Raw genomic sequence first — 72,089 nt, 5'->3', positions numbered from 1 at the left:
GGTCTTTTTGTTTATAATTGTAAATTAACTAAATGATATATGGACATTTGTAATTATGCTAAATGAAATGAATAAGGTACATGGACATAAATAATAATTTCATGTAGGTAATACATACATTATCAAACATGAAAACCTTGGTTCATATATAGCTCACACAATTTGATTCCAATTTAGACAAATAGCATACCATTAAAAAATGTATTATATATGCAAAAGTAATTTCTAACAAATATGATAAACCATTCACATATAGCACAATTTAGATGAAAGCAAGTAATGAATGCTTGGATACTAATGTTAGCATAGAGGCAGAAGCTTACAACATGTTTATACCCAATGCCTTAAAAAATCTTGTGCTTGCCTTACAAATCCAACTTGTGCTTCAATGGCCATGTTAGTAGAAAGACAGAAGCTTACCGTATATTAATAGCCAATACTCCCAAGAATCTTGTGCTTGTTTTGTAAATCCAACTTGTGCTTTGATGAGTGCATTTTATATAAATATTTTTTATACCCGATTGTGTGTTTTACTTGTCCTTTTAGCACATTTTTATGATAAACCGATGCTACTTGAGGTATGTTTGCTAAATATTGTAGATAATTGTGGTTCAAACCAAAAGTAACAAAAAAAGGCCAATTCCGATGCAAAACAACGTTGGAATAAAAGTTTCAAGCCAAGCAGGGCCCGAAGCACACCCATGCTCTGGAAGCACGGTCAGAAGCATGGGTGTACTAAACTCCCATGCGTTTTATTAAAGTCTTCACAGAAATGAGAAGCATGATTTTGCTGTCCCTAGCACTATCGTGCTGAAGGAGAACAGTTTGTAAGCACGGGCATGCTTACCTTGTGCATTTTATTGGAAATCTGATGAGAATATCAGCACTGTGTTCTTTGCATGAGCATGATTTCCAAGCACAGGCATGCTTACTCCCATGCGATTTACTAATTTTGCACTGAAATCAATTCCTAGGATCTGAAGCCAAACACGGTCATTAGCACGACCATCAGAATGGGCATGCTTACATCGGAGGAAAAAGGGTTATTTAAGCCCTCAAGTTAGATTTCGGAAAAAAATCTTCTTCTCTCTTTCTAGAGGCGCATATTAGGGCATCCATCAGTACCATTCAGGGCTAGATCTAGAGTGGAGACAAGTGTGGAAAAGGAGGATCATCGGTGATAACTATTGTCAAGCCTTCTTCGACGTGATTGTGAAGCAAGAAAGGAGTTTAATTGACAATTTCTATTCTCTTATTGCTTTCCTATGAGTGTTTGTAAGATTATGAGGGGCTAATCATCTTTTAGTGCCCCAGATTATGAACCTTGGCTTCTAATGCTTTGATTTTAGTGATATTGATTCTTGAGTTTCCTTGTGGTCTTCCTTTTGTTCATATTGCTTATTTGTCTATGTGTTGATTACCTTGATGCTTGTATGTTGCTAGCTTAATGAGGGATTTGCTGATAGTTGTATGAGCATTGATTTTTCATTGCTATTTCCCTTGTTGGTTGCTATTTTATTTTTAGTTGCTATTCAACCTTAGTTCGATTCGCTGTCTAGAGGGTAATCTCTACTTGTCTAGCTAGGGCACACATAAGGAAAAGGGTAGAGTCCACTCCGAGCCTAGGGCAAGGATGTACATTATCAAACCCTCAGTGGGTGTTCACCATGGTCCAAGAAGAAACTCTTGACTTATTGCCTACTTATTGCATTTCTTAAGGGGATAAATCCGGGGTACTGTCCTTTCCACTGCTATCTCTACAACCCATAACCCTGTCTTTTCCTCATTCTCTATGCTTTTATTCTTTAGTAGTGATAATTACTTTAATCCAATCTTTGAATCAGCTCGATATTTGAAAATGAGCAAGTATCGAGAGCTATACCAGTCCTTGTGGATTCGACTACCCGATCCTATTAGGTACACTTTACTACTTGTATGACTAGTGCACTTGCGGATACACAAGGGGCGCATCATGCTTCTATGCATGAGTTTAGGCCTTTTTTCTTTGGTTGAGAACACTTACTAGAGTTAGGCGAAGAGTCGGAGAAAGAGCACTTGCTTCGTTTCTCTCACTTTGCTTTAACTATTCTTCCTTCTAGTCTTTTGTCCTTACTTGCCATGGTAAGTGAGGGGCAGGCCCCGCTTCCTAATTAGGCAAAAATCACTTCAGCTTGCTGAAAGGAAGCTTATTCGTCCCCACTGGATGATGGTCCGGTGTTGATGAGGCTCAAGGAGTCTACATCAGATTTTGTTTATATGGATCTTGAAGCTAAATCTAGAGCAAAGATGTGGTTTCAAAACTACTTGTGGTAAACCACCTCCATTTGAGCTCATGAAGATGAATCTTCATGAAAGGTGGGGGATTTTGGTGTGGTCCATGTCTCAGATCTCCCAAATAGGTACCTTCTGATTCGCTGTGAGATGCATGATGCCATGCATAAGATCCTCTTTGATGGTCACTAGACTGACAATTGGGTCATCTTGCAACTAGCATCATTGCATCCTTATTTTGAACATGCCTTTGCTATTTGATTCAATTAAATAACCTCCTTGTTGATTTTTGGGATGGCGATTCATTGGAAATCAAATCTGCTCAGGTTAGTCATATCCTTGAGGTTGATGAACTCACCACTTCTTTGTCTCGTTCAATATTTGCTTTTGTTTTTGTGGAGATAGACCTCGCCAAACCCTTAAAGTGAGGCCTTTGGATTGGTAATGAAGAGCATAAGATATTTGTTGTTGTCATATATGAAAAGTTGCCAACGTTCTGTTATATCTGCGGCATGGCTGGATACGGGATAAATAGCTGCAACTAGCATTTGTCGGATGGTTAGATTCATTCCTCTGAACCCTTCTGTTCTGGTCTTGGTAATTAGTTGGAGCTAGAGGTCAGGGACAGCCAGACCCATCCTGACATCATCATGGAGGCGAGTTCTTGTCCCAATGTCACGACTGTGCAAGGAGCGATTGATAACCTAGTTTTCTAGCTAGTAGTTTCAATGTATTGTATTTTTTGAGACAATTATATAATGACATTTTTTTAGAAGAGTTTTTGACATTGTGTCACTAATACCATTGTACATTATTTGTAACCATTTGGTTTTGTCATGTATGTCTTAATTATTTAGTGACGTGTATATATGTCACTAAAAATAAGTACTCATGATTGTCTTATTGTGTCACCTATATATATATATAGTATTAGTGGAAAGAATTACATCATATCATATTTGTTTAATTGGTGCATGACATTAAATTTTCATTACAAATGAGATATCATTTTTATTCTAATGTGAGTATTTATTGTTGAGATGCCTTGAATTCCTTCATACTTTGCTCTTATGACCTGACCCAAAATTTTGGGAGCCCAATGGAGAAAAAAAATTAGATGGTGGGTACAAACTGAACTCATTTTTTTATTTATTATTTGGAGAAATCCGAATTAGATTTTTAGAAATTTATATTATTTTTTTCTAAAAATTATTTTAATTTTTTTTCAAACATATATTGTCTCTAAAAATATTTATATTTTACAAATCAGTGTATACAATATTAAAAATTATATTTTTGGGAAAATATTTGTCAAAATTTGATTCTCCTTAAGAAATTCAACCAAGTCACTGGTTCACTAGTCCAATTGGTTAGGTCACCGGTTCGCTCTAGGGTTCTTCCAAATCATGTTTTCTAGTCGAACAAGATAGGTCTTGAAATTCGTTTTGGGTCAACAAGGTTAGATCGACGAGTTTGGTCTGGGTTTAAAAACTTCGAGAAATAATACTTAAAATTTTCCCTCTTTATATTCATTTTATTTTATTTTATTTTATATTTATATGTTTAGTGGAATATGACTATATTATAATAATATTGTAAAATATAATTTGAGATTTATATTAAAATTTATATTTAATTTAAAAAAAATCAAGCCTTATAAATAATCTAAATCATTTAATATGAAAAACATAAAAAATATAATAATTTATCTCATAAAATCATAAATATATTCTAGATTGATAATAAGATTCTAATGAAAAACAATCTAGATAAATAAATAAATAAATTAACTCACTAACTTATGTAAATTGGTTAACTCATTATCTTGTATAAATTAATTTGTAAGATATAACTTATTTATTAGAGTATTTACATTAAGATAAATAATTGTTAAAGTAATACCCAACATTGTAAATCTAAGAACAACTAATGTATAAACTATATATATTTTAAAATTTTAGCAAAGTATTAATTTGTTTACCCCCAATGTTCAAAAGATTTGATTAAAGTGCATATTTTCTCCCCTCTTTCCAAAAACAACAGCTAAAATTTAGTACAAATAAGATCTTAAAAATTTGTATCAATTAAAATTTACCTTTTTGGCTCCTCCAACTTTCACCAAATTTCCTCAAATGTTTTTCTTTTTGTACTATTTTGTTCACTCAATACCAACAATAATCTTTAAAAATTTGTACCAATTAGGAGCAATTTGACCTTCTCTTCCGAATTTCACCAAATCTTCTCACAACTCACTAAAGAAAACCCTTGTCTCCATTGTTCATCTTCTTCATTGCCTACTCAAGTGAGGAGTATTATATAAATTTTCTCATAAGACAACCACTAGGTTTCACACAAAGAAGACAAGGTATGTATAAAATATATCATTTTGATTTGTAAAAAGTATTTGTTACGTGTTTTAGGTGAAATCAATTCTTGATTTTTAATCATGATTACTTTATTTTATTAATGAATCAATTGACTAAAAACTTTTCCATTTGGATATAAATGATTTTATTTTATTATTTTATTAAATTAATTATTTGAGTGTAAATAATGACCCAAGCTATGGTTGGTTTTGGAATAGACGTGCCAGTAACACAATTTTTGGGTAATAGTATGTTTTAGTTTTATTTTACATTTCAATGTCATTTCTTTTTTAAATTTACTTATCATGATATTTCTTTTACTTTTTTTCAATTATTTATTTGTTTTTATTGAATGTTTATTATAGTTTCAAGTGAGTTGTGCTCTTTATCAACCAAATCATTGTCATCAGAAGAATCATAATGAAAGCTAGAGAATAAGCTGCAACACATATCAACTATCTTGGTTTTCATTTTTTTTTTCTTAAAGATCTTAAATTTATCAAAATGTAATGATATTTTATACTTTTCAGGATTACTCTTCCATTCAGATACTTTATGTTTGAAATTCTAAGGGTGGAAATGCTATTAAGATCATTTTATTATGTTCTTCTTTATATTATAATACAAAATATTATATATTTTAACAAATGATGTGATGAAAAAATGATACTAAAATATTCATGATGAATGGTAAATGGGTCACGAAAAAATTATTTGTCACATTTTCATTTAGCAAACATCACGAAATGTTAAATATTAATAATTATTTGGTGATGCTATAAATGTCACCTATTTGAGTGATGAATACACTAAAGTCAAGGTTAATTTAACATTTACAATATTCTATGACGTTATTTTACAAAAATCAGTGGCAAAAAATTACGCCACCTATGCATGTGACGTTCATGTTTTCGTCATAAATAGATGAACATTTAAGTCATATTTCTTGACGATGTAAGTTATCAAGTGACATTATTTTTTAAAAAATCAGTGATAAAAAAATGTCACCTATCTGGGTGACGGTCTTCTTTCCGTCATGAATTGTTGAACATTTCTCTCATATTGCGTGATGATCATTGACAACTAGTGATATTATTCTTTTTTTATAATAGGTGACAAAACATACTTCAGCTATTAGTGTGACGAGATGATTTTTTTCATTAATAGTTGAACATTTAACTCATATTTAATGATGATCCATGTTTTTTTTGTGACACTTTATAATCTATTTTATGTGTGGGCCCCACCAAGAAATTAATTTTTTTATTTTAAGTTTAAATGTTTATCCTAGGCGATTATGTTAAAACCTTTTTATATTCTTTTTTTTTTTTAGTTTTTGAAACCCTACCAGTCTCTTCACCTCTTTCTATTTTACATCAAGGTTTAGGGAAGAAGGAGAGAGACCTAGCCTTATCTTTTTCTCTGCCTCTTTGCTTGTGGTGTTAGCGGTGAGGACGAGAGAGAGGTCTTGTCGTCAAGATTGTTTCACTGTATTGTGAGGTAAACATCCTCTTCCTTGGATCTTTAGCCAAATTGTTGAATTGCTATTATTGTTTTCTAGATCTTAATTTGTTAATGTCGGATGTTAGTAATGGATGGGTTAGGTTAGCTTCTTGTTTGAGGAGTTTGAGATTAATTTGATAGGTTTCAGATTTTCATTTTTGATAATAGAAGAAACCCTCTTTGATTTTAGGGGTCTTAGAGGCCAAATTTGGAGGAGAGTAGAACAAAAACCTTGTATAGTTCGATGTTGGCTAAGTACCTACAAAATTTTAGAATTTTTGTAGTTGTATTTTGTAAGATATAGCCTTTGAATGCAGATACCCCGGGTAGGATTTCTGTGCAGGCCTTTAAGCGTTTTGACTTGTTTTATAGTTTTTGATTCTAAATTAGACATAGATTTATATACAAAAGTTATAGAACTCGACTTTAGTTTTAGATTTGTTAAGTTTTAGAATTTTGTCTCTGTATGTTTTGAGTCAAAGAAAGATTACTAGAGGTATACTCAGTGACATTTTTGCAGTAAGCATGAAGATTGGTTAAAGAAATTGATGATCTTAAGTTGGAATAAGGACACATGATTAATAAGGAAGTTGTTACAATTTGAGTTAGTTATATTCTCCCAAAGTTTGAACTGATTTGAAAATATATGTTGGAAGTTATCATTATTAAAAAGGGCGTTGTTGAATTTTATGGGTTGTAGGAGTATGTATACTTATTTTGATGGCTTAAATTCTGTAGATAACTAATTATTGTGAAATTTGTATATGTGGTAATGGAATTGGATCAGAAGGTTTAAATTCCCGATTTGGACTAGAATTCGCAAAGTTATGCCATTTTAAATATTAAGGTTCGTAATGGAATTGTTATTAGCTACTTGACTTTTGTAGCTTCATTAGTGTCTTGAAATGCTTCTTTCATGCTTTTGGATTTCAGAACCTGTTTTGTCTGAAATTCTAATGGGGTGCCTTACCAAATTTAGGATTTTTTGATAAACCTGATTGGTGTGAATTCAGAGTTATGGGTGTTACACAGGTAAGTATCCTCCATATAAATCCTGTTACATATATACGTGAAAAATCTTGGATTTTTGTACTTCTTAAATTGCTTGAGAAATATACTAATTTATTTTTTAAATGATTATAGGTTATTATCTAATCATTTCATTGTTAGTATTAACACTTTTATTTATTTATTTTTGTCACATGCCATTATTTATTAAGTATATTTTTGAATTGCTTATTTATATATTATTTGCAATTCATATATAAATATTTAGTTTGGGAAATAATTGGAATTATGATTTATTAAAAAATGATCAATGAATTTCTCTATTCTATTTTGACAAATGTTTGTACGCGACATATCTTGATATAACAACTTGTACTAACCAATTAACTTTGCAATAACCGCTGTCACTAGGGGTTAAACACTGACCGTGTTGACATGTACCTCTGAAATAGAAACTATAGTTTCGGACTATTACGTCAATAAGAGAATAACAACCTCTGATATTCTGGTTCGGGTTACTGAGGGTAAACATATGAACTTTTATAGTCTAGCTCGGGTCACTGAGGGTAAACAAATGAATTCTGATATTTTGATTTTAAGCAATAACGGATTGTGGGACATATATGTCCGTTCATTTTCTTAATTATATATTTTTGAAATATTTTGATTGCTGGGTTTTATATATAATAATTATTGTACAATGTAACTCTTAAGTGTGATCTTGAAATTTGCGAAATTTTTAAGTGATCCCAGTATATTTTAGTGGGTGCTTAATGGGTTGTCACGCTCATAAATAGTTGTTTTCTCCTTTTTAGATCCGGAGTAAGTGTGTGGTGAATAGCTTAGTGGGGATCATTGAGCGAATATCAATGGATTAACATGTAAATAGTTCTTCTACTTGTAAACCTAGAACTTGTTGTTTGTTTAAAGCTTCAACTCTTGTATTTTAGATTTTCCTTTGATCAATAGTTGTAAACTTGGTTATTTGTATCCCTTGTGAAGTTGTTACTTTGTTATATCTTTTTGTTTTGTGAGACAAATTTTAAGGCCTTATGTGCCCACTTGGTCTTGGCCTTGTGTGTGCGGCTGACAACGCCCCTTGCGTGTGACCCGCAAGTGCACGGGTTTGTCGAAGTAATAAATCCCAGGTGAGTAGGTATCGTATCCACAGGGAATAGTGAATAGAAACACAATGATTTCTATTTAACTAGGATGAGAATGAATCAATGATGGTGTGAATAAGATTGATATGAAAAGACTAAAAGAAATAAGAAAGAGAGGCACGATAAAATGAGAGGAAAGGCAATCTATAGAAGTGGGGTACTCAGACAATGCTCCCCTAGGATTAATGTTTCAAGTGCAAAATAAACTATTATGTCTCCTAATTGACGCTTAATGAGTCGTGGACATCCTTAAACACACATTCCCAAATCTAAGGTCAACCGTGACTAACTCTACACTATGTCCCGGTGGAGAAATCAATCAATCTCAACACCTCACACTGTGTAGAGTTGCAAGACACTCTAGGGATTCCAAGTGATAAACCCTATTCCAACGTATAGATTTAACCCTTTGGTCCAGGCGAAAGACCCCTAGTCACAACTAAGCCCTAGGTGCTAAAGTCACTTCAACGCTTCACTCTGTTGCCTATGCAACTAAGCCCCATCGGAGGTCATCCCTTAGCCCATGCACTCTACTATGACCGCAAAGAACTCTTTGAATGTGGAGGTAGGATAAATCACATTGGAGGGGAAAGGGGATGCTTGCCTACCTCTCGACTCACCATCTCGACCCTTTCCAACCTTGCTTTGTCTAATCCTTATGGTGTGTCACTCATCCACAAAGGTTACCAAGATGGTCTCTCAACCCTAGTGTCACTCTAAGGGAGAAATCATTGAACAAGCATTTAAGATTAGAACTCAATTAGAAACATCAATTAAGGAAAGCATAATAAAAGGTCAATGAAACAAAAAGCATCATAGGGTTTACAAAATCCAAGTGCCCACTAGGGGTTTTAGCTCTCCATGGAGCAAGATATAATCAATAATGAAATCAAAAGTAAAAACATGCAATCCATAGTAAAACCCCATCGGTATTCGTGTCGATGGTCTTGCGGTGTGGCCTCGTCCGCTCCAAAGGTCCCCTTGTCAAGCCTAGGGCACACCTCACCGGATCGGTGTCAACGAAAGCTCCCCCAATAACTATCGTCCAAGAGAAACACAGTTTTGAAGCTGTAGAACCACTCCAAAAGCCTTGGCAAAGCCTCTCTAAACCTAGCCACAGGCCTCTCAAAAATTGGAGAAAAGATAGGAAAAAGGATGCTGAAATCGGGCTGAAAAATGGCTTTAAATAGGCTAGAATCGGACACCCACACGGGCCTGTGGATGTTTCACACACCCTTGTGGAATTTCCACACGCCCATGTGGATTCTCTGGAATTCTGATTTTCGGCCGACTATGAATAGTAACCGTTACTGTAAATTGCTACAGTGATTTGCTACAATAACTTGCTACAATATTAGCGCTTAAACCTGATACAAGTAATGCTCATTGTAAGGAAAGAATACTTCGCATTCTTAACACACAAGCACTTATCAGCGGGCGTTTGTTAACTCACTTGGTCCGGTCAGCCGGGTTTGAGACGTGACAAATTTAGTAATATTAGAGAGATAGTGAAAATTTGATGATATTAGTTTGTCAGATAGAAATTTTAAGCCATAGTGTTATGGAAATTTGAACCTAGAGAGTCAAATTACAATGGGAATTTATATTCTACTGAATGACGAAACTATTGTTCCCTTCTCTATCTTGGATTTATTCATAGCACAAAGTATTGGGCCTTAGCTTCAATTTCAATCCAACTTATAGCAATGATTTGTATCATCAAACATATGTCTTTAATTTGTCTTTAGTTACTGATATTGTGTTTTTAGCACCTTTTGAGGGAAGCCTACTAGCGACCCTCTTTTTCTTAGTAAAGAAAATCTTATGGTCATGTACTATTTGTAATTTATTAGCATGTGCATTAGTTACCTCCTTGCATTAATTGTCTTTGACATTCAAGCCAAGGAGAATCTTATGATTGATAATCTTAGACGTCTTGGCACTAGAAAGGGTTATGGTTGTCACTATATTTTTACTTTAAATTCCTTGTCGAAAGTTGCATATTAGGAGATGAGTATTTGTTTTTGGTAATTTGAATTAAGGGATCTTGCTTTGGTTGGAATTTATGATTGGATATTGTCTGATTGTACTGTATCTTATTTTATTTGGACATGGCGATAAATGATTTATGAAATCTCAGATTTGATGATTTGAAAAAAAATGATTAGAGTTTAGCTATTGTATGGTTATATATAGAAGCATAGCAATTATGACTTTGCAAGCCGAATTAGACAAAGTGTTAAATATAAGAAATGTTTGTTATGGCCTTAGTTATTTGTCTGTAAAATATCTCTATAATTTGATTTGTATGTTGGAAGATATTCCTGATTTTGTAAGACTTTCTTGAAAAATAAATGTGCTGAAATTGGGTGAGATTCAGATTGATGTTATAATATGGGGAAAGCAAAGAATATTATGGAACTTGGTCACATTGTAGCTTGGTGAGTCTAATTTTTTTTTTTTTCTAAAAGAGGAATCTTGATATTTGGCAAGTTAAATCTTGCTATAATTAGGAAAAATCCCCAAATGTTAATGTATGCATGTTCCTGGCCTTTGCTTGTTTGTTGGGTGGTATTTGATGCTTTGAGTGGCAAGATAATGATTGAAATTTTGACAAGTAAAATTCTTATAATTTGATATCTTTCTTTGGTTTTCTTTAAGATGGGTTGTGATTTTGATTGATATGATTTCTTAGTGTGTCCAATTATATTGTTCTTAGTGAAATAGTGGATAATCTTGAAAATATTTGATTGAGGATAATTCAAGAAAATTTAAGCTTTGCAGATACTTGGTGGTTCTTATTTGGTTTTAATTTGCTTATGCTTCTCAATTAATGAGAAAATTTTAGAGTGTTCAAATATTGTTTTAGACTTGAGTATATGTAAAATTTTGATGTTCTGATGCTTGATGGTTGTAAAATTTGATCTTTGATGCTTATGGCAGGTGGCTTTAAGAATGTGACATGGATTTCTGTTGATGAAAAAGAAACTAGGATTTTAATTTTCAAAATCTGGTTGATTTAGTCACCATATCCATGGGATGCTACACTCATTGTTGTTTCCAAATGAGGGATTTCGATGTATTGCAATGGAGGTTTTGTGTTTGCAGTTTAAGTCTTATTTGAAAGTTGAAAGGCTAATAACCTGAATATAGATCCTAAGATTGATGATTAATAGAGATTGTCCTCCGGTATTGATTTCTAAGTTATGTTTTATATAAGTTGGTGCCAAACCCTAATTTGGCTTGATGTTCATTTGTTGTGATCTTTGTCCTTAGAAGGATCATCAGTCAAGTTTTGTTTGAATTCCTTGGTCTTCGAATCTTATCACCTACTCCGATGACACTCAAACTTTTTCATGATCCCAATCTTAATGAAAGCGTGCTTCGATTGATCAAGTTTGAGTATAGAGAACTAAACTCTTTTAGAGGAGGGGGGGGGGGCCTTTGTGGGCCCCAACAAGAAATTAATTTTGTTATTTTAATTTTAAATGTTTATGCTAGGCGGTTACATTAAAACCTTTTAATATTCTATTTTTTCAGTTTTTGAAGCGCTATCTGTCTCTTCACCTCCTTCCATTTTTTATTGCCATTTAGGAAGAAGGAGAGAGACCTTGCCTCATATCTTTCTCTCACTTTTTGCGTGTGGTGTTAGCAGCGAGGATAGGAGAATGGTCTCGTTGTCAAGGGTTATTTTACTGTATTGTAAGGTAAGCATCCTCTTCCTTGGATCTTTGGCCAAATTATAGAATTATTATTATTGTTTTCTAGATCCTGATTTGTGTTAATGTTGGATGTTAGTAATCGATGGGTTAGGTTAGCTTCTTGTTTGAGGTGGTTGAAATTAATTTAATAGGTTTCAAATTTTCATGTTTGATAATAGTAGAAACCCCTCTTTGATTTTAGGGGTCTTAGAGGCATAATTTGATGGAGAGAAGAATACAAAACTTGTAGAGTTCGACGTTGGCTAAGTACCTACAAAAGTTTAGAATTTTTACAGTTGTATAATGTAAGGTATAGCCTTTGAATGAAGGTTCCTCGGGTAGGATTTCTATGCATGCCTTTAAGGGTTTTTTATTTAGTTTATGATTTTGAATCTGAATTAGACATATATTTATATAAGAAAAAGTTGTATAAATTGGCCTTAGCTTTGGATTTGCCAAATTTTAGAATTTTAGTCTCTGTACGTTTTGAGTTAGAGCTAGATTACTTTAGGTATGCTCAATGACATATTTGCTATAAGCATGAAAATTAGTTAGAGAAATTGATGACCTTAGAGTTAGAATCAGGACACATGCTTAACAAAGAAGTTGTTAGAATTTGAGTTATGTATATGATCCTAAAGTTTGATCCAATTTGAAGACATATGCTGGGAGTTATCATTATTAATATGGCATGGTTGAATTTATTTTGATGGCTTAAATATTGTAGATCTCTAATTATTGTGAAATTTGGATATGCGATATCTGTAGATGTCTAGGTTTCTTAGAAGGTTTAAATTCCTAATTTGGATCAGAATTCACAAAGTTATGCCATTATCAATATTAAAGGTCGTAATGGAATTGATATTAGCTACTTGACTTTTGTAGCTTCATTAGTGTCTTGAAATGCTTCTTGCATACTTTTTTTATTTTAGAACCTTTTTTGTCTAAAATTTTGATGTGGTGTCTTCCGAAATTTAGGATTTTTTGAGAAACCTGATCGGTGTGAATTCAGAGTTCTGGGCATTAGACAGGTAACTATCCTGCATATAAATCATGTTATATATGTATATATATACGTGAAAAATCTTGCATTTTTGTACTTCATAAATTGCTTGAGAAATATTCTGATTTATGTTTTTTTAAATGATTATAAGTTATTATCTAATCATTTCATTATTAGTATTAACACTTTTATTTATTTACTTTTGCTACATGCCATTATTTATTTTAGTATATTTATGAATTACATATTTATATATTATTTGCAATTCATATATAAATATTTAGTTCGAGAAATAATTGGAATTATGTTTTATTCAAAAATGGGATCAATGAATTTCTCTATTCTATTTTGACAAATATTTGTACACGACATATCTAGATATAACAACTTGTAGTCCCCAATCAACTTTTCAATAACCCTATCACTGGGGGGTTAAACACTAACTATGTCAGCATGTACATCTGAAATAAAAACTATAGTTTCACACCATTCCGTCGTGAGAGAATAACAACCTTTGATATTCTGGCTTGGGTCAACGAGGGTAAACATATGAACTCTGATAATTTGGCTCGGGTCAATAAGGGTAAACAAATAAATTGTCACATTTTGTTTTTAGGCAATAGCTGATAGTGGGACATATATGCTCGTTCATTTTGTTAATTATATTTTTTGAAATATTTTGATTTCTGGGTTTTATATCTGATACTTATTGTACAATGTCCCCCTTAAGTGTGTTTTTGAAATTTTCTAAATTTTTAAGTGATCTCGGTATTTTTTTAGTGGGTGTTTAATGGGTTGTCAAGCTCATAAATAGTTGTTCTCTCCTTATCAGATTAGTAGTAAGTGTGTTGTGAATAGCTTATCGGGGACCATTGAGCGAATATCAATTGATTAGCAAGTAAATAGTTCTTCTACTTGTAAACCTAGAACTTGTTATTTGTTTAAAGCTTAAACTCTTGTATTTTAGATTTTCCTCTCAACAATAGTTGTAAACCTGGTTATTTGTATCCCTTGTGAATTTGTTACTTTGTTTTACTTTTTTGTTTTGTGAGACAGATTATAAGTCCTTCTGTGCCCACTTGGTCTTGGTCTGGTGAGCCAAGTTCGGGGTGTGACATTATGACAAAAATAGATGTCACAAAAAACATAGATATAATGTGACATTTGTATATGCCTTCAAGTAAATTTTAGCATTAGGTGATGACAATGTGCATATCCTCATAATATATCTTTAGTGACTGTGCAAAGGTGACGATCATTGTGACGGTATATCTAATGCCATCAAATAATATACATGATGAGAATTTCACATTTTGTGATGCTAACTGGTGTGCCATTAATCATCAAATTGTTGTAAGAGAATACTTAAGAGAGAAAGAGGCAGGGTTCTCACCAAAACGCCCATCATCGTTGTCGCTGTCACTGTCACCGTTGATTAGGAAGAACTATGACATTGGTTGAAAGGAAGGATGGAGTTCTCACCAACCTGAACTATGAAAAGGGTCCACAGTGAGATTGGCTAATTTTTTTTTATAATATTTAAACACTTATACAACTGGTTTCTTTAAAAAGGTTCTAAAACTAGGATTAATTTTTTAATCCCATTTATTTGAGCCAGTTGTCTAAAACCGGCTCTCCTTGTTTGCCTCTGTAACTATAATTTAGTGTAGTATGGTTAATTATTTTGAGTTCTCTTTGATTTTTTTTTCTATGCACCCAAGGCTGTTCTTTGTAAGTTTAATGAGAGTAATTAGTGAGATAATTATAAACTTTATTGGCAACAACTACCTAATTAATTTACTAGCCACTAAACAAGAACAACAAAGATACTAGAGATTGTAACTTAGCAGGAAGAAATATGTGGCTTCAAGTATTTTTATAAGTCTATCGCTAATGCTTTCATCCTTTTTGGCATTTGATAAAACATTTAAGTCAGAAAACCACTCTAATCGTCTCCACTTAATATTTTCTCGATACTTAATTCTTTGAACATGTTGTAATCCTTTTTTCTTCACAACTATATTTGATCTACATATATAGATAATATCAAAATCCTTAAGTCAATCAAATTTTCCTTTGCATTCATTTTTATAACCAACTGTAGTTTGATATGCCCTTTGTGTGACCACAATTGCACATGTCGTATATGTAATAAAGTGTACCGGAACGGGTTAGGTAGTCGAATCCTCAAGGACTGGTATAGCTATAGATACTAGTTTAATATCTAATATCTAGCTGATTCAAAGATTGAGTTGAAGCTGAAATTAAAGAAAATAAATAAAAGAGAGAGAGAGAGAGAGAGAGAGAGAGAGAAAGCAGGCGGAAGGACAGTGCCTCGGATTAATCTCCTTAACAAATGTATTGACTAAGCAATGATTACATGTACATCTCCTTGGACCGTAGTTAACACTTATGGAGGGTTTGCTAACATATGACCTTACTCAAGATTCAGTGCGGACTGAACCCCATCTCTAATGTGTGCCCTAGCTAGATGGATCTCTCGATCATCATCTAGATATCAAAGCGCAACTATGACTAACATGCTTCTTGACTGTAGTTACGACTACAAGGAACATGAATGCCAAATCTTGCTCACGCAGCTTACGGCAATTTTCACATTGAGTTTTGCAACATGCAACATCAAGGCAATCAACACAAAGAGTTGCAATCAAGATAAACAAAAGATAAATCACAAGGAAATTCAATAATCAATGCTACAAAGATCAGTACATCACAGGGCAAGGATCATAATTCGGGACACTGAATGATGATTAGCCCCTCATGGTTTTATAATGCATATAAGGAAAACTACAAGAGAATGAAATATAATCCATAAAACTTCCAACTTGCTTCACAATCTTTGTCGGAGAGTGACCAATGAAGATCTTATCGGCGTTCCTCCATTCCCACAGTGATCTTTCTACCCAGATCCGGTCCTTAATGGTGCCAAGCTTTGGCCTAACCGTTGTCTCCAAGAAATAAGAAGAAGATACCGTTTACCACCTAGCTTTGGGGTTTTAAAACACCATTCCAGATACAATATTGGTCATGCTCTTAGCTGTGCTCTTCTCGTGATGTCTTGGAACTCATTCTTGGCATGATTGTAACTTAACCTAAAAAGTGCACAAGCATTTATGCACACCGGTGCCTATTACCTATGCTTTAACAGCACGTTGGTGCTAGTAGCAAAGAAGTCGTGCTCTTTTCTCTATGGAAGTCCTAGTAAAGTGCACTGGTGTAAGCACACCCGTGCTGACTGACTGTACTTCAAGAGCATGATGGCGTTAGGGGTAGTGGAACTGTGCTCTTTAATTTGTACAGATTCTAGTGAAGTGCATGGGCATAAGCACGCTCGTGCTTCCTGATCATGCTTCCTTAGTTGAGCTAAAAATCTCTAAGTCTTGAAAACTACACGGTCTCAAGCATGGGTGTGCTTCCCGACTGTGCTTGTCCTGAAAAGTGTGTTCCAACTCCATTTTGTGACAAAATTCATCTCTATTCATTCCTTTCAATCCAAGACCTGATTATCTGCATCATTTAACACACATACCCTAAGTAGCATCGATTTATAATAAAAGAATGTAAAATGGAGAAGCAATTCATGTAATATGGTAGATAAAATGTCTATGTAAAATACACTCATCAAATACCCCCACACTTAAACATTTGCTTGTTCTCAAGCAAAACACTTGGCTCACAAGAAAAGAAGATGAGTGCATGACCTCTAATCTCATAGAGGATAGGGAATTCACAAACAAACAATGGAACCCTAGAGACTAGTGCATGTTTAGCTGCTACTATAAGAAAGGGATTCGCCCGTACTCCATATTCTCCGTGTGTGTGTGAATTTACCATAGATAAGTGTCCCATGTACCTTGGAAGAGGAACTAGCTCAACGGATGTTATTTCCATAAAACTAAATGTGTAGTAGCTTCATACACCTTAGAGATAGCCCTTTCCCCCGGTTGTTCATCAAGTGAACATTGATGATGCCCAAGATCCGACTACTCAAGTGTAGATTTCACAATTCTACAGAGATAGCTCTTTCTACCAACTTTCTGTACAAACTATTTACAAAACATAGGTAGGGCATTCATACGATTATGACTTTCCGACGACTAAAGAAACAAGCAACTAACATTTTTATTTATTTATTTTATTTTATTTTTAACAAGAACTTGGTCTATAAGCTAAAATCTTTCCTAGGATACAAGTAAATCCACAACTAGGGGAAATCTTTCCAGAGAAATTAAATCTTTCCAGAGCACAGTTAAATGAAGATGAAAAAGAGAAATTAAGTTAAGAGTTTTATTTTAGTTTTTTTTCCTTTAACCAATATGATGTTTATATATACATATAAATTAAATTTTAACTTGGGATCATAAGCATTTTGTTATGGATAATTAAAGACATAAATTCAAAATTTATTTTTGACAAAGTGGATAAGCAACAAAGCAAAGCACAAGCGGGTACGGAGGAGCACTAGTTACGGTGGCTTGACTGACCTCTTAGGGATAAACCTCCTCACCATGCAACCCTATAGGAGAGAACGAGAGATAATCCTCACACAGAACTCCCATAGGAGACCCTGAATATGAATTGTAATATGAGAGGCTTGAACTTGATACCTCTCAATCTCAACCACTAGTAGTTACCGTTGGGCTAGTCCACGGTTCCTAATAAATTCAAATTTCTAAAAAAATTGGGTATTTATGTTATTTAATAATAACTAAATTTAATTTTTTATTACCAAATACTTTTATGAGATATTTGTTAATACTTTTATAGGCTATTAGGACTCATCATCATTTATATTAAATAAATATAAAGTAACACTATAAATAGATTAAGAAAACAAAAAAAAAATGGACTAATAAGATTAGTTTAAGGGAAAAAAATACTTAAATAAAAGACTCAAAAGGATAAAGAGATAAAAATAAAAATTTTAAAACGTTACAAAACAATTGAAATTGATTAAGCATTACATTTTAAAATACTTAACACCTTAAGTTATTATTCTAGGCATGAGACAACTATTCATATTTTACAAATACTCAAACATGAGATCTCAAATATAATATATAAAAATTCAGTTAAAACACATCTTAATCTTATTTTACTATATATTTATTTGTTTTTGATATATGTAGATACACACACACACAAAATAATATGCCCATAAAAGTAAAACCTACACATGTGAAGGTATACACTACAAGAATATTCTCATTTCATTTATGTTTGAGTAAAATGTAGTTTGTTCATTGAATTTCATTAATTCTAATCAACCAAATGTTATCATCTTTTAATTAATTGATAATTTATAAAATGAAGTGTTTTCTTAACACCCTTTGTACATATGTATTTGTCTTTTAGTTTTAGAGGAGTTCATGTGTCAAATCCTTTACCAAATAATAAGTTTAAATTATTTTCATATTTATTAGGATGACAAATATCTTAAAACAAATTTAAAAGGTAAATATAATTCTTGATTTTACACAATAAACAAGACTAAGGCCCTATTTGGGTGCCACTAGATTCCATAGGAATGGTGGTAATTCCTATGGAATTTAGTATTATGTAGGAAATCAAATAAAGGGGTGTTTGGATACTATTTTGATAGTAATAAATTCCTTTGGAATCACATGATTCCATAGGAATTTGTAAAAGAGGTGACCCAAAATTTTTTTCTTGTTCATTTCGGGCTGTTCGAGTGTGAGATTAGGAAATAGAAAAGCCTTTATCATTCTCCACCATCTTCATTCATTCACGACCGCCACTTGCAGTCTCTGTTTGCCGACCCGCCAATGAAGGGTTCACCATCTTCATTCTCTCTCTCGCACCTCTCGAGCTCACAGTAGTGCGAAGCTTCACCTTTCATTGCTCCCATTCTTGCTTCAGATCCTAAATTATTTCTTAAACTTTTTCATCAAAATATTGAAAGAAATAAAGAAGCAAGAAGATAACATCAGAAACCCTTTCCAAATTTCACAGCATTGCAGGAGATTTATGAAGGTAAAAAAGTGTTGTTTACTAATGTTTGTTTTAAAGATTTGTAATAAATTTTCTAATCATTTTTACATTTATTACATAGGGAGATATGCATAAGTAAGACGCTCTCATGATGTAGATTATTATGCAAACATGCTAATGGACACTCCATCTCCAAGCATTCTGACTCCAAATGATCCCATCCAATCATTGTCTTCACCCAAAATAGAGAGAGAGGATAGTGATTTTGCACAAGTGGAACCTCCCTGCAGTTAACCATATATTTCACAACCACAAAGTTCATGTAGTGCAAGATGACAAGGTTACGAGATGATATGCAAAGAAGGAAAAAGGATCGAAAGTGAAAAAATGTCCAAGAGGCATTCTTAGAATACTATATAGATATGCGTCGAGCTGAGATGCTATGAAAATGAACCAGCTAGAGAAGTACACCATAGGAGAATGCATGGCTGCATTTAATGTGGTGTGTGATCTATTTTTAGATGAAGATTTTGTTAAAGTTACTATATTATTTAAATATAAGGATAATAGTGAAATCTTCTTGAGTCTCAAGGAAGATCGGAAAGAGTTGTGATTTCGACAAATGATTAATTAAAAACAATGTTATGTTATATGTTTTTTATATTTACTTACATGCAATTTATGTTTGAGGATGTTTATTATTGTCACAATGACTTGAATATTTTTTATAAGACATTATGTTTATGAGATCTATTTATTTATTTGAGATATACTTGTTTATTTGCTGGTAGATTTTTGAATTATTTGGGGATATTCAATTACTTAATAACAAAAAAGAGTTTTATAAATTATAATTGTAGCCCCATTGATAATCTTACACAGGGCAACATTCTATTACTTAATAACAAAAAAGGCAACATTGATAATCTTATACATCATTTATATTACATTTCTACGATAGTTACAGTAATCTTTCCACATTTGCATTGCTATTTCATCTCTTTTGTGAGCACCTATAATACGTTCAGAGTTCATTACATTAAGATCATTTTCATATGTGTCATCTCCGTTTGGGATAGTAATTTTGTCAGCTCTATTACTGATTTCCTCAATCTCATCTATGCCATTGTGTATTCATATGAAATTATGCAAGACACATGTGGCAACTACTATATAAGTTTGAGAATCTACTAGATGAAAGGTTGCAACTTTAAGTATAGGAAATCTCATTTTCAAGACACCAATAATGCGTTCAATATGATTTCTCAATGAAGCATGTCTCAAATTAAATAGTTCTTTATAAATGCTTGGTCTACATCCTACCTGTCCTTGCTCCTGTAATTGATAATACACACCTCGGTATGGAGCAATAAAATTTGGAGTATTTGCACATCCTGCATCCACTAGGTTATATTTACTGAGAGAAACATGAAAACCTTGGTTGATTGAATGCTGAAGTACTCTAGCATTAGAAGCAGAACCTTCCCAACTAGCTCAAACATATATAAAACATAAGTTAAATCACATGCAACCATAACATTCTGTGACAATGTTTGTTTTCTATTTCTATAAGGATCTTGCAAGGCCAGAGAAATATTGATTGGAATATGTGTTCCATCAATAGCACCAATACAATCCTAAAATAATAAACCCATAAAATTTGTTAAGAAAAATTTTAAAAAATGTAAATAATAAATAAAAAGATAGTATAAAAATTTCTAACCTTGAAATATGGAAAAAAAAGTCTACTATTCTGGATAACGGATGATGTTGTTATTGGTGGCAATTCAATATATATACTAGCAAGAGTAATAATAGCTTTAAGCACTTTACCAAAATAACAGCTAACCATTTCTACCGAATGCTGAAAGCACTCTTGCACGTCATGATTACTAGCGATGTGCGCAAGAGTGTACACAAACATTGTTAGTTGTTCCTCGATTGTAATTCTTTATGAGTTGCCAAGAAGAGATCTTACCCTTAAAAAATTAGCAAGTGCTTCAAATATACAAGGCTCCATATGAAGTTCACTCTTATAATGTGCCTCATGACCTTCAAGAATTTCTTGTACATATGCAACACTTGTAAACATTGATGTATAACAAGGCCTAGTTTTTGAACTTACAGATAATAGACTTGGAAAAATAGTGAGCATGAATTTATCATCATCTTCCATAATCTTTCTCCATTGATCCAAATCTATATTAAAACAAAAGACTTTGAGACGTAAAAATTTGAGTTGAAGAGAGATGAGTTTACATATTACATAAGTGTGTTGGCTTTAAATAGAGGGAAATTGTTAAAGGCTAGTTTTTAAAAAAAACCAATGGCTAGGTTTTTTTAAAAACTCTAACGGCTAATTTCAATTTCAAAATTAAAAATTCCTATGGAAAATTTCCTGTGGACATCCAAACACCATTCTGTAGGAATTTTTTCTATAGTAAATTCCACAGGAATTAATTTTGAATTCTATGGAATAAAATTCCTGCGAAAAAAATTACTATGCATCCAAACAGGGCCTAAATAATATTTATAATTTATTTTAGATACTAAATACATATACTTTAAATATAATTAAGTTTCAAAACTTTGACCAATGTAATTAGTGAATAGGTTTGGATGAAGAGATATGAAAAATGAAAAGGTACATTACCAAAATTAACAATTCTAGTCTCCTAAATATACGTCTATTATTTATTTATTTATTTTTTTGAAAGGATGTGGTCATTTAAATATTGCTATTATTTATTATTTTATTATAACTAGCTGTGATATGGAAAGTTTGCTCCACATTCATTACAACATATTTCTTTTTTTTGGATTACAAGTACTAGGTTACAGATCAATTAAATCATAATTTTCCTATTGAATATCCAAGAAAAAGACAGTATTTTTGAAGTGCTTGCACTGCTAATTTTCCCTTAAAATTTCTCATCTAATTTCTTATTCTAGCAGACAACCCAAAAACATACTCTTGTGCTTGTCTTCCCTTATCTGATGGTCCACTGATCTCTTCAATACACCATCTTTTGATGAACAGGTTGAGCACATCACCATAATTTTTAGTGGTATTAGAGATGGTCTTTTTATGTTTTTGAAAAAAAAATGAGCTGGTCTTTTGAGAGACCATAGAATACTATAGGAAAAGGTTATCATCCTTGCCATAACTCTGTATATTAATCTTCTTGCGCATCATTTCTGCTAAATACAACATTGTTGTATTTGGATCTATTTCAAATAACTTTACTAGTCTGTTGCTGCTATCTCATGTATTTTGGTGTAGGCTATCTCGTGTCGCTGCTCGTCTGTTGCAATGGTGACACATATCTTTGCTAGAGTTATATCTCCATGCACTTTTGCTTGCTTTACCATGTTCCCCTATGAGAAAAAAGTTGCTCTTTCTTGAAATGATGTGTAAATTAAATGAAACCAAGATATGGATTGCTCTTTGACGGACCTTTAGGGTGTGTCTGAATTATGCAAATATATAAAAATGCATGTATGCAAATAATATTATAATTAAGTCTACATATATTGCAAGTGTACGGGTCATAAAGTAATACCTCGTGGGTGAGAATGAGGGTCATATTTCCCCAGAACGGTGAGAGGCTCCTATTACTTCCTTTTTGCTTACTAAATAGCCAAAACGTTTACATTCTTTCTTTAATCTACTTCTATAATTTATTACACAATAAAATTGGAGAATTGTTAAGCACAATTGGAAGGAGTCAATAGGTTGCATGATAGTTATCTTAATTATTACTTATGGCAGCCGTTGAGTGTGACAATCATGTTCTAGAATTAGACCGGGAGAATTCAAAGGCGTACTAGTCCCAATCTCTTGGCAACTAGGTCTAAATAACTAGGAACTTAAGATGGAATCTCTTCCTACCCTAGCTACCTATGTTTGCCTTAAGTACAAGAATTCCTCTAGAAGGGACAAATCAAATCCTAAGTCTAAGGGGCAATCAATGCCTAATCCAGAAATCTAGCAAACGTAACCTCTTAGAACATGCAAAGATCTATCATGGCATGGGCCTCCTAATGTAGTGGCATATCTTCCTCATCCACATTAACAAGAATATATTAAGAAATCATGCAATGATTCATGAAAACTAGAGAGATGTATTGAATATATCAATCAAGGTATATAAACAATAATTAGAGTACCTAGACATAAAATTCCCCTCGAATTGGGGTCCTCCAATGGATGTAAAAGAATATAAATCTATTAATAGCAATCATCCATAAGAAAGTATATCAAAAGAAATCTTAGACTAACAGCCTCAAATTGGTCTTCCAAGGTTGAGAGCAAGAGAATCCCAAGATTGACAAGATGACGCTGAACGCCTTCAGGCACCCTCCTCTAATGATGATCGTTGGATTATTCTTAAGAAATCCAGCAGAATCTGTTAGAATATGGAAGAAATTCGTATCCAGCTGCTCAGATCTCCGGAATTCCCGCTGTCCTACCTTATTCGGCAAAAGAATCTCCCTAAATTTTTTGAAACCTAGAGTATTTATAGGATTGAATCCCCCACGGCCTTACCACGGGCATTGTGACGCCCGTGGTGAGTAAGTTATTACTTGGGCTCCAAGTCACGTCCTGACACAACACTATAAGCATTGTGTGGCTAGATCACTAGCGTGATGGGTTTTCACAACGGCCATTGTAAGGCCATTATGGCTCCTGTATTGTTTCCATTAGTTCTATGCTACCACAGCTTGATAACGACAGTGATTAGATTGGCCAACGGCCATAGTAAGATATTACCACGGCCATTGTGAGCTGTCGTGAAGTTCTAATTCAACAACTTGGCCTATTCTGGTTCATAACATCCCTGAATTAGCTTCTTTTTTTTTTCCTAAAATTGAAATATAGGCCGAGGTGTGCAAAAGAATAAAATTTTGTACTAATTAGGTGCCAAACATGTCAAAATTCATGGTAAATATGGAAAATATGAACTATTTAACACTTATCAAATATCCCCACACTTAAGCATTTGCTCGTCTTTAAGCAAATATAAAATATAAAAAAAGAAGACATGATAACTGCTTGAACTTAGGAAACTAAATATGGAGTTTCAGTAGTGTAAGGGAACAATCAAATGGCAAGTAGCATGAACCTGCCTCTACGAAGAGGAGTCTACTCTATGGCAAAAAATACTTTTCCAAGTGTCTGTTTCCTAGTCCACTAACTTATAGTCTAGATCATGGTGCAAAAACTTTTTGGGGTTTTATTCAAACTAACTCTGTGCTTTTCATAAATCCTTGTACATGAACACACTTTTTTTTCACAATCAGTAGCCTTAACACATCCCAAGAGGCATCCCTTTCTCCCACTAGGGCATACTCTTTGTATCCGACTTGTTGGGAATGACTATGCACTACAAAGGGGTAGCTCTTTCTACTGTTAATATATTTTACTACAATGATGAAATAAGTAAAACTAATCATACCCCTACTATAAAACATCACTCACTAAACAGATATTACTCCCAGAGCAGCCAAATTCTTAAGAGGCCAAGAAAAATCGCTAATCTAACATATATCATGTCCATAGACCAAATAAACTCTAACAAATAAGTACAATTCCTTCAAAGTCAACACTAGCATGTATATAAATTACAAACACCATTTTTGGGAAAAACAAATTTCATGATATAGCATAATATAGCACAAAATTCACAAATTCATAATTTTGCACAAAGCAAATCAATCATAGACTTCCTTCCCCACACTTAATGATGCACATTGTCCCCAATGTATGGATGCATGCGTAAGTGTCATAAAATATAATAGTAAAAGATAATAAAAGAGTGTATGGTCACTAGTACTCACCTGATTTCTTAGTTGGGCCGATGAAGGCAATGAAGTTATCCTTATCCAGGCTCCGAATTGTGTAGGCCAATACACCACCCGATCACCTCAAACCCTAATGGAGATGCAAATGAAGTTAAAAATTCCAAGCATAAAGTAAAATACTATAAAATAAACTCCACTATGATCAAAGTAACTACAGAAGCAACATGATGAATGTCCCTTACTGAAATAAAATGTACAATGTATGACAGAAAATAAAAAGCGCAAAATTGGTAAATGTAATCAAAATGGTGGAAATCAGCGTAGGAAAACTGGCTCTGTATGTGGTCGGTGGAAGATGGGTGTTGTTGATGAAGTGGGAGAAGTCTTCGGTGCCACTGGAGCTGATGCTGTCGGTGAAGTAGGCACTAGAGTGAATGAGGGGTCTTGGCACTATAGATGCACCAGGATTTGCTAAGGTAGACCCACAATCCTAACATAACCCTTATCGAGGTGAGCCAGGTACTCCTCAAGAGTTGGTGGAATTGATGGGGTCATGGTCGCAGTCTGTGGAGGAGGACCAACAACAATAACTAGAGCGGTAGTCGGGGGAGGATCAGTAGTATCAGTTGTCTCCGAAGAGACACCTCATCGTCCGAAGACTTAGAGTCAGACTTGTAGACCACTCAAAACTGAACCCTGTGGGGTGTGTCCAGCCGCTCTATAATGCATATAGCCCAGAGCGTAGTGACTCCGATCTGCTGCATGCTTGCAACTCAATGCATGGCTTAATAGCGGTCAATCAGGCCCTCACCCTGAACAAGCCTGGTAATGTAAGGACCCAAAAAGATGGTCGCTAGTTTGGGATCCTGTGCATGGTGACGCAACTTGCAGGCATGGCAAATGTGAATCGGGTGTCGAGCTACCATGCTCTACAGGAAGTACAGGTCACGGAAGTTCACGACCCCGGCATTGTCTCCTCGCCCAGTCAGCATCCTAGATAAGTAGGCATTGAGGTACCTAAATGCTGCATGTCCCAGGACAGATGTCTTCAAGGCACCGCATATATAAGTCTCGCGGCCTTATTAAAGGGTTTGAGTCCAGACCTGATTAGTACTCTTGTGGACCAGCAAGTCGATGTGGAGCTGGAAGTATGATACTGTACAAGTGTACTCCACATCGATGAGCCTCATCTCCATGGAGAACTACTTGTATGACATCAGGTACTCCACTACGAGTATTTGGAAGCTAATGGTATTGTGATGGCTGAGGCTGATGACCGTCATGTCCAGCATATACAAGATCATCACCACTAACGTCAGTTCCCAGTATGTCGGCTCTCAGATGCTAAAAAACCCTCCCATCCCTGTTTAGAAACCAAGTCTCGTACGTCATTAGTGAGACCAGTCTTTTCCAGCATTGGCCAGTCAATGACCCGGCCATCAACAAACCTTTAATCCACAAGCCGCCTATAGTGTGCCCTGTGCTCAGGTTCCCTAAATCGTAGAATCACTAGCCGAGAAGATTCCCCAGTCTTCTTTAGCCTCTGCCTGTGGGTGACTGGCAGCTCTCTTCTGACCAATAACCTATAATTAAGAAAGAATACAGAATATTAATCAATAGAATACATAAAATGCGATGCAGGAATGGACAACTGGTGCACAACAGGTATACTATGGCCGTTATGTGACCATAACGGTGCCATCACACCATTACCATGACTGTGGTAACTTTCTGGATGAGTACAATGGGTACGCAAAGGACTATTGTAGGAGTCAGTAGCCCTGCTGTGCACTATTCTATTGCCACCAAAGACATACAATGCTCGTGGTTAGTCCATTGTGTGTTAAAATGAGACAACGGCCAGCTAACAATGGGCAAACCCTGTTATCAGACGTTTCCAAGGCAAGATGAGTGGGAAAAATTCCATAATGGCGTTACAACGGACGCATAATACCCGTCGTAGCTCACCTCAACTAGTTTATAATTTGAACACGATGATCATAACAACGACCATTGTTCATCATGGAATAGTTGTTGTGAAGCCCGACTATGGTGAAAATTTTTTGTCCAATGGTTTGTTTTGATAGAAATTCATATAAAAACATGCACCGAGCATCTCTAAACTATTTCATGCCATTTATACATCATAAAATTATGATTTAAAAGGTTTTAGTAAATTCTTAAAAAATTGGCTAAGAAGAGAGGATTGCTCCACAGTGAAATTAAAAGTGATTTGGTGCTAAATTGAGCGGGAACAGTCTGAAAGCTACTTGGAATCACTATGTGATCATAGGGAGCTTTCTCCGGTGAGGTGGAAGAGATGAAACAAAGTTTGAGTGAGAAAGACTAAGGGTCACCCGGTGGCACTATATCTCATCATAACAAGCTAGGCAATAACTCAATAATGGCCATTGTTCATCTATTTAGTTCTCTGAGGCACCACGGCTGTTATGTTCCAGTTATGGGACCATTGTCAACTTAGTTGGGGCTCAAAATTTTCTAAGTGTTGGCAATGACCATTTTAGGGCTTGTTATGCTCACAACAGCCTCACCAAGGGCGTGGTAAGGCCATGCCAAACCTCTCATAGAATCAAGGACATAGCACCCTGCGAAGAACAAACGTGACAAATTGCCACCGCCGTGACATGAGCATTATAAGCCCGTGATGGACTCACTCAAATTTTCAAGAGAGTATTTCTCTTTGCCGATGCATCACAACGGGTGTATAACTATTAGACCGCGCGTACTGTGATACGAACAGTGAGAAACTAAGTACTCTCCCTATGTAAAATGACATAAAAACAATTCCTAATAATGATACTAGACCCCACAAAAAGATTTCGTTCATAGAATTCAAAAGAGATGAGTCAACTTCACACCATTAAATTAAGTACCACTTTTTATTGAATTACTAGATGATCAAAACGAGAACTAAAAATAAATGAACTAATGCATAAAAACTACTTGGGTTGCCTCCCAAGAAGCGCTAGTTTTACGTCAAGAGCCTGACATACCTACTCTTACCTCAAGATGGTTAAAAAAGATTGAATTCTTCCCCCTTGTTATTCTAATTGTTGTCCCAGGAATAATATTTTAAACGATGACCAATTAACTTGAATGTGCCTCTCTCGGGGTGACTTATCTCTATAGCGCCATAGGAAAAGGCTCATGTTACTATGAACGATCCCGACCATCTTGATTTCAACTTACGAAGAAAAAGCCTTAGTCTTGAATTAAAAAAAAGGACTTGATCTCCTTCTTCAAACTCCTTACCGTGTTTGAGGTGTTCGTCATGGTATTTTTTTTTTGTGCACCCTTTGTAAATCTCTGCATTCTCATAGATAGTAATCTGCCATTCTTCAAGCTCATGGAGCTGTAACTTCCTCTTCTTTCCTACAAGATTAATATCAAGATTTAAACATTTTATTGCCCAATATGCTCTGTGTTCAAGTTCTACAAGAAGATGACATGCTTTCCCATATACTAGTTTATACAGTGAAGTTCCTATAGGTGTTTTAAATGTGGTCTTGTATGCCCACAAGGCATCATCCTAATACTCGGAGTGGAAGTATGATACTGTACAAGTGTACTCCATATCGATGAGCCTCATCTCCATGGAGAACTCCGTGTACGACATCAGGTACTCCACTCCGAGTATTTGGAAGCTGATGGTCTCGTGATGGCTGAGGCTGATGACCGTCTTGTCCAGCACATACAAGATCATCACCTCCAATGTCAGTTCCCAGTATGTCGGCTCTCAGATGCTAAAAAACCCTCCCATCCCTGTTTAGAAATCAAGTCTCATACGTCATTAGTGAGACTAGTCTTTTCCAGCATTGGCCAGTCAATGACCCGGCCATCAACGAACCTTTAATCCACAAGCCGCCTATAGTGTGCCCTGTGCTCAGGATCCCCAAATCGTAGAATCACTAGCCGAGAAGATTCCCCAGTTTTTCTCCAGCCTCTGACTGTGGGTGACTGGGAGCTCTCTTCTGACCAATAACCTACAATTAAGAAAGAATACAGAAAATTAATCAATAGATTACAGAAAATGCGATGCAGGAATGGACAACTGGTGCACAACTGGTATACTATGGCCGTTATGTGACCATAACGGTCCCATCACACCCATTACCATGACTGTGGTAACCTTCTGGATGAGTACAATGGGTACACAAAGTCCTATTATGGGAGTCAGTAGCCCTGCTGTGCACTATTCTAGTGCCACCAACGGCGCACAAAGCTCGTGGTTAGTCCATTGTGTGTTAAAATGAGACAACGACCAGCTAACAATCGGGAAACCCCGTTGTCAGACGTTTCCAAGGCAAGATGAGTGGGAAAAATTCCATAACGGCCTTACAACGGGCGCATAATACCCGTCGTAGCTCACCTCAACTAGTTTATAATTTGAACAAAATGATCATAACAACGACCATTGTTCATCATGGAACAGCTGTTGTGAAGCCCGACTATGGTGAAAAATTTTTGTCCAATGGTTTGTTTTGATAGAACTTCATATAAAAACATTCACCAAGCATCCCTAAACTATTTCATCCCATTTATACATCATAAAATTATGATTTAAAAGGTTTTAGTAAATTCTTACAAAATTGACTAAGAAGAGAAGATTGCTCCACAGTGAAAATCAAAGTGATTTGGTGCTAAATTGAGCAGGAACAGTCTGAAAGCTACTCGGAATCACTATATGATCGTAGGGAGCTTTCTCCGGTGAGGTGGAAGAGATGAAACAAAGTTTGAGTGAGAAAGACTAAGGGTCACCCGGTGGCACTATATCTCATCATAACAAGCTAGGCAATAACTCAATAATGGCCGTTGTTCATCTATTTAGTTCTCTGAGGCACCACGGGCGTTATGTGCCCGTTATGGGACCATTGTCAACTTAGTTGGGGCTCGAAATTTCTAAGTGTTGGCAACGACCATTTTATGGCTTGTTATGCTCACAACAGCCTCACCAAGGGCGTGGTAAGGCCATGCCAAAACTCTCAAAGAATCAGGGAGCTAGCACCCTGCGGGGAACGAACGTGACAAATTGCCACCGCCATGACCATGAGCATTATAAGCCCGTGATGGACTCACTCAAATTTTCAAGAGAGTATTTCTCTTTGCCGATGCATCACAACGGGTGTATAACTATTAGACCGCGCGTACTGTGATACGAACAGTGAGAAACTAAGTACTCTCCCTATGTAAAATGACATAAAAACAATTCCTAATAATGATACTGGACCCCACAAAAAGATTTCGTTCATAGAATTCAAAAGAGATGAGTCAACTTCACACCATTAAATTAAGTACCACTTTTTATTGAATTACTAGATGATCAAAACGAGAACTAAAAATAAATGAACTAATGCATAAAAACTACTTGGGTTGCCTCCCAAGAAGCGCTAGTTTTACGTCAAGAGCCTGACATACCTACTCTTACCTCAAGATGGTTAAAAAAGATTGAATTCTTCCCCCTTGTTATTCTAATTGTTGTCCCAGGAATAATATTTTAAACGATGACCAATTAACTTGAATGTGCCTCTCTCGGGGTGACTTATCTCTATAGCGCCATAGGAAAAGGCTCATGTTACTATGAACGATCCCGACCATCTTGATTTCAACTTACGAAGAAAAAGCCTTAGTCTTGAATTAAAAAAAAGGACTTGATCTCCTTCTTCAAACTCCTTACCGTGTTTGAGGTGTTCGTCATGGTATTTTTTTTTTGTGCACCCTTTGTAAATCTCTGCATTCTCATAGATAGTAATCTGCCATTCTTCAAGCTCATGGAGCTGTAACTTCCTCTTCTTTCCTACAAGATTAATATCAAGATTTAAACATTTTATTGCCCAATATGCTCTGTGTTCAAGTTCTACAAGAAGATGACATGCTTTCCCATATACTAGTTTATACAGTGAAGTTCCTATAGGTGTTTTAAATGTGGTCTTGTATGCCCACAAGGCATCATCCTAATACTCGGAGTGGAAGTATGATACTGTACAAGTGTACTCCATATCGATGAGCCTCATCTCCATGGAGAACTCTGTGTACGACATCAGGTACTCCACTCCGAGTATTTGGAAGCTGATGGTCTCGTGATGGCTGAGGCTGATGACCGTCTTGTCCAGCACATACAAGATCATCACCTCCAATGTCAGTTCCCAGTATGTCGGCTCTCAGATGCTAAAAAACCCTCCCATCCCTGTTTAGAAATCAAGTCTCATACGTCATTAGTGAGACTAGTCTTTTCCAGCATTGGCCAGTCAATGACCCGGCCATCAACGAACCTTTAATCCACAAGCCGCCTATAGTGTGCCCTGTGCTCAGGATCCCCAAATCGTAGAATCACTAGCCGAGAAGATTCCCCAGTTTTCTCCAGCCTCTGCCTGTGGGTGACTGGGAGCTCTCTTCTGACCAATAACCTACAATTAAGAAAGAATACAGAAAATTAATCAATAGATTACAGAAAATGCGATGCAGGAATGGACAACTGGTGCACAACAGGTATACTATGGCCGTTATGTGACCATAACGGTCCCATCACACCCATTACCATGACTGTGGTAACCTTCTGGATGAGTACAATGGGTACACAAAGTCCTATTATGGGAGTCAGTAGCCCTGCTGTGCACTATTCTAGTGCCACCAACGGCGCACAAAGCTCGTGGTTAGTCCATTGTGTGTTAAAATGAGACAACGACCAGCTAACAATCGGGAAACCCCGTTGTCAGACGTTTCCAAGGCAAGATGAGTGGGAAAAATTCCATAACGGCCTTACAACGGGCGCATAATACCCGTCGTAGCTCACCTCAACTAGTTTATAATTTGAACAAAATGATCATAACAACGACCATTGTTCATCATGGAACAGCTGTTGTGAAGCCCGACTATGGTGAAAAATTTTTGTCCAATGGTTTGTTTTGATAGAACTTCATATAAAAACATTCACCAAGCATCCCTAAACTATTTCATCCCATTTATACATCATAAAATTATGATTTAAAAGGTTTTAGTAAATTCTTACAAAATTGACTAAGAAGAGAAGATTGCTCCACAGTGAAAATCAAAGTGATTTGGTGCTAAATTGAGCAGGAACAGTCTGAAAGCTACTCGGAATCACTATATGATCGTAGGGAGCTTTCTCCGGTGAGGTGGAAGAGATGAAACAAAGTTTGAGTGAGAAAGACTAAGGGTCACCCGGTGGCACTATATCTCATCATAACAAGCTAGGCAATAACTCAATAATGGCCGTTGTTCATCTATTTAGTTCTCTGAGGCACCACGGGCGTTATGTGCCCGTTATGGGACCATTGTCAACTTAGTTGGGGCTCGAAATTTTCTAAGTGTTGGCAACGACCATTTTATGGCTTGTTATGCTCACAACAGCCTCACCAAGGGCGTGGTAAGGCCATGCCAAAACTCTCAAAGAATCAGGGAGCTAGCACCCTGCGGGGAACGAACGTGACAAATTGCCACCGCCATGACCATGAGCATTATAAGCCCGTGATGGACTCACTCAAATTTTCAAGAGAGTATTTCTCTTTGCCGATGCATCACAACGGGTGTATAACTATTAGACCGCGCGTACTGTGATATGAACAGTGAGAAACTAAGTACTCTCCCTATGTAAAATGACATAAAAACAATTCCTAATAATGATACTGGACCCCACAAAAAGATTTCGTTCATAGAATTCAAAAGAGATGAGTCAACTTCACACCATTAAATTAAGTACCACTTTTTATTGAATTACTAGATGATCAAAATGACAACTAAAAATAAATGAACTAATGCATAAAAACTACTTGGGTTGCCTCCCAAGAAGCACTAGTTTTACGTCAAGAGCCTGACATACCTACTCTTACCTCAAGATGGTTAAAAAAGATTGAATTCTTCCCCCTTGTTATTCTAATTGTTGTCCCAGGAATAATATTTTAAACGATGACCAATTAACTTGAATGTGCCTCTCTCGGGGTGACTTATCTCTATAGCGCCATAGGAAAAGGCTTATGTTACTATGAACGATCCCGACCATCTTGATTTCAACTTACCAAGAAAAAGCCTTAGTCTTGAATTAAAAAAAAGGACTTGATCTCCTTCTTCAAACTCCTTACCGTGTTTGAGGTGTTCGCCATGGTATATTTTTTTTGTGCACCCTTTGTAAATCTCTGCATTCTCATAGATAGTAATCTGCCATTCTTCAAGCTCATGGAGCTGTAACTTCCTCTTCTTTCCTACAAGATTAATATCAAGATTTAAAGATTTTATTGCCCAATATGCTCTGTGTTCAAGTTCTACAAGAAGATGACAGGCTTTCCCATACACTAGTTTATACAGTGAAGTTCCTATAGGTGTTTTAAATGTGGTCTTATATGCCCAGAAGGCATCATCCAATTTATCTGACCAATCCTTCCAATGATGAGCTACCGTCTTTTCTAGGATTTGTTTTAATTTCCTATTGGACACCTCTTCTTGCCCACTTGTTTGTGGATAATAAGGTATGGCTAGTCTTGTGTAACTACATATTTCCTTAGGATGCTGATTAACTTGTCATTGCAAAAATGTGTTTTCCTATAACTTAAGATTGTCCTAGGTGTTCCAAATCTAGGGAGTAGTTTCTTTAAGAATTTAATCACAACTCTAGCATCTTTCGAAGGAAGAGCTTGTGCTTCTACCCATTTGGAAACATAATCTACTACAACCATGATAAATTTTTCACCAAATGATGTAGGAAATGGGCCTATAAAATCAATGACCACAAATCAAAGATTTCACATAAAAGAATAACATTCTGAGAAATTTCATCATGACGAGTAATATTACTTGTGCGCTGGCAATTATCACAATGTTGTAGATACCTGTGAGCAACCTGATTCAAGGACCTTGCCAGCTGTTCTATTTGTCCTAAAATGTCCCCCAGCTGGTCCTAAATGGCAATGCCCGAGGATTTCCCATCCTTCGGTCTAACGTATGCATCTACTAATAATCTAGTCTGCACATACTAAACAAGAATTGATCTTCCCACACATAGTGGTTTAGGTCCGTGAAGAATTTCTTCTTTTGTTGATATGTGAATCATTTTGGTAGAGTACCTGCAACCAAATAGTTGGCAAAGTCAGCAAACCACCGTGGGGTTTCACCTCTTACCGCAATGAGTTTGTATAGGCACTATTCGGGGAATGTGTTGTCAATGTCTCCATCCTTCAATGATTTCTTCTCAGGATTTTCTAGCCTAGATAGATCATCTACAGTCAAGTTCACTACTTCTCGCTTGTCCTTGGTTTTCACATCAAATTCCTGCAAGAGTAAAATCCATCTAATTAGATGAGGTTTAACATCATTTTTACTCATGAGATATCTAAGTGTGGAGTGATCAGTGTAACTCACTACTTTTGAGAGCAACATTTACGGTCAGAACTTATCGAAGGTTTTGCTAGCATCAAGAGAAGTTTCAATGAAATTCTTGAAAATTCGATGAAGAGGGAACCTTATACTTTGAATGTTGGAGGTTTAGTCTCACTTGTTCTTTGAAGTCCAATAAGAATTGTAGGAGGGGCCACCAACCAACCAAACTTATGAATTTGATCTCTTTAATGAACCATGTTCATTAATTGTAAAGAAGCATTTAAAACTTGTTACTATATATTCTCCATCTCAATATCTTAATTTTCAATATTGCAAATAATTTTTCAAAGTTATTGTTAGTTTTCCCGCTTTTATTTTTATCACTTATTTGACAATAATATGAATAAGTTATTGTTTCTTTAATGATAAACATAGAGATAACATGGACCATACAATTATTGGTTATTGAAACATCTTTTTAATGAAAAAAATAAAAAACTAATTTCACAATTAAGAATGATCTTCTCTGGGCTCATCAAATACTTAAAAGAATCTGCACACACACCCCGATATGTAGCCTATTCTTGTGAAATAAATAAATAAATAAATAAATAAATAAATAATGAAAGAAAATTGTATATATTTGTATACACATTTTTTTTTGTGTGTGCGCCTTTACATTGGTATGCAATATTTGTGGCAAGAATTAAAATAAAAAATATGATCAACATTTGCTTATTTATTTGGTGGAAATTATAAGAAGGCCCTTGTGGTATTTTCTCATATTAATAATAACTATGAGTTGGGCCAAGTTGTGGATGCCCATAACTTGAAGCCTAAACCTTGAGAAATGGCTTTCAATGTAGAAATGGATATACATATTTATAGTATCATTTTAATTAGAAGAAAAAAAATTGGTCATTTGTAGTTTTTTCTCTTTATCAATGAATTATAGTTTGTCTATTTATTTTGAAAAGATGAAATACATATATAAATTGAAGAAATTAATAATTTATTAAAAAAATAAATTTCTTAGAATCTTGATATACTAAAAGAGTCAAAACGTCATGTATGTATTAAGTATAAATGAAAAAAAAATTGAAATATAAAAACAAAAAACAAAGTTGAAATTTTTGTGAAATTATTATGACTCTCAAAACTTAGTATCACGCAACCAATCCAAAAAATAATAATGCATTCATATTGAAAAAATAAAAAATAAAAAAGATGAAACAATGAAATTAATAAGTTATTGTTTCTTTAATGATAAACATAGAGAAAGCATGAAGGATATAATTATTGAATTTTCAAGAATTTCATTTCATTGGTTGTGTAGTTTTCTTGTGCATCATTCAAGGTCTTGCTAGCATAGTAAATGGGATGGAAGTGCTTGTCCCTCCTTTAACCCAGTAGTACCCCTACTACAAAATCACTAGTATCGCACATTAACTCAAATGAAAAATTTCAATCTGGGGCAATCATGATTGGAGCTTGACAACTTTATCTTTTAAAGTTTTGAATGTTGGTGTGCAATTCTGGTTGAAATCAAATGCTGCTTCCTTTGCCAAGAGCTTGGTTAAAGGCCTAGCAATCAGTGAGAAGTCTTTAATGAACCTTCTGTAAAAGCTTGCATGACCCAGAAAACTATGAATTGCTTTGACTAATATGGATGGTGGAAGCTTCTCGATGGTAGAAATCTTAGCCTTGTCCACCTCAATCCCTTTTCTTGAAATTCATTGCCTCAATGTGATGCCTTCCACAACCATGTAGTGACATTTTTCCTAACTAAGCACAAGATTAGTCTCTTCACATCTCACCAATACCCTCTCCAGATTTCTTAGGCAGATTTCAAAAGAGTCACTAAATATGGAAAAGTTGTCCATGAACACCTCCATCGTGCTTTCCACCATGTCCTCAACGATCGACAACATGCATCTTAGGAATGTCACAGGGGCATTGCGTAATCTGAAAGGCATTCGGTGATATGCAAAAGTTCTGTACAGGTACGTAAATGTGGTATTCTCTTGATCTTCAGGAGCAATGGGAATCTAAAAATATACTGAATATCCATCCGAGAAACAATAATATGTGTGCCCTGCTAACCTTTCAAGCATCTGATCTATAAATGGAAAAGGGAAGTGGTTCTTTCTGGTGGAGTCATTCAGTTTCCTATAGTCGATGCATAATCGCCAACATGTGAGTGTTCTAGTTGGTATAAGCTCATTCTTCTCATCGGTAATTATGGTCATCCCTTGTTTCTTTGGTACCACTTGCACTGGACTCACCCATCGCTATCTAAAATTGGATAGATGATACCTGCATCCAAAAGTTTCATTACCTCTATATCCACCACTTCCTTCATGTTCATATTCAACATTTCATTGCAGCAAAGCGGAGGGTTTATGATTATCTTCCATCAAGTTCTTGTGAATACAAAAGGACGGACTAATTCCTTTGATGTCAGATATCTTCTAATCGATCACCCTCTTATGCTTCCGCAAAACCTCCACCAGCTTTTCTTTTGTTCATTAGTCAAGCCTGCCGCAATGATCAATACGAGTTTCGATTATTCTCCCAAAAAGGCTAGGGTACTGTAGCAGAGTACCGCAGCAACACGACAAAAATTACTGTAGCACCACTGTTCACAACCGGCCGAGAAAACAGAAGTTTATAGTATCCACACGGGCGTGTGGAAATTATCCACGCCCGTGTGGAAATTCCCCACGGGCGCGTGAAGCATCCACGCCCGTGTAGTCGCCCGATTCCAGCCCTATTTAAAAGCCGAATCAGCCCCGATTTTAGTATTATTTTCTCCATCATTTCCCCAACTTGAGAGAGGGCTTCGGCTAGGGTTTCGAGGGGTATTGGCCAAGGTTTTGGAGAGGTTCTACAGCTCCGACATCGTCATTCCTTAGGAAGAAGGTTGGTAAGGGAGCTTCCGTCGAGGCGTATCCTATACCGGACGAGGGAATCCTTAGACGACGAGTAGAGGACTTTCCACAAGACCATTGACACGACTATAGAGGGGGTTTCTTTATGGATTCATTGCTTTTACATTCTATTTCTTTGATTGTACTTAGCTCCATGGAGAGCTAAACCCCGAGTGGGTACTCGGGTATTGTGAACCCTAGGATGTATTTGTTTCTTTGAACCTCTTTATTATGCTTTCAATAAATTGATGTTTATTGTGAGTTCCAACTTTGAATGCTTGATTGTATGAACATTTCCCCTAGAGTGACACTAGGGTTGAGAGTTCTTGTTGGTAACCTTGTGAGTGAGTGACACACCACGAGCGTTAGACAAAGCTAAGTTGGAGAGGGTTGAGAGGGTGAGTCGAGAGCTACAGGAGCGTCCCTTTTTTCCTCCGGTGTGATAGACTCTACCTCCGTTCCTCGAGTTCTTTACGGCCATAATAGAGTGAGTGGTCTAAGGGATGAACTTCCGCTGGGGCTTAGTTGCGCGTGCAACGGAGTGAAGCATTGAGGTTATCTTAGTATCTAGGGCTCAATTGTGGTTAGGGACCTTCCACCTGGACCAAAGGGTTAGGTCTATAATTAGGAAGAGATTTATCACTTGGAATCCCTAGAGCTCTTTGCAACTCTATGCGAGTGCGAGGTGTTGAGATTGTTCGATTTCTCCTCCGGGACATGTATAGAGTTAGGCATAGTTGACCTTAGATTTGGGACTATGTAATTAAGGATTTCCACGACTCACCATTGCATTGAATAGGAAGCATAATAGAGGGTTCTTGCACTTGAAACAATTATCCTAGGCGGAGCATTATCCGGGTACCCCATCTTTATCGATTGCCTTACCCCCCTTCTTTACTTTTGCTCTCTTACTTGTTGCTTTTACTGTTGAGAATTGAATCATTATCACACTCATCATCATTGATCTTTTACATAGCTAAGAATCGAATTAAGTATTTTTATTCTCTACTCCCTGTGGATTCGATACCCGCTCACCCGGGATTATTACTTCGACAGACCCGTGCACTTGCGGGATATACGCAAGGGGACCTTGTCATGCTTCAATTCCAAGTCCAGACGTTCCTCAATCGATGGTTTGAGCCTGCTATCCATGTTCAATGTGACCTCAGTGGTGTTTCCTTCTTCGTTAAAAGCCTGATCCTTATTGACATCATCTTTTATTTCATAAATCCAATTTACTCCTTGTTGATGTCTTCCGTCTGCAAATTGTCAATTCCAATAAAGTCTTCTATGATGTCGCTCACTGTTCTCACTTCTGATCCTCCCGGTTTCATGAACTAATAGAATGTTTCCTTCCAAAATTTCTCTTCATGTTGTCCATAGTAAATGTTAAGTGTAGGGGACTACTCAACTACATTGAGGCATTGTGCATCAAGTTTCTGCATTATACAGTGTTCAATCCATTAATCAAGCAGGGCCAATACCCTCGCCAGCTAACCTCTCATACATGCCACGAAAAGAAAAATGTTCACAATATCGTGTAGCAACGACAAAAACCGGTGATAAAATGAATTGATTGAAATAATTACAAAATATTAAATGTCTAAAACACTAAGTTACAAGTTTTCCTGGAATCTGTCGACTAGGAGCTCCGTGACAACGGTGCCAAAACTTGACAGACCTTTAGGGTGTAGAGCTCGGATTCAGCAACTTGGCTTATTCTGCTTCAAAACATCCCTAAATTCATTTTTCCCCTAAAACAAAAATAAAGGCCTAGGTGAACAAAAGAATAAAATTGTATACTAATTATGTGCTAAACATGTCAGAATTCATGCTAAATGCAGTGTAAATGATATGAAAAATATGAACTATTTAGCACTTATCACTCTCCGTGCGAAAATCCTACGTATTATTAAAAGGGTAAAGAATGTGTGATAAGTGTTAAACAAATGAGTAAAAATTAGATAATAGAAGTTCTGTAAGAATTTATTTCATGTAAGTTGTTTCTTCTTGTAATGCTATGGCTAAAAAGCATGCTTATGAATAGTAGGTGGTAATAGGTCATATGTTTAATAGGATAGATCGTCCAAAAAAATTACAAAACATCATATCAAACTTTAATCTAAGTTCTTGCTTACTCATTAACCAAACTAAGGTTTTCCCCTAAATATTGACCCTTTAGTTTAAATTATATCCGAGTTCCTGCAATAACAAATTAGTCTACCAAAAAAAACTTGAAGTCATATTCACCTACATATATTTTTTAATTAAAATGATTAATACAAAAATACAAGCAAATATCTTGAAATTTACCATGGTGCTTGTGTGGAAAACTATTCAATGGACCATGTATGCTGCAGTTTTCATAAATGTTATATCTATTATTATTATTCAATATATGATGTGGTTTGATTGGATAGCTTGTACTATTTAAAATTGGGAATCCAAAAAAAATTTGATATACATTATATATTCATTTTTTTTAATAAATATAGACGACTCTTAACTTCTCATTTGGAAATTCAACGAGTTACTATTCTTTTAGTCATAGTGTAGAGGTGGTGTCATTTTTTCACTTAGTTGTTTTCTTTTAAAAATTTTTATTAGCATTATTTTTATTCATCCTAACCTTTTCAATAAAAAAAAAACTTCTTCCTCATGCCAATGGCATCAAAAGATTAGTTAGCTTGCATGGCCATATATTTTAAGAGAAAAGAGTGTGTGTATACATATATATATGTATGTATGTATGTATATAATCCACAATATCTATCTAGTAGAAGAAGAAGATTTTGAAAGTTTACATTTCAAAAGCAATGAGATAATGAATGGCTTTCTCAATCTGTCTCAATCAACTCTTCTACACAAGTAGAGATACTTATTGAGAAGATCACCATGCTAGCTATTCTCCTCTGCACTCCACCCTCTACTCCATTTTGCCTATGATTTCATGCAAGCTCCTCCACTCTCATCTCTCACACTATTCAAGCTATTAAGGAAAGATAAGTAGGTTGGAAGGGCCTCTTCTGTTATCATGTTCCCAACCAAACACACATATAACTCATCTAGTATTTCCATGGCCCTTTTTTCTCATGTAAATCCTTTGAAAAGCCTTTTAATTTGAGCTCAGGAGGAAGTGTTAAGGTTTCCATGAGTCTTCCACTGCCTTCAACAATGGTAGTGTCACGCCCCAGCCCCAAGTTGGGCATGTTGACAGACCGGCCACATCCAACCGGGCTAGCCCCACCAGGTGCAAGGCCTCAGATTTCAAATCTAGTTAGAGTTATGACAAGAATGACAAGAAATGAAACATTAATATAGAAGTGTAGACAAATTGATAAGTGCTTGTGTATTAGTAATACGATGTATTATTTTCTTACGATGAGCATTACTTTTATCAGATTTTAGCGCTAATACATGTGTATTTGTGAACTTTCATGCATGAAGGGTTTTGAAGCCAAATATGAAAGAAAGAAGCCAAAGTAGATTGCGATTGTACGTTGCTGATGAAGTCTTGGAGTGAACAAATGTGAAAACACAAGGTGTGATCGAAGATACGTGAATGTGTGCCAACCTCCATGTGCTCAAGCAATTACATGGTTTGGACGAGCACAAAGGCAGTCACATTTGCGTATTCCAATTTGTGCAATGTTAGCAAGATCTTCACCAATATGGCATTTTATTGAAGAAACGATGCAATCTACAGTATAAACGTGTGCCCGTTTATGTTAAGTTGATGAAAAGTGTGGATTCGGGAGTATTTCGGTGGAGTGCTGTAGCAGGTACTGTAGAAATCACTATAGCAGTTACTGTTTATAGCCAGCAGAAAATCAAATTTTCAGAAATCCACACGGCGTGTGGAAATTCCACGCGCCCGTGTAGATGCCCGATTCTAGCCCTTTATAAAGCCGCGACTTGTACCAATTTGAGGATCCATCTTTCATCCTTTCTTCTATCTTTTCTCCATCTTTTGGGTGGCCAGCGGCTAGGGTTTAGAGAGGCTTTAACGAGGCTTTTGGAGTGGTTATACGGCTTCGACACCGCATTTCTCTTGGAAGATAGTTATTGGGGGAGCTTTCGTCGGCACTGATCCGGCGAGGTGTGCCCTAGGCTTGACAAGGGGACCTTTGGAGAGGACGAGGCTACTCCATAAGGCCATCGACACGAATACTGAGGGTGTTGTCATATGGATTACATGTTTTTACTTTCGATTTTATTATTGATTGTATCTTGCTCCATTGAGAGCTAAACCCCCTAGTGGGTGCTTGGACTTGTAAACCCTAGGATGTTATTGTTTCATTGACTATTTATTATGCTTTCCTTAATTGATGTCTTTAATTGAGTTCCAATCTTGAATGCTTGTTGAATGATTTCTCCATTAGAGTGACACTAGGGTTGAGAGTCCATCTTGGTAGCCCTTGTGGATGAGTAACACACCATGATGGTTAGACAATGCTAGATTGGAGAGGGTTGAGAGGGTGAGTCTAGAGATAGTGGAGCGTCCCCTTTCCCCTCCGGTGTGATTTATCCTACCTCCATGTTCCTAGAGTTCTTTGCGGTCACAATAGAGTAAAGTTCTAAGAGAGGAACTCCATTGGGGCTTAGTTGTACGAGCAACAGAGTGAAGCGTTGAAGTAATCCTTAGTATCTGGAGCTTAATTATGACTAGGGGTCTTTCACCTGGACCAAAGGGTTAGATCTACATATAGGAATAGGGTTTATTACTTGTAATTCCTAGAGCTTCTTGCAATTGCACACAGTGTGAGGTGTTGAGACTGAGCTATTTCTCTACCTGGGCATAGTGTAGAGTTAGTCACGGTTAACCTTAAGTTTGGGATCGTGTATTTTAGGATTTCCACGACTCATTAAGCATCAGTTAGGAGACATAATAGTTGGTCTTGCACTTGAAGCAATAATCCTAGGGGGAGCAATGCCCGAGTGCCCCATTTCCTATCGATTGCCTTTCCTCTCACTTTATCGTGCCACTCTTTCTTATTTCTTTTAATTCTTTTCATAACGATTTTATTCACACTACCATTGATTCATTTTCATCATAGTTAGATAGCAATTGTTGTGTTTCTTCTCACTACTCCTTGTGGATACGATACCCACTCACCTGGGATTTATTACTTTGATAAACCGGTGCACTTGCAGGTCACACGCAAGGGGCGTTGTCACAAATAATAGTAAAAAGAAATAGTTTTGAGTATGGGTTTTAGCAGCCCTATAGATGTACAAGTTGCCACCCTTAATAGTTTGAAACAGGAATCCAAAGAAAATACAAATCTCACTCATACAGAAAACATACTACAAGTTCTACAACCTCAACGTTTAGTTATTACAATAGAAACGACAACTACAGAAACAAGACCTGTGAAATTTACAGATAATACATTCAAACATCGGACAGAGAATCGATAATATGCTTGTAAAGGTATAATAACAGACAGAAGTACAATAAATAAATAAATTAAAAAAACAAACAGAATATGGATAGCACACAGAAAGCCAATAGTGTACATCTCCCTAACTAATAAACATAATCAACAGCTAAAGGCTGGATCTTCAACTGTGAAGTCAAAGTAGATAGAATATCAACAACTGAAGTCGGATCTCAGACTGCAGTCGGAAGTGACACGCATGCCCGGTAACGCTACTACTAATAACATGTGCACATAGCTAGGACTTACTCCTCCTAGCTGGGGAAATTGCGAGCAATGGAGATATACAAAAAACCAGAAAAAAAAGAGTATATATAATGAAATACAGAATAAATAATTTTCCAAAATAAATAATTTTGTAAAAATATAATAAATAGCATTTAGAAAAATAGAATAGAAATACACAAATAATTAAATTTACAAATATTTATATTTTTTTATTATATGAGAAATACGTAGTTATATGGGTGAGAGAGCCTACCTGATCTATGCATATATACGGCATTTAACTTCTTCCCTTACGCCGTGGTTTAGGGTTCTATCGTCGGATCTCAGACTTGGCTTCTTTGACCGCCGATTGGCTTCACCCGAGCTCCTACCAAAGTGAGAAGATAGAGTATGACGATAAGTAGAGGACGTTGAAGAATATAGAAGTGATGAAGAAGATGGGCAAAAGTATGTGCAGTTAAACCTTAGCTCTCCCTTGATTTAATGAGACTCAGAAATAATGCTCAATCAAGCAGCAGACATAGATGCAAAATTTCCAGATGCATGTGAAGGCTTTGTGGAGTTCACTTCCAAAAAACTTTTTAGTCAAAGAAGAGGCTATCATTACTGATAGCATGTTTTCCTATACCCATCTCTAAGAACTCAAAGATCTCTCTACCTTCTCTTGGGGCATGGATTGAGTTTTTCCTCCCGTCTTAGTGTCTTTAGTGTTATAGTTCTTGCTTTTCATGTCCACATCCCTGATCATGGATAAGAAATGCTATATTTTGTTAGTCTCTTTTTATATTATATTTTAAATTTTGATCATGATAAGATTATAGTATTAGTATGATTATTATTGTTCAAGTATAATTATATTTACTTGGAAAATAAATTCAAGCTTGAACTTGGTAAACTAAAAAAATATCATTTATAGTGTAATCTGTTTTCTTTTTTTGATCAATATATCCTAAGCTTTTACAATAACATAAACATAAAAACCATGAACAAGAATTGAAAAACAGAATAAATATATAAATACTTTGACTTTGATGGAAAGTTGAGTGCCATGTGGAATTTGGAAGGCTTCTGCTTGCTTGAAAGGCCTAAAAAGGTGGTAGGAAAGCATGGTTGAGAAGTCATGAGAGAAAGCCCTAACCCCATCATCATGTTTATGAATTGGAATGCATTAAACTCTGTGAGATAGTGAGTCTTGAGATGGTACAATAGCTGACGTGTACATCCTATGTGGACAAAAAAAATACCACATTGGTTAAGTAGCTAAGTTGGCGAGTCGGTGATGTGGACCCAGGGCATCCACGCAAGCTTTCCTATCCACATCACCAATAATCCACCGGAAATCCCCAATTACCCGCCAGAGAAATGAAATTAAAATTTGGTGCTCATTTTGATACAAATTGAAAGTTAGTGCTCAAACTGATTTAAGGCCAAACTTAGGTACTCACTGGAATAATTTACCCACAAGAAGTACAATGATAATTAATGCGATTATAGGTGTTGCTTTAACAAATTTAAAAAATGTATTCTTGTTTCTTCTAAAGTTTCAAATAATACAAAAAATAAAAATATGACTTGCTAAAGGTAATTAATAATGTAAATAGATATGTTATTTCAACAAATTAAAAATTAATTTATTTGTTTATTGTCTTAATCAAGTGCTAAATTTCAGATTAATGCAAAACAATATTGGACATGTAAAAGCTAATTAGATATATTGGTTGTTGAGATGTAGGAAAGTGTTAGCATTGCATAGATACATTAAAGAGGAACAATACAATGATAACTAATAGGATTATATGTGCTATTTTAACAAATTAAAAAATGTATTTATAGTCTTAATGAAATTCTAAATTTCAAACACAAAATAGTGGAGGACATATGAAAGTAAACTAAACATTAATTGTTGAGAGATAGGGCCATAAGGAGTTGACAAAGCGAGGATAGGGTTGAAGACTTGTCTAGTCTGCGAATGCCCAAGTCAACAACACAGAATAAACCTAAATCCTGTTTAGTCTAAGAATACCCAGGGATTTAGAAAAAAAACAAACAAACTAAATGTTATTTCATTCAAAAACTGCTTTCATAGCCCGAAGGCTTACAATTAAATAGACAACCAATAAAACCCTAAAAAAACATAAAAAAGAAACAAATTGAAAATTTGCCAAAACTAGAAAATTCCCAATTGACATTATAGAAATAAAAATCATAACTAAACAAAGTGAATGCCAAAATGACGCCTCAATCAGAGATTTATAGCCTAAGATATGGCCGGATGAAATTTTTCCATAAACGGCAAAATTGCTATTTTCGAGGCTTAGATGATGGAATTTGGAAGAAAACTAATATGACCTGATTTCCATCTAATGAGACCCTCTGATCACCGAAATTAGCCATTCAAGAAAACTACCAAAATAACCCTGTCTAGGTCATTTCCCACTTGTCCATGTAGGCACATGCAAGTTCATCAATCCGGCCCGCATCAGGAGTGTTGGAGAAATGGTGTACACTTGTAATTAATGAAAGTGCGAGCCTTAGTTAATGCTGCAGAGTGTATAGATGTTCATCAAGGGGACAAGTTACATGAAGTTTCATATGTGCAGTTGCTGTAGTTCCCAATAACATGACGGCACATGTCCCATATATAAACTATTTTTTTTCTTTGCCTTTCTGTTAACTTTCTTCGGTTAATGGCTATTTACCTCAAGATTCTACCTAATAAAAAAACCAATTTGTCCTTTTCTTCTCATCTACCTAAAGACAAAGGACAAACCATTTTTCATTTTCTTTTTAAAACTCATTAATTATTGATTTTCCCCAAAAATTTAATTTATAATAGTCTTTTTTAACATAAATTATCACAAGTACATGTATATTATGAGAAACTTAATGATTTATTTATTTTATTGATAATGAAAAAAATAAAATCACTGGGAAAATAAAAATCTAATTGCTTGCTAAACAAAAATTTAATTAGTTTTTTTTTCTAAAAAAAAAGTAATCCAAGCATTTTACTAATAGAAAACAACACCATTGATTAAATTGGTTAAGATAACCAAATCAAAGAATTGGATGATAAAAGATATATTATCACAATCAGAACACATCCTGATCCTCAACCAAAAAAAAAACCAATCATATCATAACAAAAATTAGATCAAACACATTTAATCTAATAACTCATCATGTCTATCTTATTATAAATTAGCTATTGGAAAACAGTAATATAATATTCACATTTTTCATCAGGCGCTGCTACTCTTGAAATTCTATAAAGATTAATTATAATAAAAATTAGCATTTTATTGCTACAAAATAACATAAACTTGTCATTAAAAATTTAGATGATAATTTGCAATACTGACACAATTTCCAAACCTACAAACAAAACATGTGTTTATCAAACTAGGACCAACTATATCATAACAAGTAAAATACATTCAATCTTCACTTTCATCCATCTCATCTTGATAAGCACTCCTTTTGAGTAGAATTACTTAGTTCACTCATAATTTCTTGGGGTGGGCAACTTGTTTTGTTAGCTGAGAGTTCTCACATGAAAATGACCACCACAATAAAATTCAGAAAAAGCAATTATGCTCAAACTTATAACACATATGAAAGGAGAGGGAAAAAAATAGTAGCCACCATAACCAATCTGCTAGTAAGAGATACCTCCGATAATTAAGAAAAAATCCAATAGTAAAACAAGGTAAAAGAACCAAGGAAATCAACAAGAACTAAAGCAGATAATTGCAACAATAGAGAAATTTCAGAGTATTCACCTGAGTTAAACTTGTGCAAATTTTCAAATTGACAACCTTGATTTTCATCAAAGAACAAAAATGTCTACCATATATAAGATCGAAACCAACTTACTTTAGACAAAATAAAAAATGGATAATAATATTTTTCACTTAATTTGTGCTATAAAAATCTAACTGGTTGCGGGAGTTGCATGTATCTAACAACATTCACATTGTGTAAATATGAAGGTTGCTGGTTAGATGTGCATGGCTGTATTACAGTACAAAAAAGATGTAATAAATTTAGGAATATCGAAAGTTCCTAAGATAATTATTACCTGCAAGGTAACCATTGGAACAATATTATTAATATTATCTCCAAATAATATAATAGGAGATGAAGCACTCTTAGAGATAGCTTTTTGGTTTCTTCTTGGTTTTTTCCCCTTTTCAAGGAAAAGTTTTTTCTACTACCTTTGACAGAAACTGTAGCAAAGTTTTTCTTGAAACCTTTTACCTTACATGCATCCATAACACCTTTCGGGATGGCATTGTGCTCAATTGTTAATGCATCATTATTGCCCACACATTGAGATGAATTCATGACCATAGAGTTTGAAGATACATCATCTACATTTTTATCAGATTTAGTGAAAAAATTCTCCACTTCAAGGTTCAATTCAACCATCTTTTTAGCAAAAAGATAGATGTATCCTCAAATTTAGTTGCCCTTCTTGCCAGTTTAACTGCATTGAGATTTAGATCCTTGTATCGATTTGAAATAATTTTTCTAGGATCTTCTATAACAATTCTCCCATAGTCTAATATACAACCCTCACATGCATGTTTCTTCTATCTATTTAACATATGTCGAGAAGGGACTACCTTTATATTCCAAATATCTAGAACTTTTAGTGCATGGCTACATAAGTAGCCAACAAACTCAAAATACATACAAGAACAACTAATTGATTTATCCTTTGAGTTAAAAGTAACCTTACTTTCTCTTTGTAGCTCATATACACAAACCTTGTGTTCATATAAAGGTGGATTATCAATGCATGATTTAACTACAACCCCTATGGGCTTCTCATATTCTTGCTGAAAAAGATCATAGATGTTGGATGTATATGTATCTCTAGCGTCTCTTATAATAGGAGCCTTCATTTTTAATGCCGGTTTAAATTGTCTCACCTCATAATTAGATTGCAACTCTTGGTATCTTATATCATCCGACAATTTTTCAAATCTGCTAAGAAATTCCAACACATTGAATCTAGGTTTCACATAACATTTCATGCGACTATTGAAACTTTCACATAATTAAGTGCTTCGAATACATGCTGAAAATGGATGTCTACCATAAGACGCAACCCATTTTTTTTCTTTGTTCAAAGTATACAAACATCATTTGTTATCTTGGAGCTTGTGTTTTTCAAGTAAAGAGTACCACACATGAATAAAGTCTTCTTCATACTCAAAATCATGCATGCGATTTCTTAATCCTGAACCAAACTCACTTGACTTTCTAAAAGCATAATGAAGATGTTTGAGAGCATTTTGGAATAAAGGCCATGAACATATTCGATGCTATGTTTCAGAAAATACCTTAGCTATCGCCTTAGCCATGGCTGCATCTTGATCTGTGAATATAGTTGTCGGTCTTTTCCTCGCATAACCTCGTGAAAAGTTGTAAATAACCATTCAAAAGAAGCTGCAGTTTCATCATAGACTAATGCTACACCAAAAACAATAGTTTCTATATGATGATTAACCCCGATTATTCGTGCATAAGGACGATTGGCATTGTTGATTCTATAAGTGGTATATAAACAAACTACATAACCAAACAATGCGTAATCTGTCATCATCTTTGTGTCAGCCAGAAATATATTAGCAATATAATCTTCAACATCATATTACAACAAGTAGAAAAATGATGGATTGTCTAATTTTTCTTCTCAAAATAATGAATAAGGGTGTAAGATTCTCCTTTTCGTATCTCCCTCATTCTTTTCAATTGCAAATGATTGCTAATATCTTTGAGGGTGAACCCCACATTCTTCCTGCCTCCAACTTGCTCACTCATAAAATCAAAAATTAACTTTTGTCGAATACCGAAATTCTTTGTAATTTTTGGTTCAAGTGAATGGGCAACGATTAGTTTCCTCTACGATGGAAATTTGTGCTTGCTACGAGGGGTGTCTACTTCATGATTATGTTGTCCTTCAAAAAATGTAACTCTTATTTTCCATTTTCTTGACATCCAATAATCATCTGAGCATTACAACCGACTCTTACATCCTTTCGAGGTTTCTTTCCTTCACATTCAACATACTTTTTAAAGCCTTCTTTGAAACAATAAAACTTTTGAGATTAAAGTGGTGTGCCATCAAGTTTGCTATTGTTTTCCGAACTCTTCCGAACACTAAAACCAATATAACTAGCATACATATTATAATACATGTATGTAACTTCCTCTATTTCAAACTCCATGCCCACATATGGAGTTAAATTGATTTCGATGTCACTTACTACACACTGTTTTCCATGACAATCTATTCGCTTAGATGTAGTAGGACCCAAGGTAGTATCATCCATATTCTATTCAAACAAAACAAAATGTTTCGAATATTACACATTTCTTCAAAATAGATGTTCATTTCTACAACGATTATTTACCTAGAAAGTTGAATCTTCTTGGTTGATCTTTTAGCTTGGTTTAAGAACAGAGAGTGCTTAGAGCATGAGTTTTTGTTGAGCCAATTTTTCCCCTTGTAAATTTAAAGCATAAAAAGAGTTATAACAAAAGAAAAAAGAGTGCCATTGTTGAAGAAGAAGAAGAAGAATCAGGAGATAAGAATGAGAAGAGCTACAATTCCAAAGAGAGTGATGAGAAGAAAGTGAGAAATTGGTTTTTTTTATTAGGTAGAATCTTGAGGCAAAAAGCTATTAGCAGAAAAAAGTTAACAGAAAAGCAAAGGAAAAAAAAAGTGGTTTATATATGGGACATGTATCCTCATGTTATTGGGAACTACAACCACACAGATGGAATGACAAGGTCCCCTTGCGTATATCCCGCAAGTGCACGGGTTTGTCGAAGTAATAATCCCGGGTGAGCGGGGTCGAATCCACAGGGAGTAGGGAATAGAAACACTTAATTCGATTCTCAGCTATGTAGGAGATCAATAGTGATAAGTGTGGAAATGATTCAATTCTCAACAATAAAATCAACAAGTAAGAGAGTAAAAGTAAAGAAGAGGGTAAGGCAATCGATAAAGATGGGGTACTCGGATAATGCTCCGCCTAGGATAATCATTTCAAGTGCAAGAATCCTCTATTATGCTTTCTAATCAATGCAATAGTGAGTCGTGGAAATCCTTACATACATAGTCCCAAATCTAAGGTCAACTATGCCTAACTCTATACATGTCCCGGAGGAGAAATCGAACAATCTCAACACCTCGCACTCGCATAGAGTTGCAATGAGCTCTAGGGATTCCAAGTGATAAATCTCTTCCTAAATATAGACCTAACCCTTTGGTCCACGCGAAAGGTCCCTAGTGACAATTAAGCCCTAGATACTAAGATCACCTCAACGCTTCACTCCATTACACGCGCAACTAGGCCCCAGCGGAGGTTCATCCCTTAGACCATTCACTCTATTATGGCTGCAAAGAACTCGAGGAACGGAGGTAGAATCTATCACGCCAAAGGGGAAAGGGGACGCTCCTGTACCTCTCGACTCACTCTCTCAACCCTCTCCAACCTAGCTTTCTCTAACGCTCGTGGTGTGTCACTCACTCACAAGGTTACCAATAAGAACTCTCAACCCTAGTGTCACTCTAGGGGAAATGTTCATACAATCAAGCATTCAAGGTTGGAGCTCACAATAAACATCAATTAATTGAAAGCATAATAAAGAGATTCAATGAAATGAATACATCCTAGGGTTCATAAATACCCAAGTACCGACTAGGGGTTTAGCTCTCCATGGAGCTAAGTACAATCAAAGAAATAGAATGTAAAAGCAATGAATCCATAGACAAAACCCCCTCAATGGTCGTGTCGATGGTCTTGTGGAAAGTCCTCTACTCGTCATCCAAAGATTCCCTCGTCCGGTATAGGATACGCCTCGACGGAAGCTCCCCTACCAACCTTCTTCCTAAGGAATAACGATGTCGGAGCCATAGAACCTCTCCAAAACCATGGCCAATACCCCTCAAAACCCTAGCTGAAGCCCTCTCACAAGTTGGCGAAAAGATGGAGAAAAGAATACCAAAATCAAGGCTGAATTGGCTTTTAAATAGGGTCGAATCGGGCGACTCCACGGGGTGGATGGTACACGCGCTGCGTCGGAATTTCCACACGGCCGTGGATAATTTCCACACGCCCGTGTGGATTCTCTGCTTTCTCCGATTTCTCGGCCGTACCGTGAATAGTGTCGCTACGATGATATGGTACAGTGTTACTACAAAGCTCTGCTACAGTCTTCGACTTGAATAACTTCCCAATTCCATATTTTCATAGGGGTAACGCAAATGGGCACACGTTTACGTCGTGAATCACTTGCTTCTTCAATGATGTACATGTTGGTGGAGCTCTCGTTCTTATGTGCATAAATCAGAATGCTCGAGTGTGACTGCCTTTGTGCCCCTCCAAATGGATGTGCTCACTCGAATGCAAGGAGGTTGGCACACACTCTAGCATCTCACACCTGACCTATGTCTTCGCGTTTGAACCTTAGCAAGATTTCCTCCAAAATAGGTGAATTTTGGAAATCCACATTGGCCTATTTCCTTCATACTCGGCCTCACAACCCTACCTGCATAAAAGTAACATAAAAACACACATATTAGTGTAAAAACCTGAGAAAAGTAATGCTCAACATAAAGAATGAACACTTCGCATTCATATCGCAGAAGCACTTATCAAACTCCCCCACACTTAAGCTTTTGCTTGTCCTCAAACAAACATTAAAACATTCTGTGCATCAATGAAGAAAATATTGAAAGTGCTTGGCCTTAGGTTCACCGAGGCATACAAAGAAAGTATTCTACAAATAAGGAAAATTTCAACACTAAACACGAAAAATCAATGCTCTAGCTAAAAACTTGAATAAAAAATGACAACAAACCCGAATTTCGTGTTTGTGTGTGAACTCACTCAAAACAACCCAAAGTATACTCCTCAAAGTTCTAAGTACAAGGGACTTATTTATCTACAAAAGTGACAAAAATTTTAAAAGATGGTAGTAGCTTCACACATCCTCTAAGGTAGCTCTTTCCAAAGCGGCCGCTAATGTGGCTTTCACACTTTCGAGGTGGTAGCTCTTTCTACCCGAGTGGTAGCTTTCACTCATCCTATGAGATAGCTTTTTCTCTCATTAGGGCATAACTAGTATCCGACTTGTGAGAGTAGCTTCATACTTCATAGGTGATAGCTCTTTCCACCCAACAAATACAAATAAACAATAAAACTATTTTGTTCCTTCTTTTCATTTTTTTTTTGAATTTAGCAAAAAAAGTAAACCTAACTAGTCCCTTTAACATCGAACATGAGTTTCTAATAGAGTTCAGAGAGTGAGTAGTGCACTAAGTGTAAATCGGGCAAAAATTCCTAAAAATTCAAGCAAGAACTGGAGAATGAAAACATTCAATGTTAACAATTCTCCTAGACTTAAGAATACAATCATTGCAACTAAAGTGAACCGCCTTTGGCTATGTGAGCATATATCAATCAAGAACAATAGAAAAGATGTTCGCATTATGAAACTCCCCCCACACTTAAGTTGTACATTGTCCTCAATGTACACATGCAAGCTCACTCAAAATATATCATTCAAAAAAAGATGTGGGAGAAGCAATCAAAACAATACTCCCCTGAATCCTAGTGTTGCGTTTGATGAAGCTAATTCATTGGGAGTAGTGTTCCAACTGGTTGTGAAGCTCACACGGCCAAGTGCCGAAGCACCTTGGCCGTGCCCATGACTAAGTCTCAATTCCCAAGATGACAAGACCATCTGCACGCATACACGAGGGGGTTCAGTGAAGCTCAAGAAAAACAAAAATAACTCGAGTGTATAAAAGATAAAGCAATGAATACAACTCATTAAATGCAACATAACATAAACTCAGAAGGAAAAATCCTTTCTGAGTGAACAAGTCTAAAAACAAGAAAATGGAATAAAGTAAAATGTACGAAAGTAAAAGAAAAGTCAAGTGTCGGAGTCGCTCTCGGGCTCCTGTGCTGCTGAAGTGGAATATAGTGGGTCCTCCGGTGCTGGGGTCAAGGATGGAGGTGCTGGAGCAACTGAGGATCTGGGTCTCAGGAGATCTAGAAGGAAGTCGAATCGGGCCATAAGATCTGTGTACTGAGCCAACTGCATATCCCGGAGCTCTGCTATCTCAGTACGAATCTCTCTAACATCGGTCTCCAGCCTCTCAATACGGTCATAGGCTCGAGTACCCGGTGCTATAGAAGATGGAGGAGTCTGCTGGACACCCCCCTGCAGTATCTCCTTCGCTCCTGGTGGTCTCAGCGGTAGCTGTAGTGAGAATATAAACCCCTGCCCCAAACCTCCGTACCAACCCCATCATCCTGATCGTATCAAACGCAAGAGGAGTGGGCACAACTGTCCTCTCAGCACCACGTAGAGTGTCACCCAAACCCATTCCCAGAATGAGTCCGGTGATATAAGGGCCAGCAAATAGTAGACCCACTCTCGTCGAATAACCCTGGTACTGCAAAACATCTGCTAGAATGCACCCTAAGTGAAGTGGTACATTGCGGGCCATAGAGTATAAGAAAAGCAGATCCAGCTTGGTCAAAGCGGCTATGTTATCTACTCGACCTGTCATGGACATGCTGATGACTGCGTGTACGTATCTGTAACTGAACCGGGACAAACTAGAGGCCTTCGACAATCCCGGTTCGTACTCCCCACGTCTACACAAAATCCTGTACGCATGATATGGAGTGACTGATACTGAAATGTTTATTGGTAGTCGGCCATACTCCACGGTACCTGTATAAGCGACATCGTACAGGCCCGTCCTAATCGAAAACTCAGTGATGCTCATGGAGAATGGATGTCCGAATGCCCGAAACTGTATCGCCTCTGTAGTGTCAACTCTCCCATGCAACAATCGAAACTCAAAGGACGCTAAAACCTCTAGCGTCAGTGCGCGGTAAGCTGGCTCACTAATCGTCAGCAGCCTCCTCCAGCTTCCCACTGCCAGTATCTCATCAATCTCATTAATTACCTCATCACCCTGCTGAATATCTCGAAGCACTTGTACATCCGCGAAGCAAGTCTGACCAAACCCAAGTGTTGAAAGTCTCTCGAAGCGAGCCTGATGCTCGGGGTTCGAGAATTCCACATGTATCGGCTCGGGTGAGGTGAGTCTGAGGCGCTTCACTTCGTTCTTCTTCGTGCGAGGTGCCATATATGTAGTACAAAAGAAGAAAATAATCAAAAATCTCAGAAGCAATATACTGCAGAATTCCACACGGGCCTATGGAAATTACCCATGCCCGTGTGGATCTACAAAGCGTGAAGCTCCAGCATGGGTGCACAACAAATCTTAACAATTCAATTTAAAACCACTTCTAAATGCTTCCTACACATCCATTATGCATGAAAATTCGCATTTAAAAGTATTCAATCCGTGAAAAACCATAATTGACGAAGAAAATAGGATAAAAAGGTTACTGAAGAGATGAATATGAAAACTTCTGAAATTCGGTAAGATTTGCGAAGAAAATTCCTCCAAACAGCGATGAAGGGTCGGAAAGATGATCGGGAACCGTTTTCCAGCGACTGAAGATGAAGAATGAGACGGATCACAAGGTTTTTAAGGAGAAAATCACATCTCTTGGAATTCTGTGTATCCCCACGGGCGTGTGGAAATTACCCACGCCCGTGCACCTCACTTCGAGAGCGCCACAGGGATGTACACACGTCCCTGTGCTTTCTCAGGAAAACACTCCTTTGACTCTGAGTGCTCTCACACGGGCGTGCGGAAATTACCCACGCCCGTGCGCCCGACACACAGGGGCAGATGCACGCCCCTGTGGCTTCCATAGACATCCGAGAAAAATATCAAGTCTTACACACGCCCGTGATGAAATTCCCCACGGGCGTGGACATTTACATGCTCAACTCACAGGGGCAGCCGCACACCCCTGTGTTTTCTCGGGATGGAGGGAACATCCTACAGAGATTTGCACGGGCGTGCGGAAATTACCCACGCCCGTGTGTGGTTCACAAGGTTGCCCACACGGGTGAGTCCACGCCCCTTTGTGTTCTCGGAAAAATCTACCCAACTCTGCAGGAGTTCACATGCCCGTGCGGAAATTACCCACGGGCGTGCGCCAGTTGCATGGTCATTCACAGGGGCAGCCGCACACCCCTGTGCCTTCTCTGGATGAGCTCGCAGTATACACCCACGGGCGCATCGAAATTCCACACGCACGTGTGTTTTCTCTGGATGACTTAGAAAAACCTGTAGGCTCTGCAGAACTATTCTGAACATGTTTACACACTCAGAGCCTGCCATATTATGCAAAATTTACTAGATAAAATTACGAAATAGAACTCAAATGACCAAACTTCGCCAATTCTCAACAAAACACACAATGAATTCTTTTAAAACCCACAACAAAATCGTAGCACAAGCACTTAAAAATTGAAACACCAACACTTAACAGTTTATTCATGAAAACAAACTAAACTAAAAGGTGCGAGAACAGTAAACACTTGGGTTGCCTCCCAAGAAGCGCTTGTTTAATGTCACTAAGCTTGACGTATCTTTCTTACCTCACGGGGGTTCATAAATGAAGGTTGCCCTCTTACCCATGGCTTGAAAGCATGATGAGCAAAGTCTCTTGAGGGTAGAGGGTGTACTCTCGGGCTTCGGACCACCTAGCAATGGTTCGTCCAACTTCCTTGGCTTATGTACGTCTCCAACAATCTTGGAGTGTTTTCGGTGGCGTCTCCGAGCCCTCTTCATTTTCCGGAGCACCGTCTTCAAGATCCCCGGGGTAGATGTTTCTTCTCCAGTCGAACCAAGAATCATTACTTCTTCATTGCTCTCCTCTTGATCGAACAAACCTTCATATGGATCCGGGTTGAACATTTCCTACACATATTCATCAACAAGCTCATCAGTAGTGTCTAGAAAGTATAAAGTGTCATCGAAATCAAGAGAATGCCACATGGCTTCAGCAAGGCGGTATGTGAGCTTGTCATCTCCAACTCTCAATGTGAGCTCTCCGCCGTCCATGTCAATAAATGCTTTGGAAGTCCGCAAGAACGGTCGCCCAAGTATCAAGGGTACATCCGCATCCTCATCGACATCTAGCACTACAAAGTCAACCGAAAAAATGTACTTGTCCACCTTGACAAGCACATCTTTAATGATGCCTCTCGGATGTCGTACCGTTGGGTCCGCCAATTGTAAAGTCATCCGAGTAGGCCTAGGCTCTCCTAATCCTAGCTTTTGGAAGAAAGTATATGGTATGACATTGATACTTGCCCCTGAATCTGCCAATGCCATTTCCTCACCTAAGTTGCCGATGTTACATGGAATGATGAAGCTTCCCTGGTCTTTCTTCTTGTTCGGCATGTTCTTATGCAACACCGCCGAGCATGAAGCATCTAGCACCACTGAAGCACTCTTCTCCAATTTCATCTTGTTGGTTAATAGGTCTTTCAGGAACTTCGCGTACTTAGGCATTTGAGCCAATGCCTCTACAAAAGGAATATTGATGTGGAGTTACTTGAACAGACTCAGGAACTTCTTATACTTTTCATCCCCTTGCTCATTCGTCAATCTAGAGGGGTGAGTAATTCTTGGCTTGAATGGTGGGGGTGCCACCTCTTTCTCTTTGTTTACTCCCTCCTCAACCTCTACAACCTCGGGTGCGTGTTCTTTTGGCTTTTCACTCAGAAGTCTCCCTTCAACCTCACGACCACTTCTCAAAGTGATCGCCTTCACATGTTCTCTAGGATTGGTTTCTGTGTTGCTTGGTAAACTTCCATGTGGCTTTTCGGAGAAAGACTTCGCAATTTGCCCCACCTGATTTTCAAGGTTGTGCAAGGAGGCGGTGTGATTGCGAAGTGTAGCCTCGACTGATTCAAACCTTGTATTTGCCGATTGAACAAATCTAGCCAAGTGCTTCTCCAAATCTGTCATTCGTTTTTCCAAGCCTGAAATTCTGTTTTCCACTTGAGGGGCTTGTTGCTGTTGTTGGAAACCCGATGGCCCCATGGTCTTCTGTGGTCCTTGATTACTCCTTGAAAAATTTGGATGATTCTTCCAACCTGAATTGTAGGTGTTGCTGTATGGATTCCCTTGAGGTCTCATGCCATTACCTACAAAGTCAACGTTCTCAACTGAAGAAACATCACCAATGATGATTGGGCAATTGGAGGGAGCATGTCCTCCACCACAACCGATGCAATTGGTCACGGCCGTAACTCTATTTGAAGCTATAAGATCTAGCTTCTTACTCAAACTCTCCACTTGGGCCGCCAATGAAGTTACCACATCAATTTCATGGAGACCGGCCACCTTTTTCTTCTCCCTAGCGTTCTAATGGTAGCTATTTAACCCTATTTCCTCAATCAATTGACGAGCCTCATCGGGGGTCTTGCTACCTAAGGTACCTCCTGCCGCCTCATCCAAAAGTTGCCTTGTACTCGGGTTCAAACCATTGTAGAAGGTTTGAACAATCATCCACTCCGGGAATCCATGTTGCGGACACTTTCGCAGGAGTTCCTTGAACCTTTCCCATGTCTCAAATAGAGACTCCAATTCCAACTGCACAAAGGATGAGATCTCATTCCTAAGCTTTGCTAATTTTCCGAGAGGGAAATAATGGGCTAGAAAAGCTTCTACCATCTCCTCCCATGTAGTGATTGATGCTCTAGGTAATGAGTGTAGCCACTGCTTTGCTCTCCCCTTTAAGGAAAATGGGAAGGCTCTCAATTTGATGGCATCATCCGTCACACCATTTATCTTCAGCATGTCGCACACCTCGAGGAAGCTCTCTATGTGACTGTTTGGATGCTCATCGGCCAAACTGTTGAATTGTGCGGACTGCTGCAGCATATGGATGAATGCTGGCTTTAGCTCAAAGTTCTGAGCTGTAATTGGGGGACGCACAATACTCGATTGTGTCCCCAACACTGAAGGTATGGCATAATCGGATAGTGTTCGTTGTTGCTCATTTTGTTCTGCCATATTTTAAGATCCTTCTACTTCCAAATCAGCTGGATTATGCTGTTCTTGCACAGGTTCTTTCCCTTTTCTTCTAAGTGTACGTTCAAGCTCAGGGTCTCCTTCAATCAATATTGATGGATTCCCTCCGGTCATAACCTGGAGCTGCACCAAAAAGAAAGAAAAAGACAATCAGAACGATGATAGAATAAGAAGATATGAATTAGATTGTGTGGTGAAATAGCTAAAAAAACAAAGTGCAAAGTATCTCTAAACGCCTAGCTCCACGGCAACGGCACCAAAAACTTGACAAGTTCCACTTGCGTATATCCCGCAAATGCACGGATTTGTCGAAGTAATAATCCCGGGTGAGCGGGGTCGAATCCACAGGGAGTAAGGAATAGAAACACTTAATTCGATTCTCAGCTATGTAGGAGATCAATAGTGATAAATGTGGAAATGATTGAATTCTCAACAATAAAATCAACAAGTAAGAGAGTAAAAGTAAAGAAGAGGGTAAGGCAATCGATAAAGATGTGGTACTCGGATAATGCTCCGCCTAGGATAATCATTTCAAGTGCAAGAATCCTCTATTATGCTTTCTAATCAATGCAATAATGAGTCGTGGAAATCCTTACATACATAGTCCCAAATCTAAGGTCAACTATGCCTAACTCTATACATGTCCCGGAGGAGAAATCGAACAATCTCAACACCTCGCACTCGCATAGAGTTGCAATGAGCTCTAGGGATTCCAAGTGATAAATCTCTTCCTAAATATAGACCTAACCCTTTGGTCCACGCGAAAGGTCCCTAGTGACAATTAAGCCCTAGATACTAAGATCACCTCAACGCTTCACTCCATTACACGCGCAACTAGGCCCCAGTGGAGGTTCATCCCTTAGACCATTCACTCTATTATGGCTGCAAAGAACTTGAGGAACGGAGGTAGAATCTATCACGCCAAAGGGGAAAGGGGACGCTCCTGTACCTCTCGACTCACTCTCTCAACCCTCTCCAACCTAGCTTTCTCTAACGCTCGTGGTTTGTCACTCACTCACAAGGTTACCAATAAGAACTCTCAACCCTAGTGTCACTCTAGGGAAAATGTTCATACAATCAAGCATTCAAGGTTGGAGCTCACAATAAACATCAATTAATTGAAAGCATAATAAAGAGATTCAATGAAATGAATACATCCTAAGGTTCACAAATACCCAAGTACCCACTAGGGGTTTAGCTCTCCATGGAGCTAAGTACAATCAAAGAAATAGAATGTAAAAGCAATGAATCCATAGAAAAAACCCCCTCAATGGTCATGTCGATGGTCTTGTGGAAAGTCCTCTACTCGTCGTCCAAAGATTCCCTCGTCCGGTATAGGATACGCCTCGACGGAAGCTCCCCTACCAACCTTCTTCCTAAGGAATAACGATGTCGGAGCCATAGAACCTCTCCAAAACCTTGGCCAATACCCCTCAAAACCCTAGCTGAAGCCCTCTCACAAGTTGGGGAAAAGATGGAGAAAAGAATACCAAAATCAAGGCTGAATTGGCTTTAAATAGGGCTGGAATCGGGCGACTCCACGGGGGTGGATGGTACACGCGCCCGTGCGGAATTTCCACACGGCCGTGGATAATTTCCACACGCCCGTGTGGATTCTCTGTTTCTCTGATTTCTCGGCCGGCTGTGAATAGTGCTGCTACAGTATATGGTACAGTGTTGCTACAAAGCTCTGCTACAGTCTTCGACTTGAATAACTTCCCAATTCCATATTTTCATAGGGGTAACGCAAACGGGCACACGTTTACGTCGTGAATCACTTGCTTCTTCAATGATGTACATGTTGGTGGAGCTCTCATTCTTATGTGCATAAATCAGAATGCTCGAGTGTGACTGCCTTTGTGCCCCTCCAAATGGATGTGCTCACTCGAATGCGAGGAGGTTGGCACACACTCTAGCATCTCACACCTGACCTATGTCTTCGCGTTTGAACCTTAGCAAGATTTCCTCCAAAATAGGTGAATTTTGGAAATCCACATTGGCCTATTTCCTTCATACTCGGCCTCACAACCCTACCTGCATAAAAGTAACATAAAAACACACATATTAGTGTAAAAACTTGAGAAAAGTAATGCTCAACATAAGGAATGAACACTTCACATTCATATCGCACAAGCACTTATCATGGAACTTCATGTAAGTCGTCCCCATCAATCAAATGCTAATTGTTGATATACACATGACAATAATATCATTGCATTGATATAAACCACAGGAATAGTGCAGTGATAATTAATGAAAATAATTGAATTATTTTACCAAAACAATAGTTTTGATTCTTTCTTGTCAATTATTACAAAATAGGTTATGTAGTTAGTATGAGGTAAATTTTTTGGCCGGTCATTAAGAAGAATCATCCAATAGTAAAGAAGAATCATCCAATACAGGATGTGATTGGAAGCATCAATGAAGGAGAAGACAACCAGGAACAGTAAAAAACTAGATTATCGAGAGCTGGCAGGATGTAAGTGTTACAACTCTCTCATAGAGCCAAGAAATGTAACTGAAGCTTTAAAAGATGAACACTGGATTATGGATATGCAGGAAGAACTTAATTAATTTGCTCGAAATAATGTATGGACTCTTGTCCTATGCTAAAAATATGTAAATGTCATTGGAACAAAATGGATCTTCAAAAATAAAACTGATGATAAGGGAAATGTTACCAGAAGAAAAGCAAGACTAGTTGCTTAAGGTTACACTCAAGTGGAAGGGAATGATTTTGATGAAACCTTTGCCCTAGTAGCTTGTATTGAATCCATCAGACTACTATTAGCCATTCCATGCAACATAGGATTCAAACTATATCAGATGGATGTCAAAAGTGGTTTTCTAAATGGCTTTCTGAATGAAGAAGTTTATGTTGAACAGCCAAAAGGGTTTGAAGACTGCCATCATTCAGATCATGTGTTCAATTTACAAAAAGCTCTCTATGGGCTAAAGCAAGCACCCAGGGTATGGTATGAACGTCTCACAAAATACCTGCTTGAAAAGGGCTACTAAAGAGAGGGATTAGACAAGACCTTGTTTATCAAAAAAGTTGGGTCTGATATCATGGTTGCACAAATGTTTGTTGATGATATTGTTTTTCGCTCCACATCTCAGAATCAAGTTAACCAATTCATTCTACTCATGCAACAAGAATTCGAAATGAGCATAGTAGGAGAGCTCAGTCATTTCTTAGGCTTTCAGATCAAACAAAGCAAGAACGGTATCTTCATTTCTCAAAACACATATGCTTCTGGTAAAAAGATTTGGGTTGGAGAATGGAAGACATGTTAGAACACCATTGAGTATTAATGAGAAACTAACTAAGGATGAGCATGGGAAAGACGTGGACCCAAATTTGTATAGAAGCATGATAGGTAGCCTGGTCTAGTTCACAGCAAGTAGACCCGATATTTGTTTCAGTATTAGAGTTTATGCACGATATCAAGCTTCACCAAAGGAGTCTCATCTGATAGTTGTGAAACACATCATTATATATATCAGTAGCACAACAGAGTTTGGCATTTGGTACTCTAATGATTCAAATACACACTTGGCAGTTTATATTGATGCTGATTGGGCAGGCAGTATAGATGATTGAAAGAGCACTTCAGGAGGATGTTTTTATCTGGGAAATTGATAAGTGCTTGTGTATAAGTAATATAAAGTATTCTTTTCTTACATTAAGCATCACTTTTATCAGATTTTATCTCTTATTCGTGTGTATTTGTGTTCTTTTGTGCATGTAGGATTGTGGAGACAAAGTTGAATGAAAGAAAGCAAAAGTAGATCGTGGATGTAATTGTTGATGAAGTTCTTAGGTTGAACAAATATGAAGACACAAGTTGTGCTCAAAGACATGTGGGTGTGTGCCAACCTCCATTGTGCTCAAGTGAATACATGAAGAGGAGGGGCACAAAGGCAGTCATACTCATTTGTTCTGACTTGTGTAACATTAGCAAGAGCTCTGTCAATGTGGTTTCATTGAAGATGCAACACGATCTACCGCATGGATGTGTGCCCATTCAGTTGGCCTCGATGATAAGAGTGGATTCTGGAGCATTTTGGGGAAGTATCATAGTAGTTTACTATAGCAAATCACTGTAGCAATTACTGTTCACCGCTCGCAGGAAACCAAATTTTGGAAATCCACACGGCCGTGTGGAAATTCCACATGCCCCCGTGGATGCCCGATTACAGCCCCTATAAATACCGTGACTTGAGATGTTTTAAGGCATCTTTCCCTGATCTTTTCCCATCTTTTTCCCATCTTTGGAGGCGCTCGTGGCTAGGGTTTGGAGAGGCTTTGCCTAAGTTTTTGGATCAGTTCTACGGCCTTCGACATCGAGTTTCTTTGGAAGAGTGTTATTGGGGGAGCTTTTCTCAACATCGATTTGGCGAGGTGTGCCCTAGGCTTGATAAGGGAACCTTTGAAGAAGACGAGGCGACTCTACAAGATCATCGATACGGACTACATGGGTGTTTTATCTATGGATTACATGCATTACTTTTGATTTCATTGTTGATTGTGTATGGCTCCATGGAGGGCTAAACCCCTAGTGGATGCTTGGACTTGTAAACCCTAGGATGATTTTGTTTTATTGACTTTCATTATACTTCTTTAGTTGATATTTTAATTGAGTTTCAACCTTGAATGCTTGTTGTATTGATTTTCCCTTAGAGTGACACTAGGTTTGAGAATCTATCTTGGTAATCCTTGTGGATGAGTGACACTCCATTAGGGTTAGACAAAGCAAGGTTGGAGAGGGTGGAGAGGGTGAGTCGAGAGATAGCGGAACACCCATTTTCCCTTTCGGTGTTATTTATCCTACCACCATGTTCCAAGAGTTCTTTGTGGTCATGATAGAATGAAGTGCTAAGAGACAAACTACACTAGGGCTTAGTTGCGCAAGCAACAGAGTGAAGTGTTGAAGTAATCCTTAGTGCTGGGGCTTAATTGTGACTAGGGGCTTAGTTGTGACTAGGGGTTTTTTCGCCTGGACCAAGGGATTAGATCTATATGAGATAATAGGGTTTGTCACTTGGAGTCCCTAGACCTTTAAGCAACCCTACACAGTATGAGGCGTTGAGAGCATTCCTTTCCTCTGAGACATAGTGTAGGGTTAGTCACCAATGACCTTAGGTTTGGGACCGTGTATCTTTGGATTTGCATGACTCATTAAATATTAGTTAGGAGTTAAATGATTAGTCTTGTACTCAAAACAATAGTCCTACAGTGATCTATGTCCGGGTACCCCATCTTTCTATCCATTGTCTCTCCTTATCCCTATTGTGCTTTCCTTTCTTCTCTTTAATTTTATTTACATTAATATTGTTCACTCACTCATGATTTGGTTTTCACTCTATCTAAATAGCATTACTATTTGATTCTAAGTACTATTCTTTGTGGATACAGCTACTCACTCACCGTGTACTTTATTACTTTGACGACCCATGCACTTGCGGTACACACACACAAGGGGTGTGTCAAGTTTTTAGCACCGTTGCCTGTTAATAGGCATTTTGGAAGCATTTTTCACTTTGCTATTTTAGCTATTCATCACTTGTTCTATTTCACACTTTCTTATTCTTCTATTTTCTGCTTTGTTTTTCTTTCTTTGGTTCAGCTCCAGGTTATGACCCGAGGAAGCCCTTCGATATTGGTTGAAGGTGATCCGGATATTGGAAGAAGAATTTATAGAAAGGGAAAAGAACCTCTACAAGACCAGTTAAATCAAGCTGAGATAGAAGGTGAAAGGTCTGATAATATGGCAGAACAACATGAGCAGTAGATAACACTCTCAGATTATACAAGACCCGCAGTTCTTGGCAGGCAATCTAGCATTATGCGGCCACTGATTACAGCTCAGAGTTTTGAGCTCAAGGCAGGTTTCATCGAGATGTTACAGCAATCATCATAGTTTAATGGTTTGGCCGATGAGGATCTAAACAATCATATTGAGAATCTCTTGGAAGTGTGTGACATGCTCAAGATTTATTGAGTAATGGATGCTGCTATCAAGTTGAGGGCCTTCCCATTTTCCTTGAAAGGGAAAGTAAAGCAATGGCTACATTCATTACCTAAAGCATTGATCACTGCATGGGAGGAGACGGTAGAAGCTTTTCTTGCCTGATATTTCCCTCTCAAAAAATAGGAGAAGCTTGGGAATGAGATATCTTTGTTTGTGCAAATGGAATTGGAGTCTCTTCTTTGATACATGGGATAGGTTCAAGGATCTCCTGCAGAAATGTCCTCAACATGGGTTCCCCGAGTGGATGATCATTCAAACTTTCTATCATGGTTTGAACCCAAGCACAAATGAGTTACTTGATGTAGTAGCTGGAGTTACCTTAGGAAGCAAGACCCCTGAAGAAGCTCGATATCTCATTGAAGAAATGGCTATGAACATTTATCAGTGGAACACACGAGACAGGAAGAAGGTAGCCGGACTTCATAAGATTGATGCAGTCACATCATTGGCAGCCCAGGTTGAGTTATTGAGCAAGAAGTTAGACACTCTAACTTCTCCTAGAGTGGCGGTCGTGATGAGTTGCACTGGGTGTGAGGAAGGACATACACCATCTGATTGTCTAATTTAGATTGGTGGTACCACTTCTGTGGAACAGGTTGATTTTGTAGGTAATGCAATGAAAGGCTAAGGAAATCCATATAGCAACACCTAGAATCCGGGGTGGAAGAGCCACCCAAACTTTTCTTGGAGTAATCAAGGGCAATAGAAGACTATGGCACCACCGGGTTTCCAAAAACAACAATAAGCCCCAAACATGGAGAATAGAGTTTCAGGGTTAGAAAACCAGATGACTAACTTAGAGAAGGCTTTGACCAAGTTCATTAAATCATCGGATACAAGATTTCAATTGGTTGAAGCCACACTTCGCAACCACACCGCATCATTACACAACTTAGAGAATCAAGTGGGCCAAATTGCGAAGTGACTTTCAGAAAGACCTCAAGGGAGTTTGCCTAGCAACACAGAGACCAATCCAAGAGAACATGTGAAAGCGATCACTTTGAGAAGTGGTCATGAAGTTAAGAGTAGGCTCCCTAGTGAGAGGACCAATATTGAGACACATGAGGTCGTAGAGGTTGAGGAGAGAGCTAAAGAGAAGAAAGTGGCACCCCCATCTCACAAGCCAAGAATCCTTTATCCTTCAAAATTGAAGAATGACCAAAATGATGAGCAATACAAGAAGTTCTTGGGTCTATTTAAGCAGTTGCATATCAACATCCCATTTGTGGAGGCGTTATCTCAAATGCCTCGCTATGCAAAGTTTCTCAAGGACCTCTTGACCAATAAGAGGAAGTTAAAGGAGAGTGCATCTGTGATCTTAGATGCTTCATGCTCGGCAATGTTGTAAAAGAATATGCCAAACAAGAAAAAAGACCCCGAAAGCTTTATTATTCCATGTAACATTGGCAATTTGGGTGAAGAGAAGACATTGGCGGATTCAGGGGCTAGCATCAATGTGATGCCTTATAAATTCTTTCAAAAACTAGGTTTGGGAGAGCCTAGGCCCACTCGGATGACACTTCAATTGGCTGACTGAATAGTTAGACATCCGGAGGGTATCATTGAAGACTCACTTGTGAAAGTTGACGAGAACATATTTCATGTGGACTTTGTGGTATTGGATGTTGATGAGGATGTTGAGGTTCCATTGATACTTGTGAGGCAATTCTTGCGCACTTCCAAAGCTCTCATTGACATGGACAGTGGGGAGTTGACACTAAGAGTTGGTGATGACAAGTTGACATATTGCCTCACCGAAGTCATGCGACATTCTCTTGACTTTGATGATACTCTATATTTTCTTGACACTACTGATTAGTTAATTGATGAATACGTGCAGTAGATGTTATGTCTAGACCCATTGGATGGGTTGCTAGATCAAGAAGTTGAAAATGAAGAAGCCTTGTCACTTGATCTATAGGGCAAGTTACAACCTATCCCGGGGATCATGAAGAAGATGATCCAAAAGATGAACAAAGCAAGGAGACATCACAAGAAGAGCCCCAAGGCTAATGGGGATATGCAAGCACTGAGTAATGGTGACGAACCCTTGTGTGGTAACAAGCTCGATAACTCTCCTTCTACCTTGAAATAATTATTTGCATCGTGCTTTCAAGGTTGTAGGTAAAAGGATAACCTTCATTTATGAGCCCCCGTGAGGAAAGGTCAGGTACATCAAGCTTAGTAATGTTAAACAAGTGATTCTTGGGAGGCAACACAAGTCTTTACTATTTTTCTAGCTTTAGCTTAATACTTGCATGAATAAGAGCTTTAGTGTTGGTGTCATGATTTTTAAATGCTTTTACTGCATTTCTCTCGTGAATTGTTGGTGTTTTTAGTGTGCTTTAATGTGATTGCCAAAGTTTCTAGGTCGTTTGAGCATGTTTTCATGTTTCTCTGGTCAGTTCTTTATTGTTTGTGCAGTATCTGTATATGCATGAGTGTGCAAAACATTTCTGCAGAGTCTGTAATTTTTCTAAGTCATCCAATGAAGACACATGGATGTGTAGAATTTCCACACTGGCGTGTGTTTCCATTCAAAGCTCAACTTCGCCATCCCTAGAAGACACAGGGGTGTGTGAATGCCCTTGTGAGCGACCTTGTGATGGTCACACGCCCGTGGGTAATTTCTGCATAGGCGTGTGGATCTCTGCAGAGTGCCAAGGCTCCATCCCGAGAAGATACAGGGGCGTGTAAATACCGCTGTGGATGACCCTGTGAATGGCACATGGGCGTGGGTAATTTTCACACGCCCATGTGAAAACTCTGTAAAGACTTCTCTTCCATCCCGAGAGCACACAAGGGCGTGTGAGTGCCCCTATGAGTACCCCTGTGAATATCCACACACCCGTGTGGAATTTCTACGGAGGCATGTGGGACACTTAATCCATTTTTCGGAAGGACAAAAAGCCACAGGGGCGTGTGGGTATCCCTGTGGGTCGGGCACACGAACGTGGGTAATTTTCACACGCCTGTGTGGTTGCTTTCAGAGACAGTCAGAGGCTATCCTAAGAGCATACAGGGCGTGTGTCTGCCCCTGTGAACTATCCTGTGGAGTCACATGGGCGTGGGTAATTTCGACATGCCCGTGTGGATGCACTAAAAACCAAGCGGCATGTTTTTTCTTTAAAACCTACTCGCGCCCCTTCATTCTTTAACTCCCAAATGCTCAAAAGTTGTCTCTCTTCAATCTCCTGACCCCTCACCATCTATTTATTGAGTTTTTGAGTTATTTTCCAGATGCATTCGTAGGTTTTCATCCTCATTTCGTCGGTAAGCTTTTCTTCCTCTTTTCTTCACCCAATTTTCATTTCATTCGATTATTGTGTTGATTTTGCATGAATATCGTGTTTAAATGGTTGGTGTATGCATTTAGAGTTGTTTTAGACTGAATTTTTGATGTATTTTTGGGACTTCTGCAACTTGGCCTTGTGGCTTTCACGCCTGAAGATCCACACGAGCATGTGGAATTTCCACATGACCTTGTTGATTCCTACAGATTGAGTTTTTAAAGTGTGATTTGATCGTTTCTTGTTCAATTCTCACGGGAATGGCCCCCAGGACCAAGAAAGCAGCTGGCAAGCATCCTAGAGAGCATTCTCCTGGGCCTGAGCACATGGAATTTGCCATTCCCGAGCACCATGTCCGTTTTAAGTAACTAGCGAAGCTCAAGTTCGGTCAGACGTTGTTCTCAGACTTGAGTGCACTTAGGGAGATCCAGCTTGGGGATGAGATGGCGGATGAGGTAAAGGAGTTACTCTCAGTAGGTAGCTGGTGCTGGTTATTATCTATTTGAGAGCCAGCTATTCGTATGCTGACAGTGAAGGTACTTACATCCTTTGAGTTTGATAGATCATATTCCAATTTTGACAATATAGACATTATTCAGTTCAAAGCGTTCGGCTAGTACCACATCATAAGTATTACGCAGTTTTTTGTTTGACTGGGCTTTACGATGAGGTATGCGTGGATACCAAGGAGTGTGTATACAAAGCGTTGTGTGGATAGTGGCAGTTTGAGCCGGGAGTATCCAAGGCGATGTGCCTCTTAAGACCAGCATATAAATACATCCACGCGATTCTGAACAGGTCAGTGAACGGCCATGGTGACAGCACCGGTGTACTCAGTCGATAAGAGCTGCTCTATTTATATTCCATGGTACAGAGTGAGCCGATTCATGTGGGACACATCCTAGCTGAGTACTTGCGGCACCAGGGTCAGTGCACTAGGGTTGGAGTCCTCTTCTCTGACCCCTATATTGCTCAGATCATTATTGGGATGGGTCTACTAGACGCGATTAGGGGGACTGAGAAGTTGATAGTGGCATCTCCCCTCGGCTTAGAGACGATGAGACTTATGGGCATGATTCGGAGATACAGAGACGGTGTTTATGTCATGATGATGCCCCCACTTGAGATAGCTGAGGGAGAGGGGAGGTACCAGAGGGATCCAGCCTACGCAGGAGCCACAGCCTGAGCACATGGAGATAAAGGCACCATCTGCAGCACAAGAGCCACCTCCAGTGCGTATGTTTTCTCCATCTGGATCCTATAATTATTTTGAGAGGCTCGAGAGTGCTGTAGGGGTGCTACAGATAGATCTGACTGAGGTTCACGCGACACAAGCAACGAACCACACGGAGGTGATGGCGCATCTCAATATCCTACAGTAGATAATCGAGTGAGATATAACCTCGCCCTTTGTGATGAGACCCGGACTCCTTCAGCATCACCAGTAGCACCAATTGATCCACCAGTATCATCTTCACCAGCAGCGGCAGCAACCCCACCAATAATACCTGACACCGACGCTTGAGGTGTCTTTATTTTCTTTGCTGTTTATGTTTTTCGTATTTTATTTCTGCATTTTATTTTGGGACTTGTATCACTCAGAAAAGATCTTCCTTCTGAGTTTATATTTTATTTTTAATTACTTCAAGTTTTATTTCATTTTCATATCTGATAAGTGCTTGAGTAGACATATTTTTATATATGTTTTACATGCATCGAGCATCATTTTTACCATGGTTTATGTCTCATATTGTGTATTTGGTGTTCTTTTATGCATAATGTTTGTGCTATAGTTTTTCCTTGAATCATTTGCAGTAAGTCCATTCTTGAGGGGGGTGCATGTGGTAGCATTCATTATGTTTTTACCATTATCTACCACAAAGGGGGATAATTTTTGCTGTTTCATCTGTCTTGTCTTAACATTTTATGTTGTTTGTCTGTCTGGACTGATTTTTGATTCTTGTTCATGTTATGTTAATTTCTAGTTGTTTGTTCTACCTTTATGTGATGTTCATTACAACAACTAGAAATTGTAACAGTCATAAAAATTAGTCTTGTAATAGTCATAAAGTCATGTCCAGTTGGGAGTACATGTTCTAGCAGGGTGTTGTAATAGGCACCAGTCTGACAGAAGTAGAGTCAAGATGGTTGTGTCCAATAATGCCAAAGGAGGATATTGTTAGGTCTGATAATGAGGATTGGCATTATGTGACAAGCCAAGAGGTGATATGGCAAAAGAAGATGACGTGGAAATGATGACTTGGCAAAAAAGAGAAGTGTCTAAAATGATGATGCGGCTAAAGCTTGGTGACATGGCATATGAAGATATGAAGCTTAGAAGATCATGCTTGGAGACTATGTTTAGAAGAAATTCCTTTCAATGGTTCATGTGATGATTAACTAATTTTGGAAAGCGCATCAAGGTAGAATGCTTTCTTCAAGAAGGGTAAGTTTTATCTCAGGTATGATTTTATTTATTCTTGGTAAGATCCAGGATGATAAATCATGTCTTTAGTAAAACTCCTTTTAGGAAAGATCTATTTTAAAAGAGAGGAATATTCTATTGTTGGCAAGAATAAAAGATCATCATGAAGATTGCATGGAACTTAGGTTGGTGTGAAGCTATTTAAAGACAAAAACTAAGATAGGCAAGGACATGCCAATGTGATTGTCAAGACCATATTCAGCAACACAATTTGAAAGGAGATCTAAGAGCCAATTATGGGCGGAGCTATTCTAGGAGACAAATCGTATATTGAAGATTACTTGAGATATGATTGAAGATTTAAAGATCCAAGAATGGATGATTAAAGATCATGCTTGAAGATATTGAAAGCTAAACGTGGATCAGATGAGATCAAGTTTAGTAACAATATTTCCATGATTCAAACGAAGATCACTTAGGAAGACCAAACTTGGACCAAGTTTGGAAAGAAGATCGGGAAATCTTCGGTGACCATCTTTGGGGAGATAGTTACATGTGCCTTGGTAGGCACATTCCTCAGGAGAGGAGACCTACTGAAGTAACGTAAGGAAGGAAGCAGTTGTAGGCAAGAGGAGCTCAGGACGAGTCAATTGCTACGAAGCGTACTAAAAGAACCATGAGGGTTGAAAGTGTCGCAAGTTTGGGTGCAACTGGCTAGAACTTAGTCATGTTCAATAAGGTGGGCAGTGTTGTAATTAGGTGTTGCAACATCTAATTTTGGAAGGTGTCCAAGTTAGGAAGCCGCGGAGAATTCTTAAAAAGTAAAGATCTAATGGACGTAGATGCATCTATATAAGATATCCTACTTGAAGATTTAGAATGAGTCACAAGTGAGAGACCCTTGGGTGAGGGTTGAGGAGAGTGAGCATCGGGCAATCTTAAGAGGGTATTCTTTGTCTTGAGAGAGTAAAGGAGTGTTGTACTCTTTATTCTATCACCTCTTTTAGTGGAATATTTCTCCGGACTTGGCCCCCCAGATGTAGGCAAGGTTGTGCTGAACTGGGTAACCAACTTGTGTGTCTTCTTTCTCTTGTTTCATTGTGTGTGTGCTTTATTTTCTTGTGAGATTGAGTGACTTCCCTCAACACACTGACCCACTGGAACTATCATAAACAATAATATATGCTTAAACTTTTACTTGAATAAATTATTACTAATTTAATTTAATCTCCTAAATATTTTCCATTAAAGCTCTAAGAATTATAATAGTTTAGTATATAAATTTAAATTAATTCAATGATTTAGATGAATATTTGGAAATTTGATTGAATTAATTCAAAATATTTAATATAAATTTATTTTGTTATTTATTTATTAATTTTAGTGAAAATTATTTTTTATAATTTAGGTTGTTAAATAAATTTTATGTAATTTATTAATAACAAATATCATAGTCAAAGTTCTATATTTTATTTCAATATTATTTTTATTTTGTTTTGTAAATTTTAACCGCTATTAATTAAATTTCTTGAAATGAGTCATTTATTTATGGAATGTGTTTGTATTGATAGGAAATATAAGAGAAACATAGTAAAACGAAGAAAAACAAATGGGAAATAAGTGGACCATGCATGGCTATTTCTAGCTCTTCATATATGGAACTTTTGATTTTATTTAGTTTTTTAGCGAATTTGCCCAATTTATTTATTTTCAATATAGTGCTTAAAAAAAGACAAAATTATTTATAGGTCTTTAGAAATTTCAAAACCTCCCAAGCAACTCTCTGACTTTTGAATTTCTCAAATAGCCCTTGCTTTTTTTTCACTTCATTTTTACCCCTGCCATTAGTGGGAGGAAAGCCACCTTGTCACATCTCCATTTTGAAGTGTAATCTATGAACCATCAAATCATCCAGCATTTTGCCATCTTGTCAAACTTTTTTTTGAAGATTTTGAGTACTTGCTACCCACTTACATGTTTCTTGTCTTCTTAAACTTTTTTATCACTCCCTCTAGCATTTTCTGTGATCCATATCTATTTCCTTTATTTGCTATCTTGGGGTTTTTTCATTTTCATCTCTTAGACCATTTATGCGACCTTTGTGACCATCACTTCCTTGGTGAGCTAACACCCCGCTTCCCAAGAGGAAGTCTCGAAAGAAGGTCCTTGCTAAGTTCCTTTCTCAGTTTTTAGAAAAAATTTCATATAATATGCAATTTAATGCCATGTCAGTTAGAGGTGCTTTTGTCCAGGTTTTCAATGGAGAGGTTTGTGCAGCCCTAGATAAAAAGGGGATGGACAAATCCATGTTCAATGTGGCATCTACTGTTGGAGGTGCTGCTAGCCATGGAATCACCCACACTACCGTTCCTCCGTAAGTGCAATATGCAGGTTAGTAAAACGTTTTGTGTTTTATTTTATTTTACAAGGTGAACTTATAAGGACGATACTTGGTTCAGATCTATCTATTTTTTCGTACCTCTCTAGTGAAGCTATGTTTGTCATCTTTGTTAAAAAAAAAAGTTACCTAAGGAATTGATTTATGAACCCTACTCTTAGGTAAATTTTATTTTTATTCAGGGGTGT

The 72,089-nt window shown here is 37.3% G+C and overlaps 2 non-coding genes and 1 pseudogene across 2 annotated transcripts; 1 reads left to right on the top strand and 2 right to left on the bottom strand.

Annotated features, from left to right (window-relative positions):
• Window positions 1–21,909: 21,909 nt before the first annotated feature.
• Window positions 21,910–47,171, bottom strand: LOC120282789 (annotated as a pseudogene).
• A 10,064-nt stretch (window positions 47,172–57,235) lies between these two features.
• LOC120283232 lies at window positions 57,236–57,342 on the top strand. Its single transcript, XR_005543226.1, has one exon. It is a non-coding gene; the product is annotated as a small nucleolar RNA R71 (small nucleolar RNA).
• A 6,572-nt stretch (window positions 57,343–63,914) lies between these two features.
• LOC120283053 lies at window positions 63,915–64,022 on the bottom strand. Its single transcript, XR_005543056.1, has one exon. It is a non-coding gene; the product is annotated as a small nucleolar RNA R71 (small nucleolar RNA).
• Between the last annotated feature and the right edge of the window lie 8,067 nt (window positions 64,023–72,089).

This window comes from Dioscorea cayenensis, chromosome 18 (assembly GCF_009730915.1).
Source record: "Dioscorea cayenensis subsp. rotundata cultivar TDr96_F1 chromosome 18, TDr96_F1_v2_PseudoChromosome.rev07_lg8_w22 25.fasta, whole genome shotgun sequence".
Classification (NCBI taxonomy): Eukaryota; Viridiplantae; Streptophyta; class Magnoliopsida; order Dioscoreales; family Dioscoreaceae; genus Dioscorea; species Dioscorea cayenensis.
The sequence above is the reverse complement of the archived record's forward strand: the minus strand, read 5'-3'. Positions and strand labels throughout refer to the sequence as shown.